Genomic DNA, 61,437 nt, shown 5'->3' on the forward strand with positions numbered 1-61,437 from the left:
AGAAGAATCGAGACAAAAACGAGAAAAGGAAAAGGCGGGTGTCTGGTTTTAGACTTCGCGGGTTCACATGGAAGCGTCTTTGTGGGGCCCACCAAAAAGCAGGAAGCACAAGCACTTGTGTCTATATTGATCCATCCGTCTATTATATTTCCCAAAATACCCCCACTCAAACATAAATTGACAAGTAATTTAACAGCTTTGGCTGTGTCGGCGGCTTGTGTTAAAATTTCGAGGGTAAATATGTAAATTCAGGTAATCAAAACTCCGCCTCTAATTTTCCGTCTAATACGTTGCTCTCTTCTCATTTCCTTTTCGTCTTCAGTTCATCGGTGCTACGTCGTTTCATTCACTTCCATTTTTTTTTAAAAATATTTTCTTAATTTTATTATTATTTTTCTGTAATTAGCTCAGAGCCACCACGTAGCGACGACTGCGGACACTTGTGAGGTGGGACGGTAAACATCACTTATAAATGGTGCTCTTCGCAGCGTCAGTTTCGTTCTGACCTGGAAGGCAGCTGTGAGTGTGAACTCCGAAGAAACTCCATGGACTCTGCTCTTACTCTGTTTGATCAGTCTCTTTTCTAAGTTGTCTTATTCTGCTTCTTCTTCTTCTTTCATCTTCTCCTCCATAAAAGCAGAGTCAAGGGGTTCTCTGCTTGTGGTTTCGGTGAACTTTGAAATACTTGAAAGCGAGATTGGAATTAGAGGAAGATGGGAACTGTCTCTGCTTCGAGATTGCTAGCTGTTCTTTGCTTCTTCTTATTTCTGGGTTTGATCAAATGCAGCGTCACCTACGATAGGAAGGCGATAGTAATCAATGGCCAAAGGAGAATCCTCTTTTCCGGCTCCATACATTACCCGAGAAGCACTCCTGATGTATCAAATCTTTCCCCATTCTCCTGATTAATACAATTTCTTCACCATTTTATTTTATCTTGCACCCGGGTGGTTGATTTTGTTGACTAATGGTGTCTGTGCAGATGTGGGAAGATCTGATACAGAAGGCTAAAGATGGAGGCCTTGACGTGGTCGAGACCTACGTTTTCTGGAACCTTCACGAGCCATCTCCTGGCAATGTACTTCACTTCACTTTTCTTTGCAATTCGTACTGTGTTTTGCTCTCTTCTTTTCTTCCAAGTCTAATTTTTTTTGGTGGGTTTTAGTATAATTTCGAAGGGAGATATGATCTTGTGAGATTTATAAAGATTATCCAGAAAGCAGGGCTTTATACTCATCTTCGCATTGGACCTTATGTTTGTGCTGAGTGGAATTTCGGGTACTGATAACTTCTTCTTCTAGATCTACGTTTACTATGCTCAAGAAAATTTCTCTTTCTGGGCTTTGCTTCCCTTTTAACTTTGTGGGCTTTTAGGGTCTTATAATGTAGGCTAATTTATTTTTTACCTAATTGTATGTTGCTGTTTTGTACAGAGGTTTTCCGGTTTGGCTGAAGTATGTCCCTGGAATCAGCTTTAGAACAGACAATGAGCCTTTCAAGGTCTCATTTCTTCCATTTCCTTTTGTATTTTGTGATCAGACTATGAATTGATGCAAAGTTAAAGCGAATTGATGTTAATTATTTCCATTGGTACATATGTCTATGTTTATGTGTTTGTATGCATATATGCGTATGTGTGTGTGTGTGTGTATGTGTGTGTGCGCGTGCGTGTTAAAATCAAATTGTTGTTGCAGAGAGCTATGCAAGGGTTCACAGAGAAGATTGTGGGACTGATGAAGAGTGAAAACTTGTTTGAGTCCCAGGGTGGCCCCATTATCCTCTCTCAGGTATCAGCATTTTGGTCTTTGCCTTTTCATTTGTGTACCCTTCTTAGTATTTAAAATTTTTGCTATTTTATAAAATTTAAGACAATTGAATTTCCAATTTGAGATTTCTGATAGGGGTGAATTTGACAATGGTCTATGTTAGTGGCTCTTAAAAATCCAGCGTAGTTGCAATGATTTCATGTGTTTATTTTCTGGGCCTGTCTTTTGGGTTTAATGCAGATTGAGAATGAGTACGGGAAACAGAGCAAGTTATTAGGCGCCGATGGATATAATTATATGAGTTGGGCAGCAAAAATGGCTGTTGAAACAGGAACAGGTGTCCCCTGGGTCATGTGCAAAGAAGACGATGCACCAGATCCGGTGGTATGTACTTTTCATAGCCCAGTTTCATTGTTGCAAGTTGAGGAGTTAGATTTGAGTTTATTTCATTTTCAATTGTTTGCTTTTTTGTTTGGTGCTTCTATTTGTTGAATAAGCAAGTAAAGAAAAGGATAAATGATGGGAACAAACAAAATAGTTTTCAAGATAGCAACCAAGAAAACAATTTGTTTGTGTTTTGTTGTGTCTTTTAAGTGATTAAGTGTTGTATCCTGGCTGATGGAGACAGATAAACACGTGCAATGGTTTTTACTGTGAAGCATTCTCTCCTAACAAACCTTACAAGCCCAAGATCTGGACGGAGGCATGGAGTGGCTGGTAATTTCTTGTCTCACACGGAAAAGAAAATGAGATTAATTAGTTCTAAATAAAGGCTTAGGCAACTACTGTTAGCGAATTGAAGTTGAGTTTTTAATATATGGTGGTTCTGGCCGAAAAAGTTTCTGAGAGATTTTGTTTGGCTTAGGAATGGTATAAAAAGAGAGCCCAATGAATTACTTCAAAATGATAATTCTGGATTCAAAATGCTATTGCTTATCTGTTACATTAAATGTGAAGGTTCACAGACTTTGGTGGCCCCATCCACCAGCGGCCAGTTCAGGATCTTGCATTTGCAGTTGCTAAGTTCATACAAAAAGGAGGGTCCTTTGTCAACTATTACATGGTTGGTTGTTTTTCTAAAGTTCACTTTCATAGATTATCTTTCAATGCTAACACTTATTTTATTTTATTTTAATAAATGAATTTTTTTGTCTATTCTGTGAAACAGTATCATGGAGGGACTAACTTTGGACGAACAGCCGGAGGTCCTTTCATCACCACCAGCTATGACTATGACGCTCCAATAGATGAATATGGTAAGGAGCAAAATTCATTTCCTTATTTATCTGAGTTCTTATTGCTGATATTCATCTCGGAGGATTGTTCTCTATCATAAACACCAATAACAAAGTTAACGGACTGTTGTCGCCGATACTGATTGGCACCAAACAGATCCATATCTGGCTTTGTTGAACTCTGTACTTTAAGAAATTTATGCATGCTGATCTGTTTTCCTTGTTATTTTATTGCCCACATTATACTAATGCACCAGATGATTGGAAATGAAACTGACTGCTTCAGTGAAAAAATTCATAGGTTTGATCAGGCAACCAAAATATGGTCACCTCAAGGAGCTTCACAAGGCAATTAAAATGTGTGAGCGAGCCCTAGTTTCAGCTGATCCTATTATTACTTCATTAGGAAACTTTCAACAGGTTCACTTCTATTCTAGCACTGCGTTTCTGGTAGTTATATAAATTTTATTCCTTAATGATTCTGGCAAATCTTTGCCATTTTCCAGGCTCATGTTTACACTTCAGAATCAGGAGACTGTGCAGCTTTTCTCTCAAACTATGATACTAAATCTGCTGCAAGAGTGATGTTCAATAACATGCATTATAATTTGCCTCCCTGGTCCATCAGTATTCTTCCTGACTGCAGAAATGTAGTTTTTAATACTGCAAAGGTACACAGTCAAAAGAAGTAAATTTCCGTGTATCTTTTGCAGCAGCTAAACTAATTAAGCTTAGTTCTTCGAAATTTTGTTCTTATCATCTGTAGACATTGAATATCATCTTACGTGATAATTTATTTCTTCTTTCTTTTTTTCAGGTTGGTGTCCAGACATCAAACATGGAAATGTTACCTACCAGCTCTCAGATGTTCTCATGGGAGACCTATGATGAGGACGTTTCTTCTCTGGATGAGAGCTCAACATTTACTGCTTCTGGTCTCCTGGAGCAGGTAAATGTTACAAGGGATGCAAGTGACTATCTTTGGTACATTACCAGGTAAGAGTGACCTCCTGTTATTGATATACGCTGACGAGTATGTACTGATTGTCTATTATGAAGACTTACCTGCATATTATGTTCAGCTTGCAATGAATAATACCCCTACGGGTTCAATTATATTAGAGACTAAAATACTTCTATAGCAGCCATTTATATCTTGGTATCAATGCATATTTTCAAAATGGAAATGATATCTATTTAACTGTGTTAAATTTTAGCGAGAATCCTTTAGAATGAACTTTTTTGTTTTAATTTTTATTAACCTTCCTTCTAAATGTAATTGCAGTGTTGATATTAGTTCCTCTGAGTCATTCCTGCATGGAAAAGAACTACCAACTCTCCTTGTTCAATCAACAGGACATGCTTTGCATGTCTTTATTAACGGGCAGCTTTCAGGTGTATACTTTATCTAATTCCCGTGGTCTCCTGATTTATCCCGTTGGTTGTTTGCTAATCACAGTTTATATGTCTCAAATAGGTTCTGCTTTTGGGACGAGGGAGAGAAGGAGATTCACATATACTGGGAAGGTCAATTTGCATGCTGGAACAAACAGAATTGCTCTGCTGAGTGTTGCCGTTGGATTGCCGGTTAGTTCCTCTTATAAGTGACATGAAGCTGATTGAAACTAAACTCAAGTGGTCGATGAACTGCCATACTTAAAACTTGTCAGACCTTCAGCAACCATGAACTTGAGAGTAAACATCTGTTATTATATTGACCATGTTGCCACATGAAGACTTAAGGCATACTAGAAATGCACTTTAAGCCAGTGATTATTGGTGATGTTGGTAGATAGTTGTGTTGGGTGATTTTTTAATCCTTACAAAACCATAATAGATTTACCTGGTTATATCTATATATTGTGTAAGCTGTATATGACCTGATAATGTGCTTTTTAATTTTTGTTTTTCGGCCTAAAGAATGTTGGAGGACACTTTGAGTCATGGAACACAGGAATTCTTGGTCCAGTTGCATTGCATGGACTTAACCAGGGAAAATGGGATCTATCCTGGCAGAAGTGGACTTACCAGGTCAGTGGTCCTTGCCTCTGCATTTGTTGATTGTCTTATTGAATTAGATGGTCCATGAGTCATGGTTGACTTTTTTGAACAGGTTGGCCTCAAAGGAGAGGCTATGAACCTTGTCTCTCCAAATGGCATGTCCTCAGTAGAATGGATCGCGGGATCACTGGCAGTGCAGAAACAGCAACCATTGACCTGGCATAAGGTATAAAAGCAAAGAAAAATATAACTTTGAGATGTCAAACAAAAATAACTAACCCATTAATTTTAGAAGTTCGACTTAATGGCTTTGATTTTTGCAGGCTTATTTTGATGCACCAGAAGGAGATGAGCCATTGGCTTTGGACATGGATGGTATGGGAAAAGGTGAAATATGGATTAATGGACAGAGCATAGGAAGATATTGGACAGCATACGCTAGCGGTACCTGCAATGGCTGCAGTTATGCTGGGACATTTCGACCTACCAAGTGTCAAGCTGGTTGTGGCCAGCCTACTCAACAATGGTAACTGTTCACAAGATGGAGAATTCACAGAAGTTTTCTACCCTTAAAAAAAAAATAAGAAAGATTTTTCACTTTGTTCCTAATGAAATTTTATTTACAGGTACCATGTGCCCAGGTCTTGGCTGAAGCCAACTCAAAATCTGTTGGTCATCTTCGAGGAACTCGGAGGGGATCCCTCAAGAATTTCTCTGGTGAAGAGATCGGTTGCTAGTGTCTGTGCTGAAGTCTCTGAGTTCCACCCAACCATTAAAAACTGGCACATTGAGAGCTATGGAAGGGCAGAAGAATTGCACCGGCCAAAAGTTCACTTGCGGTGTAGTCCTGGACAGGCCATTTCTTCAATTAAATTTGCAAGCTTTGGCACCCCTCTAGGAACTTGTGGGAGTTACCAGCAAGGACCTTGCCATGCTTCTACCTCATATGCCATACTAGAGAAGGTACTGACCCTTCAAATTCTCAAATCTCACATCTGTAAGAAGAATCTTTCAGAAATACATTGATCACCACTTTATTTCCTCTTTTGCAGAAGTGTGTAGGTAAGCAAAGATGCGCCGTGACCATAGCCAACAGCAACTTTGGCCAAGACCCATGTCCCAACATCCTCAAGCGGTTATCAGTGGAAGCTGTCTGTGCTCCAGTGACTTACACAAATAATTGGAAGGGTTAAGGAGGCCAAAATACAGATAAAAACACTCTTTTCTTCATATATATTCACGTGAAGTAAGTTAACCGTACACAACCGGCATGTGAAGCGAAAAAAACAGAACCAAAACTAGAATAGAGGAAGTTGTTTTTTTACATTTGGAAAGTAAAGTAGATAGGAGGTTATTACCTTTGAATTGGGGGAGAAGGTAATGACCAAATTGTTTTAGACGAGAGCTGAGTAGAAATCTTGTAAAGTAGTGACTGTAGGGTGAAATGGTAAATTCATGGAGTCCTACAACTTGGGGCTCTGAGGTGAACTTGAAGCTCCTGGCCTCTGCCTTTTAACCGGAATCCGGGAAGTGTCTCAGATTTGGTATTGTGTTTTAATTTTGTTCTTTTCAAAATTTTAGAGATGTACAGGGGAAGAGTTAAAAAAGCTTCCTTTGTATATTTATGTCCATGTTAGGAGTGGATCCTACTCATCCTTATGTTTTTAATCTTGCAGTTTCTGATGATGAAAAGTTCAAATTTATTTTTCCACATTTTCCCTGTCTTTACCTATATTCTAGTTATGTTTTTTATCTGAAGGGAATTCTGAATATGTTACTTTGGATGCATCAATGTTTCAGTAATATTCTAATATTTTATTAATCAGTAATTCTACCTAATAATTACTAAAATATTTTTAAAACATAAAAGCTAAAATCAAAAGCTGATCGACGAATCTGGACGCCAACATTCATTTGCATACTCTGCTGCCCTGACTCTCGATCTAAATCCGTCTATCAGTTTGTGAATCGAAGACGAAAACGAACATGTTGATTCAGTCCGATTTTTTTTATCCAAACTGAAAAATGTGCACTCCTATATTATGCATTGTCGTAACTTATCACACACTTTCTTGAAGAAGTTAAATTTCAGAATTTAGTTTTGGACTCAAGTCTTCACTGTCATTGTATCACATATAACTTGTAAGTTGGCAACAGTTTAAAACCAAACAAATTTAGATAATGACAAAATTCAATAGTGTTTTGACTTAAATTCACTTTTACACATTTATTTTTAAAATATCAACAAATTTATACTCGTAATATACCTAGTTTGTGTTCATAATATTCTATCTCCACCCACCTCGTATTTCATTATATCTCATATTTTTTATCCATCTTATTTGAGGTAGGTTGAGTCACCTGCTAGAATACCCATCACTATACATAAGACTATGAACCCAGAGACGAAGGGCTTTAAAAATACACTATACACATGATGCTGGAGAAGACTATATTCAAGTTAATCATCAATCATTCCTTGCAAGCTTTGAAGGCAGCAGCATTTTGGAACTTCAAAATTCCCAGAGTACAGAAATTGTTCATTGACATTGGAAATCGAGTCATCGAGTTGTTAAAGGTGAAACTTATAGGATTCTTTATAATGCCAGTGCAGCCATCAAGAAATAAGAGACACAATTGATTAAGAAACAAAAAAAGTGAACTCTATCTCAAATATATAAGCAAATCAATTTTATCAAAGAATGTTCTGCACTATGAAGGAAAACTACATTGATCTCCAGGACTTGCAGGTAGACCCACATGATACCAAGATGGGCTACTGTTGGATCTCATCAGCCATTTAATCGAAGCTTGGAACTCTCTACTACTGTTTCATTTTCATGTCTGAGAAACAAAAGCCAAATGTTACTAGATCTAGAAATTGCAGGGCAAACAGTCAAGGAATACGACATCACATACATTAGAGATGCCCACTTGAACAAGCATGTATACATACACAAGAGGGTTGGAGGTCGAATGGAGGACGAAGAAATTATAGAGAATATATAAGCAGCAAGTTGCATATGGATACAAGTCCGAGTCGTTTCTGTATCACACCGTACTGCACACCGTGAGCGAAACATATATTATCTTCTTTCTAATATCTTTTTCTTATTGTTTGAATGGTATTCTAAATCATATCCTAAACAATATTGCACCCCATAAAAAAGGAGCTGGGAAAGATTCGGGTTGAAACAGAACAATAATCAGCCAAAGAATCAAAAGAGACAAAAGAGATTGTTGCTTTCTGATGGCAGAAAGAACATGACAAGAGACATTTTCAATTCAATGGGGTAGAGAATTATTCATCACGAACGTTGCAGATCCAGCTTCCATTCTTCTTTTTTTTTTTTTTTTTTTTCCGAAGAGAAGTCCTAATTCTTATTTCTTCTACTCTCAAAAATACAATATTTTTTTCCATCACCAGCCAGTATTTCCTTCTCACCACATTACAGAAATGATTTAATCTTATAACCGCGCTGCTCTGAGGCAGAAACGCAGATGGGTTCCCCTTCATTTGTAGTCTAATATAAAAGTTTTGCTTATATTTATATGAGCTGCAGATTTACACTCTTCTAAATGGGTATCTGATGATCAAAATTATGCTTAAAATAGACACCAAGAACTAACAAATGCGTATGTTGATCAAACTGGTGAACGATATGTTGGTCATCACTCACTTTCTGATCCTTTTCAAATGATTCAAAACCAGTTCTTGAAACAGGCTTAAGCGATAGTTTGGACAGCTATAAAGAAACACCAAGGCGGGGTGTATATGCAAATTAAAACTAACTGAGCCGAAATCCAACTACCTCAGACCATGGAGACCTTGGCGCCAACCTCCTTCATATTGGAGATAATCTTCTCTTCCTTGAGACAAAAAAGAGATGGCAAACATGTGACATTATGATCACTCAAATCAATATGAAGCTGTAAGTTCATGGATATGGAGTGAATGAAACATTAGCATCTGTCTTTCAGAAAATTATTAGAAAATATAGATACATTGCTGCGAATTGTTTAATAGAAAGAATAGAACATGAATCATATTTTCTGAAGAAGGTTTGCGACGTCGATCAAATGCTAGAAAAATTCTAAACTTAAGGATCTTAATACAAGTCGAGATTAAACTTACACGACGTGCCCTATCAGTCTCAACAACAATTTCAAGTTGTGTAAGTTCCTTAAGTTTGAGTTTTTCCAACTTTTGCTATTTTCTCCTACGTTGTTCTTCCTCTTCTTCTTGAGCCTAAGTCATCATTTTTATAGATAAGAATAGCCAATGGTATGCTAGCAAGTGTTCGAATCTTGACTGTTGATTTTTTCTTTTTCTTTTTCCTTTCCCTCTTTCTTTTGGCTTGTGTTTGTGTATATTTAGATGTGTGTATGTATATATATATATATCTATTTATTTAGTTGTTTTTGTTCTTTTTCTTTTTTTGTTTTATGTGCGTGTATATATATATACACAGGCGTGTATATATATATATGTGTGTGTGTGGTGTACTGGTTTCAACAAGCTCTGATTGATATAGTTTCGTAGGCACATGCAAGTTTGCTTGGGATAAAAGAGAAGCCATAATCTTTAGGTTACTTTGAAAAGTAATCGACACCATTTCCAATAAATATCTTATTATTTGTACACACTGTTTCTTTTCTTTTCTTTTTCTTTCCTCTCTCTCTCTCTCTCTCTCTCTCTTTCCTGTACATACACTGTATATATATTTTCTCTCCTTTGTTGGTTGCAGCAGGAGATTGGGTCTGCATTTCTTTCTTTTTCTTCTTTCTTTTTTCCACTTCTGGCCGAACAAACCTTTTTCTTTACCTCTTCTTCGTTCCCCTTTGTTTTCTCTTCTATTTCTCAGAAGGAGTATTACACCACACAGAAAAAATTCTGCTTGAATAGGCTTTATAATAGGATAATGAAAAAGATAATAAATTTTAAATAACTGAAGAAAGGGGTAAGATATAAATAAATAGGTAAGACTCAAACACTCTTTTTTGGAATAGGTGGTGAATTTTCAACCCTCATAATTTTTAAAATAAATGGATATTCATCTTACTACATACATTGTTGTTGGTATTGATTTGTGGAATGAAATTTTATCTTCATTCTCCTCCAATTAATCAGTTCTTCAAAAATTAACAGCACAAGCATAACGAAATATACTACACTATAATCCAAATTTGTAAATGCAAAGATCACTCATAATTAGCAGTAATGCCCTCCAAATTAAAGAGCTAATTTAATCCTGTGAAAAGGATATAATAGAAGTAACTCACAGATTCATCCAACACCGCTACAGTCCATATAGCACTAGATTTAAAAAAGCCACATATTTCAGGTCTCTCTCTCTCTCTATATATATATATATATATAAATAATATCATCATTATGCAGAAGCAGTTTCCATATGCTTTGCAATTGTCTGCTGGAGTTCATCTTTCTTTGCTCCCACAACCTTGTCCACAATCTTACCCTCTTTGAGGAACATGAAGGTTGGCATGGCCTCCACAGCCCAGTCAGTCGCAACCGACTACACGTCATAGAGTATCAATTAATTGATTTTTGCAAAAGCAAAAGCATAGTTTTTCACTTCAAACTCATAACGCCAGAGGGATCAGCACTACGTAGTTATTAAGGAGATTCATGTCATAGACATCATGCTTTTGAGAAAATTTTCCTATATTTTATTGTAATTTAGTAACTTCATGCATCAGATAATCATCGATATTTTACATTTTATTGTAAAAGTGCCCTTACGGATGTGAAGTTCAGGGTAATTTACCTTAAGTTCATCAACATCCACCTTGATAAAGGTAACATTGGGCAGTTTCTTGGCCAATTCTGCCAGGAAAGGTGAAATGAAGCGGCATGGTCCGCACCATGAAGCTGTGAAATCAACTACTACCTGAACAAACAAAGTGGATGACTAAGAGCTTAAAACCCACCAGCTAGCTATATAAATTGATCCGTTGAAAGGGTACTTTGAATTAAAAGTCATTCTCACACCAATTTTTCACAAGGTTAAGAATCTTACCAGTTCAGTTCTATTAATGGCATGTCATGCTTATCAGAATTACGAACTTAATTTAGAAAATATGTACATCTTCGTCTAAAAAGAACGTTTTGACATTTTATCTACAGATCGGCTAGTATCTTAGAATTATCTTGTGTATTTCAACTTATTCTATATTCCTAATCAATTAACATTTTTAATTTTCAGAACAATCATACACATGGTAACATAATTTCTTCTTTTTCTAAATCTATCTTCGTGCTTACGAGACATAATGACTCAAAAGGCATGATCTTCTCCTAAAACATGAGAAACAATTTTCATGCGCGCAATGGACCCAGGATTTCATAAACACAAGTGGGACAAAGTAATCTTTTTGACTTTTTTTTTTTTCTCTCTCAGGATTTCTTTATTGTTTTATATTTTCGTTTTTGATTTTAATGTAAATTATCCAACATAAAACTCAACATCAATCACACCTGTCAAGATGATCAACACTAATCGTCCAAATTAAAGTGAATAATGATTTATTGTCTTATATAAATGACAAAGATACTCTGTACTTTCAAAAAGTATATATAAATAAGTGTATAACAATTCATAATTTTAATTTCTATAATTAAATTAATTTCTCTCCTCAAAGTAAATTTAAATTTAAAAAAAAAAAAAAAAAACTAAAGCTTCTTTTGCAAGTTTTCATATCGTGTATTTTGTAAATAAATAAAATCTAAAAAAAGTTCATAGGATATTCACCCAACCTTCCTACATGTAACGTTTGTTTTAATATTAAATTTCCAATCAGTTAAATCCCCAAACATCTGCATAATTCAAACTCCTGCAAAATATAAAATCTCTAATGATAAACCCTAACAAATATTTTTAAAAAGAGAATAAATTATATTTCAATTAAAAATGAAAAGAACTTAACAAACATTGAATAGATTAAGCAAAATAATAGCGATTAAACAAAAAAAGAACAACTAAAAAAAAAAAAAAAAACCGGATCACGGAAAACAACCTAATATCAAATCAAATCAAATCTCAGAAAATTAAAAAAAAAATATATATATATATATATAGATATATATTAGAAAATAACGAAGAAGATTACCAGCTTCTTCGATTCATTTCCCTTTTGAAGTTGCTCGTTCCACGAATCGATAGTGTGGCAACTGATAACTTGTCCCTCTTCTGCTGCCATTTTCTTCTAAAGCCTCTCTAAGATTTTTCACCCTGCGGATTTACAGATGACAATGCCTTGTCTCTCCTTGGTAGTTTTCTTGAACGGCGCTCTTATCGGTGTTATAAATAGACCCTACTCATGTTTTATTTACGATTTTGCCATCCGAGATAATGACGACACGCATTATCCAACGTAGGCATATTTGACTTATTATGTATAAACCTAAGGGAAGTTTTTATATTATATTTAAAAAATTATTTTTTAAATACAACCTAATGTATATAAAAATGTTAAAACTTACATTTCAAAGGAGACTTGGAAATTTTAACAGCTAATTACAGAAGTAACAAATATAAAAATTATTATTTATTTTTTAAATAGAGTCATATATATTTTTAAGCATATTCTATTTATGGGGAAGGCATATTATTTGTCCTTCATGATTTTTCTTTTAATATTCCATGGTGATGATTTTTCTTACATAAGAATTTACTACATTAAAGAACTAAATTACTGTGAAGATTAAATTTTAATAAAAATATAAGTGGAAAAATATCAGATATAATAAATATAACTTATATAAAAATTTTGAAAAAAAGATTCAACAGATTCACCAGCATGAAGCTGTACAGGAAAGAGATTACTCCAATTTCATTTAAAGTCATGTTTTTATTAACTTAAATATAAACTAGAAAGATTTTTAAATTCATTCATACCAGCATAGCAGTTTTGTATGAAAACATCAAACTGACAGCAGAAACATACCCAATATGCTACAGACCATAATCCAATCTTTGTCAAGCAAAGATGACTTAATTATTAAATTAAACAGCTACACATATGGTGACAATGATACATGACAAGGGACTCACATATAAATCCAAACACAAAATACTGGATTACCGACAACAGTCATGCAATTCTGAAGTCTACATAGCTTCATGTAAAAGCCACAAGGTAGATTATCACTGTATGGCAGGGGCAGGAGCAGGAGCAGGTGCTGATGCTGAATGCTTTATGATTGTCTGGTGGAGATTTTCTTTATCTGCTCCCACAATTTTCTCCACAATCTTGCCCTCCTTCAAGAACAGGAAAGTCGGCATAGCCTCCACATCCCACTCAGCTGCAACCGCCTACACACCCCACAAATTAATTAACCAATGTTATCAAAATTTTCAAAACATTGGAATTTCAACCAGGAAAAGCTATTAGTAAGTTCAGGGTGACAATATTACATTTTAATTATTTGATATGTACAATTTAGTAATATTTTCCCCAGTGTTCTAGGGGTCACTTAGACAGTGTACAACTTTCCTTTCAGCAATCATAGGCAGATCCAAACTCTGTGTTTAAAGAATAATAGTTTTCTAGATTCACCTATCGTTCACAATTAAGCACAACAATTAGTGGTTTGAGTTGTCTTTATATTACCTGCAGCTCATCGACATCAACTTTGAGGAATATGATATCGGTGAATTTCTTGGCCAGCTCTGACAGGTAAGGTGCAATGAAGCGGCATGGCGGACACCATGATGCAGTGAAATCAACAACTACCTGCACCACCAACTTGGCTAGCTAAAACCCAGAAACTACATAAACTGATTCATCGAAAGGTAGAGAATCTATTGTTAATGACTTGGGATACTTCAACTAATTTATCAATAACTTGTACTGCCTTTTCTTAAGGGAGGAAAAAAAAACATCTGGAACAAAATTCTTTGTAAATACACAACTACTCTCTGATTAGGACAGGAATGTAAACTGTACTAGAAAGACAAAAAATTGAGCTCATATGAAATTTTATCTAGAATTATAACAATATATTTCAAATTCCATCCACTGGACTTTGTATAAAATCTTATCTCGAATTGAGATAATGCATTCAACAAAACTAATGAAATTTGATTTTACTATTACAATTTCACATTAAATTCGAAATGAGGCTTTTTTTAAAAATCATTTTAAAAAGTATACACAAATTCACAAATAAATCTATATGATTAGTACCTTCAATTTTTGTTTTAGAATGTTTTTTTTTTTTTTTTTTTTTAAAGATAGAGACTGAAATCAACCTATCAGAGTTATAATTTCTTTAACTCCCCTGTGCTACCTGAGTACCAAAAAACTACTCTCGTGATTAGGTCTCAGACGCTCAGTTTACATGTATGCAAGCCTAATATGATAAATGTTTCAGTCACCCAGCAGATTATAATTCCAATAACCATCTAAGTAAATTATCTCTCCCATAAAAGAGATTACTAAATGCTTTATCTATGTGGCTTTCGTTTTTCATCCAGATCCAGACGCTTAAATCCCAAACCTCCATATTATCAGACTTCTAAGAACAGCACGAAAACATCTGATTACAGAAAACTCGCGGTTTAGAGAAAGGACAACTAATTAAAATATACGGAAAGCAAAAAAAATGATTTCTCTTTTAATTAAACGGAAAAAGCTTGACGAAAATGCCATAGATTCGAACAAAATATAGGTTAAATCAAAACAGATATCCGATCAGTTAATCAATGCCAGAATACCAATAGACAGGATAACTCGAGAAGTAGAAAAGCAATAGAAAACGGAATAAAATGCCTAAATTAAAATAAATTAATAGATGAAATATCTATTATCGAGGAAAAAAAGAGAACTAGAAAATACCAGCTTCTTGGATTCATTTCCCTTATTGAGTTGCTCCTTCCACGAATCGATAGTGTGACAACTGATAACTTGACCCTCTTCTGCTGCCATTTTCGCAATTCTCTCGCACAGGAAGAAGAAAACGAGGTTACTTCTCTGTTAATCACAGACACATTTCTCACGCCTCTCGGTACCAATAAATAGGCTGGTCTTATGTAATAGACCTGAAGTTAGCTTATAATTACAGTTTAGCCATCCTCGCTAAAGGCGATGGGTATTTCCGTCATCACATGCGTAGTTGCGAGCAGCCTCAGAATCATAGGATATCTATATGTGGGTAGAATGGTAATTAGAACCCTAAGAAAAATTGGATAACAAAACATGTAAATTTTTTTAAAAAATAAACAACTAAATATAATATTTCAAAACCAATACGCAAAACTTAGTATACAAGAAATTTTATTTCTTTTTAGTTCAAAGTTAATGTTTGAGACACAAAAGTCTTGGATTCCAACCTCCAAAGTCTACATTAGAAAAAAAAAAATTAATTTATTAATCAATAATTAATAAAAATTGATTTGTTAATTAGGTTCGGATTGGATTAGGTAATTTATTCTGTCCGAAGCAGATTCGATAGGATTTTTTTATAATAAAATTAGGTTCGGATTAGATTAAATATAGGTCGGTGGGAAAAAATGTCTACAGTAGAGCGGGTTGGGATTAGGCTTCAAAAACTTATTTTAACCTCATTTACTATATATATATATATATATAATTTTTGTATTAATTAATATACAAAGTATATGTCAATGTAAGTTTATGTTGTTGTGTGTGTATATATAAGTTTGTGTATCTGTATGTATACGTATATACATTGTCTTTTATAACAAATATATATTTGTCTACTGGATTGTATATATACTAGTTTTCTTTTTGTACTAACAAAACCATTTTTGCATTGGGTACGCATATACATAAAAAAAAAAAATTATTTAAAAAGGAACAAAAAATATTATTGTTCTTCCAGAAAAATAATATAAAGTAAAAGTTTAAATTAATTCCGAATTCAAAACAAATTATGATTTATATAATATAAGTGAATAGAATAAAATCCAACCTCAACCCCAACTCATTACTCTCTCTAATCCATCCGCGAATAAAGAGAGAAAACTATCGTTTTATTAGGTAAAAAAAATTATTAAGTGAAATTAAAAACTTAAACTCACTATTTTATTAATAAAATTACGTTAATTAAATTAAAGTTTTCTTCAACTAAAGTAATCATAATAAATAAAAAACTTAGACATAACCTTTTCAATCTTCAAAAGAATGAAGATAAATGATATTTTAATTCATTAACCCCTATAAGAAATCATGATTACAAGACGTATTATACTCAGTGATTTCATTTTTAAATTGTAATTCAATAGACTAAACTCCAACTCCATAGCAGTAAATTCCATTACATCATACAATGCACGTATTTGACAAACCCTGGCACGGCTGAAAAGAAAAAAAGTAACCAAATAACCAGTCAGTGTTTAAAAACATAAAGGAAACGTACAATTACAGTGGTGATCTTTGAATCAACTGCCTCTTTGTCCATTATTGCAATTACGATTTCTCAGCTGCCGAACGGATTCTCTTGTGATCTTTTTGGCGTATAACCAAAGCATCCATGGTTTTATGGGCATTGTTTTAGGGAAACCAAATACATCAATAAAAAAGTTATAAGTGAATCAAATTCTTAAAACAGTATGTACCCAAAAGAAACCAACCAACAAGAAATGAGATGAAAAAGGCCCAGAAAGTTAGGAAAGTCGTGCCCCCAAATGCAAATCCAAGCCCCGAGACTAGAACGAAGGGTAAAAAGGATTTGATCATGGCTGCTCTGTTTACCCAGCAACCCTTGAAGAAAATGAAAGCTGCAAGGTTCACCACATTCCACCCACCGGATCTGAAACTTAATCTGTTTAGATTGTTTGCTACAAAAGAGTGGCAATTGCAAGTAAGTAGATTATAGGACAGGTGTTGGAACTCCTGTGTACTATTTCTCAGTGCATCATCCCATGTCAATGTGCCCCTTCCATGATCCATTTGGCTCATCCATTGGTGTCCATCCTCACCTCTGAATGAAGCTGGAAGCGAAGAAATGCAACATTCCTGGCAAAAGTTTTTGTAGGATGCAGATGAAAATTAGGAGGAAACAGAAACTGATAAGCATTTACTCCTTGGAATGCAACCCCCTTTGTTAAATCTTTTACATCAATCTCAACCCAGTAATGTTAATACGCTTGTGACTAATAGGCCTAAAAAAGCCATTGTAATGCATAAATTTACTATAAGAGGAATTCATAAGAATGGCCCAGCTACTCTAATTCCAGTAAGCCACTAGCAGGCTAATAAATGCATCACTAGCTGAAAAACACCTCCATATTTTCAGGGATAATAATGCAAAAATACCTTTTCCTTGCTTATTTGAAAATAGCGAGCCACAGCTCCAAACGCAAAATTATCAACACAGACAAAATTTGGCCCTGCAAAATCCAAAACCACTCCATCTTCTCTGCAGATGCCAATATGACCGATGAAAGGTATAAGCCATGAAATAACAGGAAGGGGTGTCCAGACAATACAGCACGGAAACCGTGCTCTCTTTGGATCAATTTCCATATTAACTGCAAAACTTTCATTGATCATCAACTGATGCTCAGGGTCCCCTCTTTCTTCCATAATCGAAATCCCAAAACACTGGAGTCTTGATTGCTTTAATGAACTGATTAGTTGTTGATGAATCACAAACGTAGTTTAAAAACTCAATCTAGTAAGTAAGACAATCATGCCAAAACAAAAGGATATAACTTTCTATTATGCAAGTTTAAGTGCTTTCTAAATCTTTAGCCTAAATGCTTGATGATCCTCCTATATCTGATTTTCTCTAAAGCACATCAAACTGAGAACTCTATTGAAACTTCAGAACAGTTTAAAAACTCAATCTAGTAAGTAAGACAATCATGCCAAAACAAAAGGATATAACTTTCTATTATGCAAGTTTAAGTGCTTTCTAAATCTTTAGCCTAAATGCTTGATGATCCTCCTATATCTGATTTTCTCTAAAGCACATCAAACTGAGAACTCTATTGAAACTTCAGAACAGTTTAAAATCCAACTGAAGAATATTCGAATTGTGACCAAACCCAAACATTTTCCAAAGCAATTCAAGAATTTTGAATGCGTCTAGGACCATACACGAAACAGCTAGAACAAATTAATTGATCTGCACTTAAAGATTACAGAGAAACCGGAAAGGACCAAGTGATTGACCATTATGTGGTTCAGAACTCTTAGTTAACAGAGCTAGTCATATCAGAGAAAACAACTCTTCCTTTTCTAACAAAAGTCCCCTTTTTATATCCACATCGCATAATCTTGTCCAAACCAAGTTTCTAATAAAGGATTAGGGTTTCCACAGACGATTACCAAAGAATACATAAACAGCCGCCATTAAGCCTAAGCTCAAGCATAACATTTCTTGAGCACATTCAAAAAACTTGCTTCGTTTGTTAAACTACCAATTAACTCTCCATTGATGCAAAGAAAACTGAAAATGTTGAAATAAATAATTAAATTACTTCTTAAGGTAAATCAAAACCTAAGAATTTGGGGACGCAGAAAACTAAAATAAATATTGCAACGGTTAGAATTAGGTCTAAAACTGGGTTAATCCAAAGAACGCAGTGCTAAGAATCAGGGAAATTGGAAAATCGAGGGCAATAGAAGCAATTGTTTCAACAAAAACCACAAATAATTGAAGAAGCCGAGAGAGGAATTGTTAAGGAAACATAGAAGAAGAAGAAGAAGAAGAAGAAGAAGAAGAAGAAGCGAAGTACCTTGGATTGGGGGCTAGAGGAGAAGAGTAACAGATTACGGGCGCGATTCGTGAGTCGCCGAATCGAATACGTTTCTTGGGCTTCGGCTTCTTCCTCTGCTATGTAGGCCTATTTTGTTTGGTTAGCAGGTTACGATTAACCCAAATCTAGCTTGTTTACTGCCCCGTTTTCAGGAATAAACAAAAACTTCTTGGTCATTTAGACTGGATGTTTATTTTTTCTTAAACTCAATGAACAACTTATTTTCTCAGGGGAGAACAAAAAAAAATCATCAATACATAAATCAAAATTAGAGTTCGTTTGGTGCAGTTTTTACTTGCAATTTCTATATTTTAAACATATTTTTATAATTAAACAAATAAAAAATATTTAAAAGTTAATTTTATTGAATATAAAACTTCACTTTTTTTAAAAAAAAAATTAATAATATTTTCTATTATTATTTTACCTAAATACCAAATAAATTTTAATTAAAAGTACTTCCAATCGATATTCATATTAACAACATTTCAAAACTCACAGCACAACTTACAATCCATCCAAAACGGATCACTTAAACTTGTTTACTTCTTGGTCTTGGCTTTTAGTAAAATATATTAAAAGAAGATGCTTTTATTGACTAATGAAATCAAACACCATGATGAAGTTCAGTCAGAAATTTTTTAATAGGAAACGTTAAAGCAATGTGATAACAAATGGGAATAAATTAGGGTTATCAAGAACTGTCACTTTGAACAAATTTCCAAATCAATGCATGAATTAAAAATTCTGCACCATTTTTAATTAAAACAAAGAGGATGGCTGCTAGAATCCACAAAAAGCACCCTTTGATTTTTCTTTTAATATGATCAAATCATGAGACAACTTCAATGTAAACTTATAGATCAGAAAGTTAATGGAACAAAATTTTGAATGCACTAAATTCATTTCAAGTAACTGCATCATTTAAATCGCTTGGTAAAATATTTAATATGGGTAGACAAAACTTAAAAGAACAAAATCTTATTGTTACATTTATAAGAGATTTTATGCTGACAATGATCCTTGCATTTCAATTTCCAATCTCCTACATCTGTAGATACATTATCATGATCCGGCCTTCTGTCACCTTCAGATTCTTCTTATACAGACCTCAAAGGCTGTTATTTAGAATTTAACAGTTAGTGAAGACCAAATCACGGTACTTACCCATAAACCGAGTAAGTACAGAGTTTATCGATCTCTATAATGTAGTGGTAAGTAGCAATTAGCCACTACTAATCTGGTAATGTCAATCAGTAGATGCAAAAAAGTCGAAGAGCATCAACTTGGAGCTTCTTAACATTTTGGTCATCAGCTGGAGGTGGGAAGCAGTGGTTCTGCAATGGAGGATGATTTAAGGCCAGAACCATTTGCTTCACAGTCTTCCAAAACTGAGTTAATCATGGTGTTCCCTGAAGCATAATTGATTTCTGCATTTTTTCCCAGAACAACCAGATACAATCCTGCTATTATTAATACTGCTCCAATAATCCTGCACATCACATTCCAAGAAGCAAAAGAAATATACAATAAGCTGCACTTATAAGCTAGTTTTATTTGAAAAGGAAGTCACAGGAGTATTTGTTTTGTGTCTTGACTTATAAGCCAATGAATTGTAAGCCAAAAATTATACATATATATATATATAGCTTTCATTCTCCGGCTTATAAGCCATACATGAGTTTAAAGAAGATTTTTAACACCTGTAATCTAATGAAAATTTGGAAAGAGGAAACTTACCCTCCCAAGTAGAACTCTTCACCTAAAGTAATGGTAGCCATTATAGCAGCAACTAAGGTTTGTAGAGGTAAGTATGCTAAAACAAACAATGGCCCTGCCCTGTCCACAACCCATATCTGTATTGCAAACACCATTGCTGATGCCACTAAACCCTGCAGCCACCAGTACATGGATGCCATAGGAATATGAATATCGAATCAGAACAAGCATATATTTGGCCTTATAGAATATTAACACTATATGGATGATTAAAGAATACAAAATGTTTGCTGTTCAATCCATATAACCTACTTTTACGAAGGAAATAGAATCCAAATTCACTGTAAAGAAACTCCATATTGCCAAAATTTTGCTAATATAACATTTTGCCACAAACTAATCTTCAAAATGGCGTTGACAATTGATAAACAATCTAGTTTAATCAAGTTTTCCAAAAAGTTAAAGTTGATACTGAAGGTTCGATCTATTATCAAGCGCACTAGATTTTTAAACATTAAAATTGTGTGAAACAACAAAGTTAGATCCCATTTTCTAAAAAATCTAAGTTAACAGTAATGGAATGAAAGCATTAGTATGAGTGGAAACCTTCACTATACTAACCGCGTAGAGAAGAGTGAACAGTTCGGTTGCAGATTGGATCTGCCATGCCTGAAAATCTCTCTCAAAGTAAGCTGCAATTCCCAGAAACTGAAAAACAGCAAAGAAGCAGGAATAGGATATGAAGGAGAATCGAGCTGGGTATTTCTTCAAGAGAGGTGCCTGCAACACAATCCAGCAAGACCAACACAAGCAATGACCCATAAGACATAGGCAGCCCAAGGTCCAATTCTTCCCCTCAGCATTTCCTAATGGAAACACTAACAGTGATAGTTTTGATCCTGAACTTGGACCATAAATAACTGGACCTTTGTAAAGAGTTATAAGCAAAGCTCCATTGACAGATACAATGGTCCCCAAGACCTTAGCTACACCATCTTTTCTTCTTAAGTTCAGCTCTTCTATTCTGCAACACAAAAGGGCACAAAAACCAGTAATCTCAGTGGGTCAATGATGAAAACACTGTATACGAATGGAGAAGATGAGTCGCTGACCCTAGCAACACAGCCATGATGAAAGACACGGCTGGGACAGCATTCTCTGTGGCTGAAGCAAATGTGGGCGTGGAATTATCTAATCCAAATATGTAAAAACCTTGATTCAATGTTATTCTGCAGAAGAGAAAGATCAATAATGAGGGAATTCAAGCAGAAATTCAGTGATATTCACATGGATAAATTAGATTAGATCATACCCGACTAATCCCAGAAGGAAGAACTGTATCAGAAACGAGATGGTTAATGGCGGTCTGTCTTTCCTGCAAATAGAACAACGGAGTGGGATGTGTTAAAAACTTTGAAGGCATCAGTAATGGTGATAAAAGGGGGTTTAACTGCGTATACTTCTCTAGGAAATAAGCAGAGGGAGCTAGGACAGCGAAAGCTATGGTGTTCCTGTAAAGCGGGAAAACCAGTTTGCTTACACGCATGTTGAGGGCGAGTCGCATGATGACATGGTTTCCGCCATAGCCGAGCAGGAAGACTAGCATGGCTATGTGCAGCCTCGCTCGCTCAGGCGGCAACCAAGACATGATGCGTTAGAATTTGCAGACCCCAGAACCAGCTAGCTTCGGCGAGTGGAGACGAGATTTGGATGGAGTGAGGCGAGGCTCTTTGGACCAAACCGGTTGAGACACAGAAGACGTATTTTTTACCAAAAAGAAAACGAAAAAGACAAAGTGATGTATATTTTTTAAAAAATAATATTATTAAAATAATTATTTATTTATATTTTAAAATGTTTTATATTTTAGATGTTAATGATTAGAATATTATTATCATCCTAACTATAAAAAATAATTTAAAAATTAGTGAGTAAATTTAAAATAAATGTAGAATATGATATAATAAAATTTGTTATGAAAATTATATGGTGCAAATGCAATAATAATATTAAAATATTTAAATAAACAATAGTTATCATCATATTATGTCAGATATTAAATAAATTTTTTTGATTAAATTTGTTTTTTGTTATATTAAAATTCATTACTGATAATTATTATTATATTTAATTTTAAAAATATTTTTAAAAGTATATGACATTTTTTTTTATATTATTTAAAAATTATTTCGAAGTGAAACACAAATCCAAATTCGCATTTACTCTTTTAACTTTTATGTAGGCATTTTTTCAATAATTTATAAGCTTAAGCTTATATTTTGAGAGGAGATGACCAATTTTATACATTCTAATATGTTTTATACTTAATTATTTTATAATTTTATGACTCAAGATGTTGTGAGAGTCACCATATAAGGTATATTCCTTAATAAGTTAAGATTATAATATGTAATAAATCATTGTTATTAATTTTACCCAAAAAAAAGGGTAAATTCTCTCTACATTATAATTTTTATTTAATACTAAAATAAAAGTATTTAAAGTATTACCTTTAAAATAAAATATAAATATAAAATAACAAAAACTTATTTACGCTAAAATTTTATTTTGATTAATATAAAAAGTACAAACAAATGATTTTTTAAAGTTGTTATATTTTTATGAATTCGATAAAATTAATAATTTAGTAATTTATAAATTATATTTTTGTTAAATACATAAATAAAATAATACAGTAAATATATATATATATATATATATATATACTTGATACCGTAGTCACATGAGAGATTATCTGCAAATTTACAGTTGGCGTGAATCCGAATCATTTGTCTAAACCAAAGACTGTTGATCCGTGACTGCGGACAACGAGCTACACTAAACGCACAGTTTAGAACTTCAAACGAGCTTATCAAAAATTGAATTTGTAAAAATGCCGCTCGGAAGAGGGAAACCCGCCATTACCGTGCTGCATATTGATCTCAGCGATGATGAAGATGGACTAGAAATGGCCGCAACGCCGACGAATGCTTCAACGGCCAAAACAGCGACGCAAACTAGACCGCAATTGCAGGAGGATTCGCGAGCAATCACGCCGTTGGTTCCTTCCGGTGAAACCCTAGAGTCTCGAAGTTTCTGGAAAGCCGGGGCTTACTCCGTCGGTTCGACCTCGAGACACGATCCTGCCCAAGGTCTTATCTCTGCTTTCATTTATCCTCGTATCTTTCCGTGGTTAACGATTACCCTTATCCGTATACGTATCCGTACCATATTCGTACATGTATATGTGTGATCGTGATTGTATTATGTTTCGTTGGTCACAGGTTTACTGGAGCATGCTCGTGTTCACCCGAAGTTTCTGCATTCTAATGCTACCTCCCATAAATGGGCTTTTGGAGGTACGCTGTTTTGAGTCGAGGTCAAAGGAACTTTCTCAATATATGAATTGATCATTTATTTGTTTATCTTTTTTTTTTTTGGGAAATTATAGTACTTGAAAACTTGAAATCATGATCTCCCTTGAGCAGAAAAAAAATGGAGAATACCATTATCTGTATGGACATATATTGATTAAAATGTTGCATTCACCATTTTGAAATGATTGTTCCTTTGTTTGCCCTTTGCAGCAATTGCCGAGCTTTTGGATAATGCTGTCGATGAGGTATCGTGTGCCTTCATGTCATAAGTTTTTTCAGCTATTATCAATTCCAGAGTGGAAGTGAGAATATATCACAATAGATTTCGTGACAGGATTACCTAGGGCACACTCAAAACATGATGCCATTTGGATAATTGTTGACCAGCTCACTAAGTCTTCCCACTTTTTGGCCATTAGGATTGAAAATTAGTTGTTAATTGTTATCCTCAAGTGACATAGTTGTGTTTGGGTTGATTCAATGTGTCTGTGCTCTGTCCACAAAATCATTTGATGAGATAGATTGATCCCTGGAGGATGTCATTCTCTTTATTTCCAGTAACAACTGTCTTGATGCTACCCTCTTTCTTACTCCAGGGCAGCAGGATGTACACATGAATTGATTTCTTTAATTTGCCTTTGAATTTTCTGGTGAAGGTGTGAGACGCTGATTTTGTTGTATGTCTGTTCATCATTCAGATAAACAATGGTGCAACTTATGTGAAGGTGGATAAGATTGATATTGTGAAAGATAACTCACCAGGTTTACTATTCCAAGGTCTGGTATTTCTATGCCTAAATTCTCACATCTGAATTATGGTTAGTAGTTTTCTTAGTTTTTCATAATAAATGAATGATAGGCATTTTTGATATCTATTGTAGACGATGGTGGGGGAATGGATCCCGAAGGTATCAGGAAATGCATGAGCTTGGGTTATTCATCAAAGAAGTCAAAAACAACAATTGGACAGTGTTAGTGCTTTGTCTTGTTTCAAATGCCATTTGCTTGTTCAAACGCATCATGGTTTCAAAATTGTGTTATTGTCTCTGTCATGGTTGAGAGACTACTTGAATGACTATCATTTTTGCACTGACATTTTTATTTTGACAAATAGAACTTATATTTTGACTAAGAACTGAGAATTACTAATTACCAATGTGAATGAGTGTCTAATAAAGAGGAAGAGAGATCTTAGTCACCAGTGTGATCATCTGTCATAAGGCATATTCAGTCATCTCTCTGACTTTTGTTTCTCTCGTCCACTTTTCTAGTGTTCCAAAATTATGGCCAACTTGGTTTGTTTACATCCTCTCTGAGAATATTTCTTGTTTTTCTTCTGCTCTTGATTCTCAAAGGGTTCTTATTTTTCCAGATGGTAATGGATTTAAGACAAGTACCATGCGATTGGGTGCTGATGTAGTTGTTTTCAGTCGAGCAACACATGGAAGGTATTATTTCGCTCTACCTGAATCTGCTACCTATGATGTTGGTCATAAGTTGCATGCATAATTAAGGTTGCACGAGTTACGGATTATATAGAAATAATAATTTCACTTCAGTTTTTTGAGATAACTTTATGTATTTTATCCAGATTTCTTTCATCATTCCTTGACCATATGCATTTTGGAGGGTGTTTGACATTACATAGTTGTTACTTAGTTTTCAGCATTCTGTTCCAATTTTTATTTACTTGATAACAACATAAACGACGTGCTTCTTAGGTGTTCAAATGTAAATTTAAGTAGGAAAAACTAAGTCCTACATTCCTGACTTTCTGTTAGAACATATAACTAGTTTAACATTTACCTTCTTACTAATAATTCTTATTTGTAATCCCAAAAATCCTCTCAGTATTTTGATGAACTTAAACTGAATCATGGTGACATAATTTTTGCATGCTTTTGGCCCTGTATCAAGCGGGAGGTTGTCAAGCAGGGCTATGTTTGGAGGAATTTAGTGATATGCAGACAGTTTCAACCATGGCTATGTAGGAGAACAGAAACTTGTTGTAGATTATGTTAAACCTTATCTGAATTGGTATGCACAGATTATTAAAATAATACTTGAGCCTATCCATCCGCATCTTTAGGTGTGTCTTGTCTAGTGAGTCACAAACCCTTAGTCACACATCTTTTGGTGGCACAGTTGCTTGAATGATCCGCTTTCTTTTCTAGGATGCAATCAATAATCTGGTTCCATGGTCCAATTCCTCCTATTCCCTATTTTGTGGTCACATATCTTTCCGTATAATATCTAAACACGGGAAGCCCTTCATGTCCAATCTTCACATCATTTAGGAAAGATTCACTCATTTCATGTTTATCTTCTTTAGAACTTCAGATGTGCATTGTTTTATTGTCTACAGGCTTTGTCTGAGACATTGTTGTTTTTTCACCTTTGTGCTAAATCCATCCATATGCTGCTTGTCAGAGTTCAAATCTTTGCTTTTAGTAACTTCTGTTTCTTTCTTGTTTTTGTGGAAATCTTTTATTAGCAAAGCAACTCAAAGTGTTGGACTTCTATCTTATACCTTTTTACGAAAAACAGGGCAGGATGATGTTATTGTTCCGATGGTAATTTATATGCTCTTATGTGATGCATCTTCTTTTACTTTTAACTTTTCATTTTCTGATCTCCTGCTCTTCCCTTCTTCTCATTGAAGAGGAGAAGGGTGATGAGGGGCTGAGTAGGTGAACTTGATGTGATATTTTTGCTTCCTCTGCAGATTGATTTTGATATTTCTGGCCATTGGGCAGAACCAATAGTTTATGGCTCTCACGATGATTGGTCTTCTAACCTGAAGACCATCCTTGAGTGGTCTCCCTTTGCATCAAAGGAGGAACTCATGCAACAGGTTTGTAGACTTTGTTTGGTTTTGTGAAGTGTAGAGTATATTGTTTCTGGAACTTCAGAAATAAATTGTTCTTGAAACTATCTTTTCTGTTTGAATAGGACTCCCCTAGTTAGTAGAGATATGAAAGAACAAATTATCCCAATGTGAACTTGAGCACTGCCCCATTACATTACTTCAAAATGGTTGGAACAAGTGATATTCTTAAAAAAAAAATGTGATTAACTCTGAACAATTATGGTTACATGAATTTTTCCATTATTTTCACCACGACCTCATCCATAAGACTGCAGGTGGAAATGTCGCATGACTAAGATATGAGACAATGTAGTAGCATTTTGTTCTCTGCTGTCTGTTCCCTGATTAACTGATTTATATTTGACAGTTTGAGGATATTGGATTGCATGGAACCAAAATAATAATTTACAACTTGTGGCTAAATGATGAAGGCATATATGAGTTAAGTTTTGATGATGATGATGAGGTACGTTTCATCTATGAACTGTACATAGTATTTTGATTCTGGAAAGCATGTTCACAATGTATTCTGATATGCATTGTCTTCTGCATTACATAATCTTTGCAGAGCCAGCTAATTGGAACTGAACTTACTTCTAGTATATCTCTTAGTCATGCTATTTGAATGTTAACGATTGTTATAGGATATCCGACTGAGAGATGAAGATGATGGTCATGGTAACAAGTTACGCAAAAGAGTAGTTGAAATCAGATCCCATGTATCTTACTGTCTACGGTACTCATTAAGGGTAACTTCCTGAACTCGTCTTATATGGTCCTTTTGTTGTGCTTTTGGTAAAAAGTTGATTTGTGTTGTTCATTGTCGTTAGTTTTGCTCATAACAGAGTCCTAATCGTTCCTTCTTCCTGCCTCCTTAGGCATATGCTTCCATATTGTACCTCAGAAAATTCAAGAATTTCAATATTATACTAAGGGGGAAACCTGTACAGCAGTGTAATATTGCAGATGAACTGAAATATGTACAGACTGTGAAATACAGGCCTCAAGTAGCTGTATTGAAAGAGGTATGTTTCACTGTCTAAACAAAAATATAGTTTAAATTATGTACTAACTTAGTAAATTTACTATATTGTACATACCAAGTAACTAAGGTTTAAGAATTAAATAGAACTAGAATTAGAGGATTAAAGAATAGCATTTAATGTGTTTGGAACTGCTGGAACTTCAAAATGATACTTCTTAGCATACATAAAATTCATTGGCAATTTTTTGGAAGATACGAGGAATATGAACACAAACATGGTTTATGCTTATCATCCACCACTGTTCTTTTTCTGCCCCATGGATTGTTGTACTCCGGCTCCTCATGTCTATTCTAAATGTTCACTTGTACATTGCTTATTATTCTGCACCTGTGGTCATTTCATGACTACATATCAATTGGGAAACATCTCTCCATCATACATTTGGCCAGAGCTTATTTTCATGGGTAAACACTACCTTATTCTAATTGTGCTTTTCAACAGAGAATTTGCTTTCAAAGGTTAACAGTTTACATTTGGTACATTTTTTGCCAATTTAGGGGTAACATTGGTTTGTGCTATCTTATAAGAGCACTTCCTTTTTCTCTTGGGTTAGGTTGTTGCTGAAACTACCATTGGATTTATAAAAGAGGCACCTTCTCTTCCAGTTTGTGGATTTAATGTGTATCACAAAAATCGCCTTATTAAGGTCTGTCTGGGTAATTATCTTATTGACCTTATTTCATTTTATACCATGTAAACAACACTTTTCGGTGGTGTTATCTATTTATTTATTTTTAAATAAGTGGTGTTATCTATCTATATTAATACTATCCGATTTTTTTTCTTGGTGTAAAACTCTGCCTCTTGTGCTTTGCTCCATTGGTCCTTCAAGATTAGATGTAAATATCTATATTCAGAAGAAATATATATTTTGTCTATCTTAAGCCACTTCGCTATGTAAACATAATTATATAATTTTTTTTACTTTCATTTGGCTTAAAATGGATGAGAAACAAAATTATCACTAAAGACTTCCTCTAGAATCACATATTTTCATGCTGGAAGAAATTTGGTGTAGTTTCCTTACTTTGGATATTCTGAAGAGGCAGAATTTTTGGTGAATGGCTCTCTCTCATTTAAAACGGCTGAAGAGATTCTTGCACACCTGCTTCAATGCGCCAAGTTTCGTCTCCTATAAAAATGTCCTCAGATTTTCTCAACTTAAAATGGACAGCTGGTGGTGGGGCAATTTCTGCAGAATTATGGGCCTGGGACAGTGTGTTAGCATCCAAGTATCTCAAAATTGTCCCCTCAGCAATCCTTTGCATTATACCTTTATGAGAGTGGAACAAAAAGGCCTTTGAAGGCGTTCATTTCTCCTTTTCGTTGGATTACAAATTTCTGGTTTCGGACCCTAAATATTTTCTGAAGGTCACCCTATCACAAATGGAGAAGACTCTATTGTGTGTGTGTGTGTGTGTGTGTGTGTGTATATATATATTCTCTCCCTTTCTTGTAAATTATCTTTGTATATGGACAGCTTCACCGGGTGCCTTGTGTGTGATACTCCTTTTTGTTTTGTATTCTAGAGGGAAAAAAAAGATGGCTTATTTTCATTAAATTGTAAGAGGAAAACAAAGAAAGAACCACATGGTGGCAAAATGCAACAATTAATATTATCGTGACAAAATGTAAATGTGTCCCATCACTTTCTATACTTTCATATATAGATGTTATTTTTGGGTGCCTTCACCATAATTAGTGGGTACGCATATGAAGGTTTCATACTCGAAGTTTGGTTAAATGGTGGTTATACCAGTATCATTAAATAATGCATATTCAAATCTTTTTTGTTGTCCTTAGCAACTTCTTTAATCAACTTTAAAATTTTCAAATGTTGCAAAATTAATGCTGGTTTTTTAAGGGGGGTACTTCCTGTCATGTACCTGTGAAGCAGCTACCTACTGATTTTGTTATTCTGCTGGCATTGTTGCAGCCTTTCTGGAAAGTCACTGCTGATGGTTCTTCAAAGGGGCATGGTGTCGTTGGTATGATCTCTTTCTTCTAGATTTCCGGTGTCAATTTCTTTCTTTTCTCTTCTTCTCAGGCTTCAGTTATTACTTTCACATGTATAGGAGTTCTTGAAGCAAATTTTATAGAACCAGCACATGACAAGCAGGATTTTGAGAGGTCATCACTCTTTGTCCGATTGGAATCAAGGCTGAAGCAAATGATTATGGAATACTGGTCTGTTGGTGTACATTCCTTTTTCTAAACTTCTCTCTCTCTCTCTTGCTGTGATCATATCCTCTGCTACTTATCTGAATCATAGAAGCTCAAGGACTATGATTTTCATGGAAAGTCTATTTGCATCTAAACAGGCTTCATAATGAATATATATCTAACTAGTACCTGTCAATTTAGACACTTTATTTTTCATTCTTTCACGTCTGACAAATGTTGACTTATTTAGGCATTCAAGGATGGTGCATCTAGGGGATCATCCTTCATTCTTGAACTTTTCTTAATCAGTTACCCTATAACAAGGGACATACAGTTCAGTGCTCGAACTCACCCTCGGATAGAGAGGTTAAAGTACTAACCATCTAATAAAAGGATGGTTTGTCTGCATTCTTAAACTTGAATCATAGTTATTAATTTTAGAATTAGCTAAAAAATGCAATTAGAAGCGGGTTGTTTGTCACCAATTATTCAATATATGTATCTTTTTTTGTGTGCTCAAATGTGGTTTTATCCGTATAAACATGTTCATAGAGATGGCTAAATGTAGTTTTTTTGGAGATTTGCCAATTAGTCTCTGTAGAGTTATCAGATACGAAGTCTCATCTCATTATTTCAGCCCTTTTCTGTGGAGTGAGTGACCTTACATATCCTGTTAAAGATTTGTGTCTTTAGAATGTGCCCTTGTTTTAACGTGATAAATTTTCTGGACAACACAGGAAGGACCATTGTCACTTGGTTGGATATCAGCCACTGGGTTCCAGTGCACAAAATACACAAAAAGGTCTGCCTGCTCAATCTCATGTTGGGCATAAGCCGCAGCCCAACCAACAGAATACTAGTTGTGCTGTCATCCAAGAAGAAGTGCATTTTAATCGACCTATTGTTGGCCTTCCATCAAATCTAACACAAAAATTAAGAAATGAGCATGCTGGAAATAGTTTAACTGCTTTTCCTCCCAGTATCACACTTGAACCTGTAAGTGCTGGGTGAACTCTACTTCTTTATTACTATCATATAAAAATTCTTTTTCCTTGGGGGTGGTTGGGGAAGAGACATCTCTTCGATACCGTTGACAAGCGCAGATGTCTAATTGGAGCTTTTTCTTTTTTCATTTATTTCTATATGTGTGATGTCTATGGTTCTTGGCTTTTATTCTGGCAGGCTTTTCCTTTTCCCAGCAATGCTGAATAATGATTTAGTTACTGACTAAGCTATTCGACTCACTTTGTTGCTGAGCACCACTTTGTTGCAGGTCTTTCTTAATGAAGTCACATCTGAAGAAGATCCAGTGCCCTTATCGGTTGAACAGATATGTGAAGAGAACATCAACCTTTTCATGAGGTACGTATACTACATACAAATTAGACAGTTTGTATATCAACCACTTCCATGTTGGGTGCATAATTAAATTTGGGTTCTATTGTTATCATTTTGAATGGAAGGTTCGCATGTCTTGTTCCAATAATCTGCAAAATGTTAAGTTAAACTGGTTTCTTACCCAACAGGCAGCAATTGGTCTCTTTCTCTCATTCCCAATTTTTTTCCATTTGAAGATTGTCTGTATAATAGATAGGTTCTAAGATAACTTGGTTAGTTACTGATAGACTGTAACTTGGTTCTGCTTATACTTAGATAATTATAAAAAAAGTTCGTTAGATTTGTGTTTAATAGATCTAAGGTTGTGTTTGGTTGGTCAATTTTTGGTTCCTATATTAGTTTTAATATGTATAACTAAAATATAATTTTTTGGTGTTTGAGTTACCATCTCTCATTAAATGAGTTGACTGTGAGAATTGAACTCTGACCTTCCAAATTGATAATTGAACTACTACTGCCAAGAAATTCAAATTGGGAATAATATTAACTAAAATGACAAACTATATTGTAACTATATGTGCAAGACTAGTATAAGAATTAGAACTGGGAATTTAACAAAGGAAATAGGAAATGAAGCAATGTAATGTAATGGTAGTGAAGGTGCTTACCTTAATTTAGGACTAAATTGTTTAAATTCTACTTAGCTTATCTATTTTGCCAATGAACACTTTCTTAGATTCTTGTCTACCTTAACAGGTGTGAGGAAAATGTGCAGAAGGAGGCTGAGTTGAAACATACGGTAAGTTTAACTTATTCGGACAAGTAGGAGTCTTCAACTACTAATAATTTGATGACTGAATCTTTTTTTTTTTTTTTTTTTTTCTTTTTAACTATTGTAATGAAATAGATAGAGAAATTGGAAAATGAATTGGAGGAAGCCAAAAGGAAGTGTGCGCAGCTTGCTGCGCACATGAAAAAGAGGGAGATGGAGAGGCTGATGAAGCAACAAACTAGAAAGGTTCTGTAGAACACAGCCTTCAGAAATACCTACCTTGATGATCTTTGTTCAATCTCTGGTTTGGGTCTTGCAGAAATGCCTCGCAAGAATTGATGATATGTATAGCTGGTTGGGTCAGGTTCTCACCTATTTCAGCTAAATGTCTCTTTTTGGCAAAATTTGGAAATCTAAAAGTTTGATAAGAGAAAAAAAAAAGAGAGAGAAAAGAAGTATTGAGTAATTTTGGTGCGCGGTCATGTGTTTTGTATAGTTTCATTTTCTAGTATATATAATATATAGGAACATTTTCTAATCTATATTTATATGTAGTTACTTATATGTATATAGCTGTATAAGCAGACGCACAGTTATAAAAGAAATTTTATAGGAATTAATTAAAATATTTCTTTATTATTTTAAGATTTTCATCTTTTACTATTTTTACATTAATCTCAATCATGATTAGGTTGTTTTCTTTTACTATTTTCCTTTAGAGATATACATATACGAATACACAAAGACACATTTATGTAATATATGCATAAAAACTATATACATGCATAAAAAAAGTTAATTGGGTTTTTAAGATTTACGGTTTCCTACGAATACTAGTCGTAGATAAATGGTCAAATTATACTTAATCAAACAATTTAATGAGATGAAAAAATTAAAATAATTTAATAATAAGGATTTAAATCAACATAATAAAATTAAAATTTAAATTCTGCATGATCGTCAATTTATAATTTGATTTTCAAGTTTGTACTCTTTTTTTTTTTCTAGTAAAAGAAGAAAAAAAATACGTTAAAAATTCAAAATGTCTACAGACTAATAATTTAAACCATGTTTTAATTAAAAGAAAATTAGCTTTAAGAAAAACTGTTAAATTCTCATAAATATACATATTTTTCATTTTTAGAAATTTTAAAGTGTTAAATTTTTTCAGTAAGAAATAAGGATGAAAAATATTATTTTTCGAAAAATAAATGGTAATTTTTAGAAAATTAGTTTTAACATTTTTCAAGTTAAAACTGTAATTTAGAAAGAAAAAAAAAAAACAAAAACAAAAAGAAAACATTGGATCAGGCAGCATCGAAGTCGTTCCTCGACTGGCTCCCCAGTCCTAATACAGCAGTAGTCTCAAGCGCTCGAGCCCTCGTAACTGGTACTCTCCTCTAGCTTCTCTCTTTCATCGCCGACTGCGGAGATCACTGGCAGTACTTAATCTGATGCGAGCCAGCAATTGATCAATAAACTCTTAGTCGGAAAGCGCGAGAAAGGCGAACTTCAACATGAGGAAGCGAGATTTAGCCATTCTCATGCTCTCTGCTTTCGCTATTTTCTTCTCTCTTCAGGTTTCGTTCTCTCGAATTCTCGTCACTTTCACAGCTTTGCATGCCATAAATCCATCAGTAAACCCTAGAATTTTAATTTCTCTTGAATTGGTTTGCTTCTCGTAGCATTTCGTGTCAAACTTTATATATTCATTTCTGCACTCGCGTCAAACTTCGTGTTAATTGTTCTATTGCGTTTTTATATTAGTTTTGGTTAATTTTTTCTTCAGCACGAAGGTGATTTTTCATTTCGGGAGGCGTGGTTCCATTTGTCCGATGAGTACCCAATTAAATACGAAGGTGATCGTCTCCCACCGGCTCTCGTCGCTGATCTGAACGGTGACGGAAAGAAGGAAGTCCTGGTTGCTACTCACGATGCTAAAATTCAGGTCCGTTATTCATACTTCTCGTTTTCTCATTTCGGTTTTAGAATCTATGCCGTCTGGTTGTACGATGCTATTATGCTCTGTCATTACAGTTCTGCTTGTTGCAAATTTTATATCATTGAATTGTAGAATGTTATTGGGAATATCAAGCTTTGCTAGCTGATGGATTATGCTTCCTTCTTCATTTGCATTGTGATTTTTCTAGTTGTATGTTTATTGGTGCTTAATATGTTAGGTACTGGAGCCTCACAGTAGGCGCGTGGACGAAGGATTCAGTGAAGCACGTGTGCTTGCGGAGGTGACCCTGTTGCCTGATAAGATCCGTGTTGCTTCTGGGAGACGTCCTGTGGCCATGGCTACAGGTGTTATTGATCGAGTCTATAAGCAGGGACAACCTCAGAAGCAGGTTCTGGTTGTTGTTACCTCTGGTTGGTCTGTTATGTGCTTTGATCACAACCTTAAAAAGCTATGGGAAACAAATTTGCAGGTCAGTGCGCCATAAAGTTGTGTTCGGTCTTCGTTTGGATGATATTTTTTCTGTTGGTTTTACAATCCTTTACTCTTCTTTCAGATTTCCTTATGGATTATTATTTTCAACAGGAGGATTTTCCACATAATGCTCACCATAGGGAGATTGCAATCTCAATAAGCAATTACACCTTGAAGCATGGGGATTCGGGATTGATCATTGTTGGTGGGAGGATGGAGATTCAGCCACATGTATGTTTCAGGATTTCTCACTTGGGTTTGGTTGGAATTTAGTACCATCATTTATATGAATACTTGTGATGTTGCCAATTTGTGTTATGGAGTTACATGATGCATCTATTTTTCAGACTATTCACAGTGAAGCAAACAAAATTTTGATGGTAACTGCAGGCATAAGAATCTAAGATCTTGTTACATGTCCTGTTCTGGAGAATGGTAATTAAGAAATGAGGAAGCATAGGAATGACGGAACAGCAAGATGCTTGTATGAAATGGCCAGCACACCTGATTTGATGGTTGCTTTGAAGGATGTCAATTATGTGTTTGTTGCTCAATTAGTAGTAAATTAGGCATGTGATTCGTGACAGCAACATGTTAGACTGAAATGAATCGTATTGTTCATTTATTTTCTTAACAAATCCCGTGTACTAATTGACTAATTCTTAATCATTTATATTTGTATATTTTTATAAGAAAATACGAATTTGGTCTTTAACATTTGCAGGTTGGTAGAAACAGCATTTCTTTGAAGCATATACTTCCTGTGATTAACTATTTCTTTTAGATTCCATAACAGAGCTAATTGAAATTTCTCTCTATTTTCCCTCTTTGCATAAAAAAACTAATTAAAATTTCTGATATTGTTCCTCTTTGTTGTGCTTACAAGTACATCTATTTCCATCTTAGGTTTACATGGATCCTTTTGAAGAAATTGGGATGGCAGAACGAAGTGCTGAGCAGCATAGGAGAAGTGCCAATGAAAAGGAGGTATAAACATGCTGTAACTAGGCTTGTTTGGTCTCACTGAAAAGAATTTATATAAATCTTCAAGGTACTGTTGTTTAATAGTGAAACTTGTTCTGGTTGCTATCTCATGTGAGCTCTTTCAACTTCTGCATGTAAGCCTAACCTAAATTACTGGTTTGCATGAGTTATATATCTGTCAAATTGTCTTTCATTGGGTGGAAAGTTTGTAATTGTATCTGTCTTTGTAAATTATAAATTTACTTCTCTCTTCCTCTTCGTTTCTTACTTTTTTCTTCACTCTGCATGTTTACACTGTCGTCTTCTTCTTCTTCTTCTTCTTCTTCTTATTTTTCCCATTCATACTCTTTTAAAATTGTTGTACTGAATGATAAGTTGCAGCCATGTTTGTCTTTACCCTTCATGATTCTTATATTTCTAACTTCTGCTTAATGCTGATGTAGGCTTCTGAGAACTCTGGAGGTATGAATTTGCGTCATTTTGCATTTTATGCATTTGCTGGTCGAACTGGTGTACTTAGATGGAGCAGAAAGAATGAGGTAATCTATTTTCCCCATTTTTTAATGTGCTTTTTTCAATAACTTTCCATAATGCAATTTGATACACATAGTGGTCTTTCCCTTTTGAGTTATGACACATTCTGTGTTAGTGAGGTCTTTAGCAAGATGGCATTACCATTCTGATCAGATTTAATATAATTTGTTGGTCTAGAACATTGAGGCCAAGCAATCAGATTCTGCCCAGTTAATTCCCCAGCATAACTACAAGCTCGATGTGCACGCTTTGAATAGTCGTCACCCTGGAGAGGTATGCTTTAAGGCCATTCAAGAAGCTCTGTTATTCTCTTTGTTATATTGAGATGGACTTATTAATGTAATATTCTCCTGAGTGAACAGGTCATATCTCAATCCTTCTCTACTGCTTTGTGTTCTTGTTTTTCAAATATCATATCTTGATCTCTTCCACCGACCACTCCCCTCCTCCCTTTTTAAGATGCTATTTTCTGTCATATACTTGAAAGGATCGTAAGTTTTCATAACTTTACATAGATGGGTTTTTATTACTTGTTACATTTTAATCATATGCTTTTAAACATATTTTTATGGAGTGATGGGATCTTTCCTAAAAATAAGTTTCCTAAGACAATTCTATACTTCAGTTTGAATGCAGGGAGTTTAGGGAATCAATCCTTGGAGTTATGCCACATCACTGGGTAAGTGTAGCAAAATACATGATTTCTATGCCATTTGCTTTAACTGGATTTATTTAGCTATGGTATCTAATTATCAGGACAGGAGAGAGGATACTGTATTGAAGCTTGCACATTTTAGGCGGCACAAAAGGAAAGCAGTGAAAAAAATGGCTGGAAAGAGTTCAAACTACCCTTTTCACAAGCCTGAAGACAACCATCCTCCAGGGAAGGACTCAACCAAAAAAATTTCGAACTTGATTGGGAAAGCAGCAAAATATGCGGGTTCAGCAAAATATAACAAGGTTAAAGACGTTACTACTTGCATGCTTTTCCAGAAGATTTGATAATAATGATAGCCAAGCTGTTAAGCAGTTTTCCACCTGATTGGCACCTGGATTATCTGGACAATATATGGCATCTTATGTTTTTATGTCGTTTCTTCACCTACTTTCTCATCTTTATAGTCTAGCATTTGTGCAGATCCCTCAGTTTCTTTCTGCTTTCTATGACAAATACTTTTTTCAAAGTTATGCTAATAATCTTACATTTCTGCTTTCTGTTACATGTCTCATACCACTTCCCAACCACAGCTTATTGTTCTCTTCAGTGCATAATTCTTAGCATATTGCATAAAAGTTTATCTTCGTGTATCTTGAATACTCTGCAAAGGACCGGAGCCTTGAGCCTGAGTGGTCATCTCCTGGCGTTTTCACATGGGAGAGAAAAAAAAAAGAAAAGCATGCAAATTTCCATTGGAGTAAAAGTTTAAAATTTTCATTGGAAAGTGTCTAAAGTCTCTAAAACCATTGCTAACCAAATGGTTTCCCATTTTGTATTTCTTTAAGTACCATGCTTATGAGTGTTTTGAGTAATGATCACCAACTTGGTTGTGGACAGCTTACTTGAGAAATGCTTGAAAATTTGTTAGTGCAGCTGACTGAGTACTTCATTTCTTAAGTACCATGCTTATAAGTGTTTGAGTAATGATCATGAAATTTTATTGTGGGTAGTTTATGAGTAATGGTTGATCACCGATTTTATTTGTTGATACAGCCAGCACAGTATATTCCAACCATAACAAATTACACTCAGCTCTGGTGGGTACCTAATGTTGTTGTTGCTCATCAAAAGGAAGGGATTGAAGCTGTTCATTTAGCTTCTGGACGTACTGTTTGCCGAGTAAATCCTTTAATCTCTCCTCTTTTTTATTGTAAGAATAAAACTTAATAGGATTTGAAATTTAATTTATTAAATATTTGATTCACTTATTTGAACTCCTTGTGAGGTTATTACTATTATAATCTTCTTTTGAAAGGAAAAGCGTACGTTTCTTGTTGTGTATTGTTAGTTATAAATTGTTGTAAGAAAATAATGTGACACTGCCCATATAGTTAGTTTATGTATAATTAGTTTCTTGTTCTTATCAGTGCAATAGGTTTTGGGATATTATGTTAAGGATTTTTGGTAATTATGATATTTTATGCATTATTGAGGATATTTACCTTGTTTAGGAACTACTAAAGTAGCTTTGTTGGTAGTATGGATTTATTATTTTTTATGTAGTTCGAATCCTACTCGCAAGAGATATTTTATTTCTATTTATTTTTTTAGACATGACAGGATATCTAGAAACCCTATAAATATTTGAGTGCTACACTATTGCTAGGCGGATTATAATAGTTGTATTTCTTTTACGAGAAAAAAAAAAAGAAGAAGAAATAACCATGGGTTGCTTCACAGCTGTAAAATCTCCCAAATTTCCTGCTCCTTTGAGCTAGTTCAGTGGCATAACAAAAGCAGTCCTAGGAGCAACCTTTGTTTTCCAGATTTTCTTCCAAGGAAAATTCTCCAAAACAACATTGAGGAATCATCCGTGTTTAGGAGTAGGGAAACACTCCATTGGACCTCGTCAATGTACACTTCAACACTGCAAAACAATTCTGCACTTTAACCTCCAGACACTAGCAACTGAGAAGATAGTGGGGAAAGAGTCTTTCCAAAAACATTCTACAGAGCACCAAGTATTACCCCAAAATCTAAGGAAGCTTTTCCAAGTCTGAATTCTCGTCAATACGTCTCCACGGACTATGACCAAGCCTTCCAAGTTAGGTTGCCAACCATCCGAGTTTCAGCTGAATGTAGCTCTAGGAAGTTCCAAAACTAGCTTACTGGTCATAAATCTTTATTGTCATTTGGCTAGTAAAGCTTTGTTGAAGAGACTGATCTGATCCCCAAAACAATCTCTCTTCAAGGGCTGTTTGACATTAATCCATACCACCAGAGTGATACTTTTTCTGCTACAGATTCACACCATAAGCAATCACACTGAATAGCCTCAAGTCTCTTAGCGACTGCAGAAGCTATAAACAGGGAAGGATATAAACAGGGATGGACCAATGCACTTTGAGGAGATTCAAGATCATAGTCGACAAAAGAGTCTTCACAGCATTCTTGCATAGAACACAATCATTCACCATAACTTTTTTGATGTGATTATTAATAGTCAGGATAGACCTTCAGGCAGCTTCTCAAGCAAAAAAAAAACTAATTCTAAGAGAAGCATTTTTCCACCAAATCTGCTTCCATGAGAAAAGGGAACGACACGGAGAGGGGTGGCTGATGTAAACATAAAATGACTTGACTGAAAAGGAACTTTTTGGGCAAAGCATCTGACAGGTTCAGGAAGTTTGTGATAAGTTGTGACCTTAAGGAGCTTAATGCTCAGGGGAGTGGGGAAAAAGCTAATGGTCCCATGAAAGTTGATGAACCTTTCAAGCTTGTTGCTCAAAGTAGAAAAAGCTAGTTTCCCTGATTTGCTCAAAAACACTAGGGGAAAAAAGAGTTTCTGATAAGTTGTTTTGTCTTCAAGCAAGTTATTTGCACTGGGTTTGCCCAAGCTTATTGAGGTGTTCAATTAATAATTGATCCATAGCTGAAGCTGTTGCTTTTTCATCGAAGTTGGTGACAAGTTGTTTTCCTGTTTAACAGACATTTGATATGTGCTCTTTGTTTAATTAAGCCAATGTTCAAATCTTTGTTCAGAGTTCAGACTTGTCAAGATGTAGGTTGAGCTTGTTATGCATGATGATCCATAGGACTTGTCAAGTGTTTCACTTGCTTCAGTTTATCTAAAACAAGTTATAGAGTTAGTTTCTTATACTTTCAAAAAGAAAGGTGAGTTTCTTACATAGTTAATTTTCACATTCTTAGTTTTCAAATTCTTGTTATAGGTATCTTTATTAATACCAAGTGCTATTTTTTCAACATAATATTAAGAGCAATTACATATTAATAGTTTACTCTTATTCTTGTAGAATGACTGTGCATAGCTAACAGCATACTTATATCTTGCTCGTAGATGTTTACCTTTTTCATGTATGGGAAATTTGAACATGTTTTCATTATATACTACTCCATGATTCTGGGTGTGGATCAGAGTTTATGTTGCTGTAATATTGACTGATAATTCGATTTGTAATGTAATAATTACTGCTTTCATCAGCTTCATCTACAAGAGGGTGGACTTCATGCTGATATTAATGGAGATGGAGTACTAGATCATGTTCAGGTGCATGTTTGTTTCTTTAGTCCAAACTGCTCCACAACATTTGAAAAAAATAGGTGCAAAACTTGGTAGAAGTTTTGGCTTGTTAATTATAATGGGCAGTATGTTCCTTTCTCTTCAGGCTGTTGGGGGAAATGGTGCTGAACAGACCGTTGTTAGTGGATCAATGGAAGTGCTGCGCCCTTGTTGGGCTGTGGCAACCTCTGGTGTACCAGTACGCGAACAACTTTTCAATGCTTCCATATGTCATCATTCCCCCTTTAACTTATTCCAGCATGGGGAGTTTGCAAGACATTTTGGTAGAACTCAGGACGTCTCTTCTTTGGAGGTTGCAACACCGATTCTCGTACCTAGAGATGATGGGCACAGGCATCGTAAGGGGAGTCACGGTGATGTTATCTTCTTAACAAATCGGGGGGAGGTATGGTTCTAATCTTGATCTATCTGTTTAATCTATCTTGAATTTGGACGTATATACCTTCATTCAAGGAACAACATAAAAATTCTCCCTTGTGATGGGTATTAAATATTAATATTAAATTCTCACTTCCATCTTACTTATACCAAAATATACAGGACTAAGCAGTCATTATTTGTTTGAAACTTTCATTTACTTTATTAAACGTCAAAAACCACATTTATATCAATCACATTTATATCAACGTGAAGTGGGATTACATATTAATGGTCTTGGAACACATTGATCTTAATTCTTGGATATTAAAGTCCTTTCTCTGCTTATGTGTTGGGGCCTTACCAGTGTGCCAATTCTTTCAGGTAACAGCATATTCCCCTGGCTTGCATGGCCATGATGCTGTTTGGCAGTGGCAGATTTTTACTGATGCAACATGGTCCAACCTTCCTTCTCCAGCAGGAATGATGGAAGGAGGCATGGTAGTCCCCACGCTGAAGGCGTTTTCTTTGCGTGTACACGACAATCAGCAAATGATACTTGCTGGAGGAGATCAAGAAGCCGTAGTCATATCCCGCGGAGGAAGTGTATTGACAACCATTGATCTCCCGGCATCTCCTACCCATGCCCTTATTTGCGAGGACTTCTCAAATGATGGCCTTACTGATCTCATTCTCATGACGTCAAATGGCGTTTACGGTTTTGTCCAGACTAGACAGCCAGGTGCTCTCTTCTTCAGCACGCTAGTTGGTTGTCTCCTAGTAGTGATGGGCGTTATATTTGTCACCCAGCACTTGAATTCTATAAAGGGAAAACCTCGTGCTTCTTCTGGCCCTAGGTAAAAATGGCATTTCATTTTACTTTTGTGGTAATTTTCTTTTTACTGCTGTGGACCCCAGCCCCCTGCAGCAAACAGTGTTGTCAAGAACCACTGATGGGGTATGACCTAAATCGGGGAGCATGTCAGAGGGAAAGATTCATCTATCATGAGTGTAAACTAGATGAGCTGTGAGAGTCCAAATATCCAACTTGTTCCTGTCGTACCATCTTTTACCTTACCATAGGGTTCCAGTTTGTAAATCCAATAGACTTAATCCCACAGGTGAATGATTGAACCAAATTACATGCTGTTTTTGGAAAATCTTGCATCAGAAGTTACACTTGCCTTCAGTAGGGTATTTATTATCATATTACTTTGTTTTTCCAAGGGGGTAATTCTATGCTATTGTGGGCTACCATATTTACAAGTACTTGCTTGGTTTTTAACCCAAAAAAAAAAAAAAAAAATTACTTGCTTCGTTAGTTTTTGTATCTTTTGATAGTTCTGTAACTTCATTCAATATTTATTGAACTAATATGTACTGTTACAAACTTATTGCTCATGTTAATTGTTTATGGTGATAGTGAAATGTAGGGTGATACAGTAGTAAGTTGGATATTATAATGTGACTGTAATTATTTTTTTTAAAACTGCTAAATTTGAATATTTAAAGAATAATAATGTTTAAAAATTATAATTTAACAGGTTTTTACAGCAATATTATCCGAATTGCGTTTAGTAAAGAGAGTGTAAAAAGGCTTTTGAGACACTGTACTGTTCACCTTTCGGCTTTGGCTGGGTGGATTAATGTCTCAATCAAAAAGATGTAACCTACCTAGGCGAATGCAATTTTACCAAATGTAGCTTTTAGCTGTAACCCATTGTCATCTGTTTGTTTTACTGGAGGGTATATTCTTAAGCTGATTTGGCCGTGTTTTCTTGTTTAGATTTCATAATAATAATAATAAATTAAAATGCCATTGAATTATATGTCTTCTTTTTTGTGGTTTTAGTTTTTTTTTTTTTTTCTTCTATTATCTGAATTGCACGGTACATGAAAAAATAAATAAAAAGACATACAGATGTATACACATATATGTATACAAATTGTACGAACAATAATTTTTCTGCCACATCCAAATTCAGCCCATCCAAATATATTCTCTTAATAAACCATTAGTTTGTTTGAGCTAATGGGGGGGTTGGAATCAAGCAGCCGAAATTACCCATAAAAATAAGCAGCAAAAAATAGAGAAAGTAAATTGCTTTAGCCTCAAATATGGCATGATGATATCTACGTTCTCTACAGTAAATCAAGATGTTTTATAAAATTTTGGACCACCCAATATGAATATTTTGCATAAAATAATTGGGGGAAAAAAAAAATGTGAATCATTAGAGAGAAGAAACTTAAAAGGCTTTTTTAGTGGCGTTAATTATAAAAAAGAAGGTGGTAATAAAGCTTGATGTTGCCATATTACTATTTTGGGCGGTGCCATCACTTTCACCATGGAATTTGAGACAAGGGGTTTTTTATTGGATGGTTTTTGTGCTTTGCTTGTCTAATCGAGACAACTTCAAAAATTATTGTGTTTGCTAATTTCAAACTATATGAAATAATCATTGAATTTGAGTACGGTATAATTCAATTTTTCATTACTAAACTTTTAAAATTATTTCAAAACATATATATATTTCAGTACCATTTTTTTTCTAAAAATAGCAAAAAATAATTTAGGAAATATTATACTTCTATTTATGATTGACATTGCAAAACACACACACATATATATATATATATATCAAAATCAAAATGGTCATCGGAAACATCTTATTCTTAATTATTTTTATAAAACTAATATATCAATTATATAAATATATGTGTGTTCACAGTACTTGACTTTTGCAGCTATTTGTTTATCCACCATATTGATATGATGGCCCGTGATCAAAATATATATTGACAACAAGCATCTCTTAATTAATCACCTCCAATATTCCCGTCAATGAATATAATATTTCACAATAGTGATATATATATATATATATTAATCAAATAATTCAACCCCGGGTGAAATGCATCAAGCTCATAAAACAATTAATATGCAAACACATATACATACATACACGATCATCTTAATTTACAGTCGAGGATGAATATACTAACATATTTTCAATTATAAATAATTCATGCAAACTTAATTAGTAATAAAGAACTATTGATTGATTAATTAATTAATTAATTACCAAACATAAACTATTAATCTCTTGATCAAGAACGTTGTACGCACACACACACACATAGATATGTATGTGTGTTTGAACCTCACACGTTTTCTTTGAAGTTGTTATCATTATTTGGGTAAATTAAACTTGAAATTAGGGTTAATACATTTATAATTCTCACAACTTTTATCTATGAAAATTAACTACACTTAAATTACCAAACTAAATTCAGTTTTCATAAATCCTTACAAATTCTTTTCATCATCGTTGAGTTTGATTTGATAAATCAAATATGTACAGAACTTTGTCTAAGTCACGGGCTTTTTTCGATTATATACATATGTATACACACACACACACATATATAGGAATTAATGTAAAGGTGAGTTAGGCACAAGGATGAGCAAGTCAATGAATATAGGGCAATAGCAACATTAATACTACTTTTTAGTGTGGGGATTGACAAGAATTAACAAACAAAACCCACCACATAATATATTCATATATATATATATATATATATATACACACTACATATATATAAATCACATGCAGCCATTACAGTCAATTTTCTGTGTATACCAAATTTGCTGTTTATACGTTTTCGAAAGGGAAAAGATCTTTTTTTTTTTTTTTCTGTTTAAGTATTTAATTTTTCGTGAATATTACCCTATATAGTTTGTCTTATAATATGGAAACGTGGAGTTCATTTCTTGATTGAAACACACACCCACGCACGTATATATATATATATATATATATATTGTGATAAAATATTGGGCATCGGAGGAGTAGTACTGTACGTACTATACAATATACAACTTACTTTGATTATATGTACTTATTGAACTGCTAGTTTGTTTTGTGAGTGTGTGTGTGTGTGTATAGATATATATATATATATATTCAGTGCATATACATACACAGAGTGGAATATGAAATTATTATGCAATTTGGATTGAAATTAGGCAGGAGAGGGAAAAGAAAACGGTGGTCCTTAATTAGAGTGGGGACTTGAAATGTTTACTTACCCAACCAAAAAGAAAAAATAAATTTATAAAGAAAGAAGAGTCTTGTAAACATCATTTTTTTTTTTTTTGAAATTTTAATTTATTATATAATTATTATGAAAAATAAAAAAATATATAAAAAAATAAAAAAAGTAAAATTTAGATGTGATAGTTTGGAGTCCAAACTGCCACACAGAGAATCTTGAGTGGGTGTTTTGAGAATTTGATGGATAGGGTTTTGTCCATGTGAGGGGTGAGACTTTGATGTTTACGTATGTAAATTCTACATACATACATATATACATATATACATATATATATATATATATAAATAATATCTCTTTTTCTTTCCCTAAAAAGAGACGACTTAGATTTAAACCCTTCATTTTCTTCTTCACTTTTGGATTGAAACAAACTAATGAATCACATCAACACATGTGATTTATAGTTTAATAATCATGATTTCTCTCTCTCTCTCTCTTTCTCTATATATATATATATATATAATATTGTTATTTTAAAAAAATAATAATAATTATAACATTTTAATTACAAAATATTTATTTTACATAAAAATATAATAAATTAATTTAATTTACACCACTAAATAATTTAATAGATACAAATTTTATATTATATTTAAAGTGGTGATAATAATTAAGTTGAATTTAGTTTTGGAAAACCCATTACATTTATAAATATATTAAAGGTGGTTAATTGTTTTAGTTAGAATAGTTAGTAAGGGTTTAAACATGACTTATTCTTTACATATATATATATGTATGTATATGTATATATATATATATAAAAGTAATGGCAAATCTTATTCTTTATTCAAAAGGGAAAGTAAAAACATATATACTTCAACTTTTTTAATGAAAAAAAAAAAGAAAAACAAGAGGTCCCTAAAAAAAGCAAAATGAATGAATATGATAAGATGTGTAGAAATGAGGCATGAAGTTGATGTAAGCAGTAGCAGAGAGTTGGGGATCTCTCATTTCAACAAATCCCTCAAGGAATATTTTATTAGGGTAAAACTATACAAATTTTTTTTTTTTTTAAAAAATAATAATTATAATAAATAATTGACAACACATGTATGTATGTATGTATGTATATATATATATATATGTATATATATTGATAAGAGGAGATAAAAGAAGGCAAGAAAATCTTTTGGGCATATATTTTAGAGTGGTGAGTTTTGTCACATGGGGGGGGGCATCCATTAATTGCTCTAACACCGACTCCCCCTCCCCCCCAATCTCCTCTCTTCTTTTGTGTTTCTTCTCTCATATTACTACTAACCAACACCCCTCCACACACACACACATGCATGCATGCATACATACATACATACATCATATATTTAAGAACAACTAAATTTTGGGTATCTCTTAAAAATACAAAACCCACAACCTATATGTCATTATTTGTAATTTTATAAATATAGATATTATTAAATTAAACATTATCAATAAACTATCATCAATCTATAATATACTTATTAAATTTCTGTATTTTTAAGTTTATTTTTATGTTTGCAATATATATTTGTTGTAAATTCATTAATTAAAAATAGATGATAAAAGTTATTTATATAAATTTTTTGATGGAATTTAAACTTCATTGATATAAAAATGTCACAATAAAACTAGCCAACAGCACAATGATCAAAGGAAGAATGAATTGATTATGGAAATAGCAAATTGCTACCATTCTATGTATAAATATATATATTATAAAATAATTTAATTAATAAATATATTTATGGCGATTAAATTAAAATTTTGAATATAAATAAATAAACGAGAAAGGGGGTGAGAGTCAACCGTGGGAACACACACAGGGCTCGAGAAGAGACAGAGAGACGTACGCAGTTATTGGGACTCGCAAACCACATCAAAACATTTATTGGGATATAATAATTTAATTATAATTTTTAAATTTATATTTAACTAAATTTTAAAAAAGTAAAATGTGATTGGTGATTTAAATTACAATAATTTTTAATTATATATATATATATATTAGTATTTTGTTGTAACAACAAAAAAGGAGTTGATTCCCATGATTAAATTTATTAATTAAATTAATTGGATTGATGGGATTTTGATTTTTGACATTAGCTGACATTATCTACAAATGTGTATGCGTGTGTGTATATATATATATACACACACACACACACAAAATTGGGCACTCTTGATTAATTCAGAGCATATTACCTAAATTAATTTATCTGTAAACAGAAGATTTCACATTTAATTATTCCAATTCCCCATCCGACACCAGTGATTTTTTTTTTTATTATTGACTTTTTAGTTTAATTAACTAATAAAAACTATTTTTAAATCATTTTATATTTTTATAGTTAAAAACAAATAAAAAAATATTTAATACTCACAATTAATTTTAAAATTAATGTATAAAATATAATTTTTTAATTTATAAATTTTATTTAATATAAAAATTAAGAAAAATAGATGAATGATAAAATTTAAAAAAAATAAATGAAAATTTGAGTTCTGTAGATATTTTTAAAAAAAAAATCAAAAACTTTAAGGTCAAAACACAATTTATAAAAAATGTGCTACGTATGACCGTTCAGTCGGCAGTCTCGACGAACCGGAGCGTGTCGCATGCCAAGACACGCTGACGCAGTACCACACGGGAGGCCACGCTGGCAATCCACGTGCCCGCGATCAGACAGTCTGGAATTGTTCCCACACGCATGAACAGCCTGGATCCGTTCCCCCCTCAGGCGCGATCATATGGTTCAGATCAAATTGCGATGAATGGTCCAGATTCACTTTCTATTTAAACGCGATCCGATGGTCCAGATCAAATTCGATAGACGATTCAGATTAAAGAGAGACAGATATAAATACCTCACTTCACACCGAACTCTAACCCTAGCCGCCAGCTCCCCGTTGGAGAAGAAGCGTAACGCCCCGAATTTAGCCTCAGCGGCGTTACAACGACCCTGTTAGCATAAGTAGCATAACATATATCATTCCATAACCAAACGGCCATACCACATAGAAAAGGTTCAAATCAAATCATTCAAATTTTTAAACTTACTTCATTATATATTCATCAACTGTAGATTACAACTCTACAATTTCTAATTTCAACAGGAACTACTTTCTACTAATTATATGAGTATTCTGTCTCATTATCCATACTCCATGTTCCGTCTTCTCTACACGCTAAGATTAGAAGAACGCAGCACTGGTCCAGTTTTTGGTGCTACATCATCTGTAAATAATAGTTAATGAGTATACACAAATTCAGTAAGGTAAATTCAAATCATAAACATAGCATGAAAATCCAGTTAAATGTCTGCTCTCCTAAGTTCCTACTTCCATTAATCACACCATCACTCCTACCCACACTCATCTCCTCTTACTCGCATACCCCTTCCTATAATTATAACATCCCTTCGAAGAAAAATTGTCAACTATTCCCACGTCTTACCACGTGAAGTCACCACAATAGGCTACCCCAACATTACCCAACATACCTGATGTACCTGTACACACACCCCTAACCCAGCCGCACACCCACACTATTACTCCCATATCAAACCCCCAGCCATCACCAATATCGGCGACTCTTTTTTTTTTTGTTACTACTCAACCCCAACTGGCCACTCACTCACATCGTTACCCATTCCTTCCATCACCAATATCGACGACTCAACTCATCCCCACCTCTACCAGGTCTTGACCATACACTGACCACACACCCACACCGTTACCCTTTTGGTAACCCTTTAACCGTCATCAACATCGGCGACCCCACTCCTCCCCCAGACCAATAACTATTAATAACCAACATCGGCGACCCCACTCCTCCCCCAGACCAATAACTATTAATAACCAACATCGGCGTATTTAGCTACGACAATACTATAAGTATGGTTATACAATTTCCATAATCAAAGTCAATTATCATACATGCATGCATAATGAGGAAACATACGGAATAGTTCATACAGGCACACATATTCAACAAATACATAAACCAATTTATTTCACTGTCCACACACATGTTCAACCAACCAAATTCTTAAACATACTCACTACACTTTTCTCATAATGCACACACACACTATTAATGCACGTTTTCACCATGCCCTCACTCACGGTTTATATCTTTTTCTCATTTTTATCTCTCCCTCTCATCTCACCCGACAATACCTCATCAAACCACTCCCTCTCACTGTATCTCTTTCTCTCCTCTTCCTTAAGTGTCCTTCTCAGGCCACTCCCTCCCACTGGTAACTCTCTCTCTCTCATCTTCCTCATCCCTCTCAGACTGCTTCCACTGTCACAATCTCGTTCACAAGTCCCTTCACATGCTAACCTCAACAGCCTCTAAGCTTCCCCTCTTTTTGGCGACTGTCCGATACACCCTACATATTTATATATTTCCTTATATAGTTCCTACAACTGTCGGACTTCCTCTTTCGCTGATAATATTCTGTTTTATATATATATATATATACTTATACAGAGCTATTCATTTGCAATTCCCCTTCGGACCTCCTGCGCAATACTCTCCCGCTTTTACCTACCAAACTTCCCACTCCCTATTCAATTTTTGATCTACTCTCCTAGGAGAGTCATTTCTCTTTTACGGCTCCCCATCCTCTCTGTGATCCAATTCCTCTCATCTAACACACAAGTATACATTTTTAGGATTTAAATTTAACTACAATTTCCATTTCATTGATTGAAATTCAAATTTACCATACCTCATGTCTCCATTGTCCTCAACATAGCCCTAACTCACTCAATTCTTAATCGTTGGCCGACTGCCTCCTCCTCTCTCTTCTCATCTCTTCCTTCTCTGACTTTCTCTCAAATCCTCGACCGACTACCTCTTCTTCTCTCCTCTCGTCTCCTCCTTCTTCGGCTTTCTCTCAAATCCTCGACCGACTGCCTCCTCTTTTCTCTTCTCCCCCCTCTTTTCCTTTTCTTTTCTTTTATTTTCTTTTACCTTTCATTTTTTTTTCATCATATTTATACCTACTCTGCTAAATCATCCCAACCGTCCATTCTCATCCCTTAATCTGAACCATCCATTCTCACTTTTCTCCTCTTATATATATATATATTATTACTATTATTATTTATTTATTATTATTATTTTTTTCTATAATAATCTAATTATTACATTATTCTCCCCTTTTAAAAGAAATTTAGTTCCTCAAATTTCGTTATCTTACCTCAAAGAGTTGTGGATAGTTGTTTCTCATCTCATCCTCCCGTTTCCATGTGGCCTCCTCATTTGCGTGATGTCGCCATTGTATTTTTACCATCGGTATTATCCTACTTCTCAATTTCCTTTCTTGTCGCTCAAGGACCCGCATCGGTTCCTCTTTATAGATCAAATACTTCTCCAATGGCAATAATTCGTACTGTATAATGTGTTTTGGATCAGGATGATATTTTTATAGCATAGAAATGTGAAATACATCGTGAACCCCCCTATACCCTGGAGGAAGTGCTATTTGATACGCAACCATACCTACCTTCTCGAGAATCTTAAACAGCCCTATGAAACATGGACTTAACTTCTCTTTTTTTCGTAAATCTTAACAAATCCTTCATTGGGGACACCTTCAAAAATACATGATCCCCTACTTCAAAGCTTAAATCCCTCTTTCGATTGTCTGCATATCCTTTTTGCCTACTTTAGGCCGCTTGTAAATTCCTCTGTATCACTGACACTATAACTGTAGTTTCTTTCACTAGTTCCGCCTCGATCAACTGTCTCTCTCCAACTTCCTCCCAACACGCTGGTGACTTACAGGGTCTAGCATAAAGGGCCTTGTTAGGAGCCATCCCGATGCCAGTATGGTGACTATTATTATAGGCGAGTACCATCAGAGGTAGCATATCCTCCCAATCCCCCCTATGTCAATGACACATGCCTGCAACATGTCCTCCAATATCTGTATAGTTCTCTCCGTTTGCAGATGAAACGTTGTACTAAAACTTAACGTGGTACCCAATGCCTATTGTAAACTTCTCCAGAATCTAGAGGTGAACCGGGGATCTCGATATGAAACAATCAATACGAGAATATCGTGTAATCTTACCACCTCCTTTACATACAACCTAGCCAACTGATCCACCAAATCTATCATCCTCATTGCTAAAAAATTGAAAGATTTAGTCAAACGAAAAATTACCACTCAGATACTATCATGCCTCTTGCATTTCCTTGGCAACTCAGTCACAAAATTCATGGAGATATGCTCCCATTTCCACTTGGGTATAGAAAAAGGTTGCAACAAACCCCCAGGCCTCTAGTGTTCCACTTTCACTTGTTGACACATCAAGCATCTTGACACATAGTCAGCCACATCTCTTTTCATATCCTTCCACCAGAAACTTTTCTGTAAATTCTTGTACATTTTAGTACTCCCCGGGTGTATGGAAAATTTGGTGTCACGAGCCTCACTAAGAACTTCTTCCCGTATCGTACTATAATTAAGAACACACATTCTAGTTCTAAATCTGAGTAACCCATCACTCTGCACACTAATTCTTTCATTGTCCCTTGTTTTACTCCCTTCCGGATTGTCTATATCTTAGTATCCACCATCTGTCATTTCCTGATTTTCTAGACTAAAGTCGGTTGAGCCCTCAAACTAGCCACAAACTTTCCACTGCCTTTTTCTCGAATTCGTAACTATTGCATCACTTTACGTGAATCTCACTCAGACATTATCAAATGTGCCAATACCCCAGTACTCTTCCGGCTGAGGGCATCTGCCACCACATTTTCTCGTCCAAGATGATACCTGATCCTACAATCAAAGTCTTTTAACAAGTCCATCCATATCCTCTGTCACATAGTTAATTCCAGCTCGGTGAATAGATATTGTAAACTCTTGTGATATGTATAAATTTCAAAAGTCTCCCCATACAAGTAGTGTCGCCACAAATTTAGAGCATAGATCACTGCAACCAATTCCAATACCATCTGATAAGTAGGTAATGCAAACATAGCTACCTGGGGATACAGTTCTGGCCTCGATCCTTTCTCAAACCTCCTAGCCTTCCTCGATTCATTCATTATAACTTCGGGTGTAAACCGACCAAAATCTATGTACCTCTCGACATATTCGGCTACTGATAATCACCCCTGCCTAAGTTCTGTAAATTCAATCTCCTTTCGTTGTCTGAAAAAATTCAGAAAGTATTCTGCATTGAAGGCTTCCTGAAATACCTCCCAAGTGATTGGTGGGATCAGGGCTCCCTTCTTCAAATTCCACCAACGCTCTGTTGGCCCCCTTAGCATGAAGGTGGCTAGTTGTACCCTCTTTTCAGTTGTCACTATTATCACCTCAAGTAATTTTTCCATTTCTTTTATCCAATTCTCAGCTATCAATGAATCAGAGCCCCCATTAAAAGCTGGGGGTTAAGCGTTCAGTATTTTTCAATGTTACTCGTATCCATTCCACCTTGGTGAACACCCTGTTATGGAACAAACAGTGACTCTGACCATAGTTCTCTCTCCCGAATCATCGTTGCTAGGCTCTCAATCACTATGCATAATCGATTAAAGTCTTCTGGATTTGCCCCGTCTGGTCCCGACTATGGTGCCGGCGGAGCGATAGAGGACCTTGGTTGTGAGGGGGAAGGCACTGCTTGATATGGGGGCGGCCCTCGGCCCTTCTTCATCATTTCCCTTGGTTTACTTGCAGGATAACAACAACATTAGTGTTTCTCCTTGTTTGCTCTGATACCAACTGTAACACCCCAAATTTAGCCTCAGCGGCGTTACGACAACTCTGTTAGCATATGTAGCATAACATATATTATTTCATAACCAATCGGTCATACCAAATAGAAAAGGTTCAAATCAAATCATTCAAATTTCTAAATTTACTTCATTATACATTCATCAACTATAGATTACAATTCCACAATTTCTTATTTCAACAGGAGCTACTTTCTAATATCAATATGAGTATTCTGTTTCATTATCCATACTCTATATTTCGTCTTCTCTACACACTAATATCGGAAGAATGCAGCTCTGATCCAGTTTCTGGTTCTACATCATCTATAAATGATAGTGAATGAGTATACACAAGCTCAATAAGGTAAATTCAAATCATAAATATAGCATGAAAATCTAGTTAAATGTCTGCTCTTCTAAGTCCCCATTTTCATTAATCACGTCATCCCTCTTACCCACACTCATCTCCTCTTTCTCACCTACCCCTTGCTATAATTATAACATCCCCTCGAAGAAAAATTGTCAACCATTCCCACATCTTACAACGTGAAGTCACCACAATATACCACCCCAACATTACCCCCATATACCTGACGTACCTGTCCACACGACCCTAACCCGGCCACACACCCACACTATTACTCCCAGATCAAACCCCCATCCATCACAAATATCAGCGACTCTTTTTTTTTTACTACTCGACCCTAACTGGCCACTCACTCACACTGTTACCCATTCCTTCCATCACTAATATCAGTGACTCAGCTCATCCCCACGGTAACGCCCCGATATTTTTTGTTTCGTGGTGTTACGATTATTTTGTCAGCATACATGGCCTAATACACATCATCCCATCAACAACGTCAACTATCCATTTGGACAAAGGTTCAACGCAAATCATTCAAATTATTGAATCCATTGTACATCTATCCATATGGAAGCTTACAATTTTAGAATTTCTCATTTTAAATGAGCTATTTGCTTCTAATTATCTAAGTATTTCGTTTCCTTATCCATACTCCTGGCTCCGTCATCTCTACCCGCTTAGTTCGGAAGAATGTAGTTCTGCTCCAGCTTTCGGTACTACATCATCTGTAAATGATAGGTAATGAGCATACAAAAACTCAGTAAAGTAAACTTAAAGCATATACAAGGTCTGACAAACCAGTTAAATTCCTTTCCTCCCCTTAAGTCTCTATTTCCATTGGTCACGCCATATTTCCTACCCATACCCTTCTCCCTTTGTTCACTTATCCCTACGGTAACCACATCATCTCCTCAAAGAGAAAGAATCATCAACCTTCCCACTTATTACCGGGTGCGGCCACCCCATTAAACCATCCCAACATTTCCCAAGTACCTGTCGACTCGACCTTGATTCTGCCACTCACCCACACAATCACTCCCAAGTAAATGCCCCTCCCCCCCACATCGGTCACCAATATCGGCGAACCAACTCATCCCTACTCTCATCAATCCGCAACCATAAAATGGCTACACACTCACACTGTTACCCTACCAGCAACCCTTAAATCTGTCACAAATATCAGCGACCCCACTCACCCTCATCAGCACTAACGAATCAGCAATAACCAACATCAGTTTGATCCAATCACCAACAATACTACCAGTAGAGTTATATAATATCGACAATTATAGTTCAACAGCACACATGCATGCACAACCAGCAAACATAAAGAACAGTTCATACATATATACAAATTCAAAAAAGAACATAAACTAACGTCCCTCTCGGCTACACCCTCACCTTGATATAATTCCCTTTCACTCTCACTGTCATCTCTCTCTTTCCACTCCTTCCAGTATTCCTTCCTGAACTACTCCCAAACACTGGTGCATTTCCCTCTCACTCACACTGTCATCTCTTTCTAGACACTCCTTCTAGTATTCCCTCCCGAACTACTCCCTAACACTAATGTATTTCCCTATCATTCTCACTATCATCTCTTTCTTTCCACTCCTTCCAGTATTTATCTCTTACTATTCCTTCTCACGGAAGGCTCCCTCTCATGATTTCCCCTAATGATTCCTCTCAAACCGCCCTTCCTTAGCCCAAACTCTACTTACACGACTCCCTCTCCTGGTAGTAATGATAAACGTTGATACTAACATAAAGTCAAACATTCTCCCTTTGCGCTCCCATTCTTAATTTCTTCATTGTTTCCTCACTCTCTCGCCTACCTGATTTCTCCTTCCCTATTCCTTCTCCTCTCGACTCCCTACGAGTCATTCTTCCTGCTACCACACCCTAGCCTCTCCGTAAATCCACTCCTACTCGGTTGGAGTCCAATTCATCAATACATAATTCCAAATAAACATTCAACTGTACTCTGCCATTTTTAATATTTGAAATTTAAGTTTATGATACCTCCTGTCTCCATCGTTCTTTACAGCCACAGCTTGCTCACTCACCTTAATTGATTCCTCCTTCTTCGGTTCTCTCTTAATCCTCGACCGCCTATCTCTTTCCCTCTCTTCTTGCTTCTTCCTTCTCCGACTCCCTCTCTAATTTCTATCGACCGTCTCCCCTTTTCTCTTCTTTTCCTTTTTCCTTTCTTTTTTTCTTTTCCCCTTCTGTTTAAAAAAACCCTTCTAAACATCACAACCGTTCATTCCGTCATTTATTTATTTTATTTATTTACTTATTTTTTTATATACATTTAACTCGGTTATTACATTATTCTCCCCTTCAAAAGAAATTTTGTCTCTCAACTTTCGTTATCTTACCTCAAAAAGTTATGGATAGTTGCTCCTCATCTCATCCTCCCATTCCCATGTTGCTTCCTCATCTGCATGATGCCGCCATTGTATCTTTACCATAGGTATTATCCTACTCAATTTCCTCTCTTGTCGCTCGAGGACCCAGATCGATTCCTCCTCGTACGTCAAATCCTTCTCCAATGGCAATTCTTCATATTATATTATATGTTTTGGATCAGGGTGATACTTCTTTAGCATAGAAATGTGAAATACATTATGTACCCCCTTATACCGTGGAGGAAGTGCTATTTGATACGTAACCTTATCCACCTTCTCGAGAATCTCAAAAGGTCCTATGAAACGTGGACTTAATTTTCCTCTTTTCCCAAAGCTTAACAAACCTTTCATTGGGGACACCTTTAAGAATACATGATCCCCCTACTTCAAAGCTCAATTCCCTAATGCGATTGTCTGCATATCCCTTTTGTCTACTTTGAGCTGCTTGTAAATTAATCTGTATCACTGATACCTTAACCGCAGTTTCCTACACTAGTTCTGGCCTGCTCAACTGTCTCTCTCTGACTTCCTCCCAACAGGTTGGCGACCTACAGGACCTACCATAAAGAGCCTCGTAAGGAGCCATCTCGATGCTAGTATGGTAACTATTATTATAGGCGAATTCCATCAAAGGTAATATATCCTCCCAACCCCCTCCCTATGTCAAAAATACATGCCCGCAACATGTCCTTTAATACCTGTATAGTCCTCTCTGTTTGTGGATGAAAAGCCATACTAAAACTTAACTTAGTACCCAATACCTGTTGTAAGCTTCTCCAAAATTTAGAGGTAAACCGAGGATCTCTATCTGACACAATCAATACAAGAATGTCGTGTAATCTTATCACCTCCTTGATATACAACCTAGCCAACTGATCCACCGAATATGTCACCCTCATTGCTAAAAAATGGGAAGATTTTTGTAAATGGTCAGCTACCACCCAAATACTATCATGCCTCTTGCGATTCCTTGGCAACCCGATCTCGAAATCCATGGAGATATGCTCCCACTTCCATTCGGGTATAGGCAAAGGTTGCAACAGACCCCCAAGCCTCTGGTATTCCACTTTCACTTGTTGACACGTCAAACATCTTGACACATATTCAGCCACATCACTTTTCATACCCCTCCACTAGAAGCTTCTCTACAAATCCTTCTACATCTTAGCACTCCCCGGATGTATGACAAATTTGGTGTTATGAGCTTCACCAAATACCTCTTCCCGTATCACACTATCATTGAGAACACACATTCTCCTTCGAAATCTAAGTAATCCATCACCCTGTATATTAAATTCTTTTGTCGTCCCTTGTTCTACTCCCTTCTTGATTGCTTGTAATTCGGTATCCACCATCTGTCCCTCCCTGATTTTCTAAACCAAGATAAGTTGAGCCCTCAAACTAGCCACATACTTCCCACTACTTTCTTCTCCAATTCCTAACTATTGCATTACTTTACAAGAATCTCACTCAGACACCATCAAATGTGCCAACATATCAATACTCTTTCGGCTAAAGACATCTGCCACCACATTTCCTCATCTCGGATGATACCTAATTCTACAATCAAAATCTTTCAACAAGTCCATCCATCTCCTCTGTAGCATATTTAATTCCCTTTGGGTGAACAAATATTGCAAACTTTTGTGATCTGTATAAATTTCAAAAGTCTCCCCATACAAGTAGTGTCGCCACACCTTTAGGGCATAAATCACTGCAGCTAGTTCTAAGTCATGTGTTGAATAGTTCTTTTCATGTATCTTTAATTGTCGAGACCCATATGCTATCACTCTCCCCTGCTGCATTAGCATACAACCCAGTCCAAGATGAGATGTATCATTGTACACTGTATAACCTCCTTCACCCGACGGAATGGCCAGTATTGGGGTAGTAGTAAGTCTTCGTTTGAGTTCCTGAAAACTGCTTTCACATTCACCATCCCACTCGAACCTCATGCTTTTTGGTCAATTTAATAAGGGTCGCTACAATACTCGAAAATCCCTTGACAAACCAAAAAAAATATCTAGCTAGCCCAAAAAAACTTTTGATTTCTAATATAGTATTCGGCCTTTCCCACTTTACCACCGCCTCCACTTTTGCTTGGTCTACAGACACCCCATCTCTCGATACAATGTGACCCAATAATGCTATTTGGTCCAACCAAAATTCACATTTGCTCAATTTTGAATACAACTTGGCTCTCCGAAGTATCCCTAGGACTACTCTCAAATGTTCAGCATGTTCCACAGGGTCCCTCGAGCATATCAATATATCGTCTATGAAAATGATCAGATAACAGTCCAAAAGGGGTCTGAACACTCGATTCATCAAATCTATGAATACTGTCGGTGCATTCGTTAGTCCAAAAGGCATCACCAGAAATTTATAATGTCCATACCTCGTACGAAATACCGTCTTTGCAATGTCTTTCGCTCTAACCCTCAACTGATGATACCCATAACGTAGATCTAATTTTTAAAATACTTGTGCTCCTTGTAATTAGTCAAACAAGTCATCTATCATTGAAAGAGGATACTTATTCTTTATCGTTACTTGGTTCAAATCTCGGTCGTCCGAGAATACATCCGAAAAATCCCTCATTACCGGTATCTCCTATAAAGTGAGTCTTTTACTCTCGTTCCCTATCAAAGACACATATAAAACGTTTAACTCATACATTTATCAATTAAAGATTACTCTATATGATACCTTAAAGTAAAATATATTCATCTATTTACTTTCTCCATATAGCGAAAGACTCTTCGTTAGGGATTCTAAATACCACTTTCTTATGGAAGCAGTCTACATGAGCGTGCTGTACGGCAAGCCAATCCATACCTAAGATTATATCAAAATCTTTAATGTCCAGCAAAATTAAATCTATCTTTAATCTCCTCCCTGCTAATCTATTCCACGTGACTTAAACATTACATCGGTACGTAACGCGCCACTAGTTGGCGTAGATATTACCAGCACACAATCTAATACCATTGGTATGGCTTCTATTTTAGATGTAAACATAGGTGATATAAATGAATGTGTGGCCCCAGGGTCAACTAAGACTCTGGCATGAACATCGAAAATATAAAATGTACCTTGTATCACTTCTAGAGTCGTGGTAGTCTCCTGGGCCGTTATTGGATACACCCGCCCATGAACCATCGGTCTACCAGGCTCCTTAGGTAAGGGGCAATCACGTACGAAATGCTGAGTACTGCCACACCGGTAGGAACCTCGACTACCGCCCATACACGGGCGGTCTCCATGGTTCTTACTACACCGCGCACAGCCTGTATTTTTTGAAGTTATCTGGTGACCCGGTGCTAGGTCCTGTACTGTTCTCTGCCTCTTCTCTATTTAGCCAGAAGATGGTGGTGGTCGTCTATAACCAGACACAACTCTGTTATTCTCAGTGTGCTCTCTATACAATGTCTCTATCAATTGTGCTTTCTGCAACACCATCTGATAAGTAGGTAATGCAAACATAGCTACCTGATGATACAACTCTGGCCTCAACCCCTTCTCAAACCTCCTAGCTTTTCTCGATTCATTCATCATAACTTCTGGTGCAAATAGACCCAAATCTACATACCTCTCGGCATACTCAGCTACTGACGATCTCCCTTGCCTAAGTTATGTGAATTCGGATTCTTTTCGTTGTCTTAGGAAATCTGAAAAATACTCGGCATTTAAAGCTTCCAGGAATACCTCCCAAGTGATTAGGGGAATCATGGCTCCCTTCTTCAAATTCCACCAACACTCTGCTGGTCCTCTTAGCATGAAGGTGGCCAGTTGTACCCTCTGTTCAGTTGTCACTGTTATTACCTCAAACAATTTTTCTGTCTCCTTTATCGAGTCCTCTGCTACCAGTGGGTCAGAGCCCCCATTGAAGGCTAGGGGATTAAGTTTTCAGTATTTTTCGATGTTGCTCGAATCTACTCCACCTTGGTGGACACCCTATTATGGAATAAATGTTGCCTCAAACCATAGTTCTCTCTCCCTAATCATCGTTGCTAGGCTCTCAACCATTCTGTATAGCTTGTTAAAGTCCTCCTGATGTGTAGCTGGTGCTGGTGGAACTACAGAGGATCTTGGTTGTGAGGATAGAGACACTGCTTGATATGGGGGAAGCCCTTGAAATGCAGGGAGGGGCACCTGATGGAATGTTAGTGCTCGTGGTGGGGCCTACGATAGATCCTGCATAATTGGGATAGATTCCCAATGGGGTCGGCCTCGACCCTTCTTCGCCACTTCCCTGGGTCTACCTGCAGGATAACAACACACATTAGTGTTTTTCTTTGTTTGCTCTGATACTAACTGTAACACCCCGATATATATATATATATATATATTTTTTTTCAGTGTTACGATTATTCTATCAGCATACATAGCCTAATATACATCATTTTATCAACAACGTCAACTATCCATTTAGACAAAAGTTCAATGCAAATCATTCAAATTACTGAATCCATTGTTCATCTATCCATATGGTAGCTTACAATTTTAAAATTTCTCATTTCAAATGAGCTATTTGCTACTAATTATCTAAGTATTTCGTTTCCTTATCCATACTCCTAGCTTCGTCGTCTCCACCCGCTTAGTTCGGAAGCATGTAGCTCTGGTCCCGCTTCCGGTACAACATCATCTGTAAATGATAGGTAATGAGCATACAGAAACTGGGTAAAATAAACTTAAATCATACACAAGGTCTGGCAAACCAGTTAAATTCCTTTCCTCCTCTTAGGTCTCTATTTCCATTGGTCACGCCATATTTCCTACCCGTACCCTTCTCCCTTTGTTCACCTATCCCTACGATAACCACATCATCTCCTCAAAGAAAAAGAATCATCAACCTTCCCACTTATTACTGGGTGCATCCACCACATTAAACCATCCCAACATTTCCCAAGTACCTGTCCACTCGACCTTGATTCGGCCACTCACCCACACAATCACTCCTAGGCAAATGACCCCCCCCCCCCACATCGGTCACCAATATCGGTGCCCCTACTTGTCACCACTCAACCTCCAACTGGCCACTCACTCATAACTTTATCCATTTCTTCCATCACCAATATTAGCGAACCAACTCATCCCTATTCTCATCAATCCGCGACCGTAAAATGGCCACACACTCACACCGTTACCTTACCAGCAACCCTTAAATCCGTCACCAATATCGGCGACCCCACTCACCCCCTCCCTCAGCACTAACGAATCAGCAATAACCAATATCAGTTTGATCCAGTCACCAATAATACTACCAGTAGAGTTATCTAATATCCACAATAATAATTCAACAACACACATGCAAGTAAAACCAACAAACACAAAGAACAGTTCATATATATATAAAGTTCTAAAAAGAACATAAACTCACTCATACCAACACACACACACACATATTCATTCCACAGTTTTCACATACACATTTATTATACCCAACTATTCACTTAACTATATATTCATCTCATCTCACTGTATCTCTCCCTCTTATCCCTTTCAAAACGTCCCTCTCGGCTACACCCTCACCTTGATATAATTCCCTCTCACTCTCACTGTCATCTCTCTCTTTCCACTCCTTCCAGTATTCCCTCAAGAACTACTCCCTAACATTGGTGCATTTCCCTCTCACTAACACTGTCATCTATCTCTTACCACTCCTTTCAGTATTCCCTCCCGAACTACTCCCTAACTCTAGTGTATTTCCCTCTCACTCTCACTGTTATCTCTTTCTTTCCACTCATTCCAGTATTAATCTCTTACTATTCTTTTTCACATAAAGCTCCCTCTCACGATTTCCCCTAATGATTCCTCTCAAACCGCCCTTCCCTAGCCCAAACTCTATTACACGACTCCCTCTCCTGGTAGTAACGATAAACGTTGATACTAAGATAGAGTCAAACATTCTCCCTTCGCACTCCCTTTCCTAATTCCTTCACGGTTTCCTCACTCCCTCGCCTACCAGATTTCTCCATCCCTATTCCTTCTCATCTCGACTCCCTATGAGTCGTTCCTCCTGCTATCAAGCCCTAGCCTCTCCGTAAATCTAATCCCGCTCGACTAAAGTCCAGTTCATCAATACGTAATTCTAAATAAACATTCAACTGTACTCTGTCATTTTTAATATTTGAAATTTAAGTTTATGATACCTCATGTCTCCATCGTTCTTCACAACCACGGCTTGCTCACTCACCTTGATCGACTCCTCC

General features: G+C 35.6%; 7 protein-coding genes and 1 pseudogene across 9 annotated transcripts; 4 read left to right on the plus strand and 4 right to left on the minus strand.

Annotated features, from left to right (window-relative positions):
• Nucleotides 1-411: 411 nt before the first annotated feature.
• BGAL3 (beta-galactosidase 3) lies at nt 412-5,532 on the plus strand. The gene is given in 17 exon segments (XM_088217380.1): nt 412-878; nt 983-1,078; nt 1,166-1,278; nt 1,434-1,500; nt 1,695-1,787; nt 2,007-2,150; nt 2,395-2,483; nt 2,724-2,829; nt 2,935-3,022; nt 3,303-3,421; nt 3,508-3,672; nt 3,819-3,997; nt 4,287-4,398; nt 4,400-4,588; nt 4,922-5,032; nt 5,115-5,228; nt 5,326-5,532. Coding segments are annotated over 17 exon segments (2,157 nt in total). The 5' UTR covers nt 412-713.
• An 11-nt stretch (nt 5,533-5,543) lies between these two features.
• On the plus strand, nt 5,544-6,195 carry LOC148266204 (beta-galactosidase 3 pseudogene; annotated as a pseudogene).
• A 4,019-nt stretch (nt 6,196-10,214) lies between these two features.
• TRX1 (thioredoxin H-type 1) lies at nt 10,215-12,315 on the minus strand. The gene is made up of 3 exons (XM_022052402.2): nt 12,134-12,315; nt 10,792-10,914; nt 10,215-10,539 (listed from the first exon to the last, which is right to left on the minus strand). The coding sequence occupies exons 1-3, from the start codon at nt 12,221-12,223 to the stop codon at nt 10,396-10,398; spliced, it is 357 nt and encodes a 118-aa protein (XP_021908094.2). The 5' UTR covers nt 12,224-12,315; the 3' UTR covers nt 10,215-10,395.
• A 574-nt stretch (nt 12,316-12,889) lies between these two features.
• LOC110822398 (thioredoxin H1-like) lies at nt 12,890-15,027 on the minus strand. Its single transcript, XM_022052510.2, has 3 exons — nt 14,864-15,027; nt 13,637-13,759; nt 12,890-13,338 (listed from the first exon to the last, which is right to left on the minus strand). Exons 1-3 carry the CDS (start codon nt 14,951-14,953, stop codon nt 13,171-13,173), a joined length of 381 nt encoding a protein of 126 aa, XP_021908202.1. The 5' UTR covers nt 14,954-15,027; the 3' UTR covers nt 12,890-13,170.
• A 1,242-nt stretch (nt 15,028-16,269) lies between these two features.
• RTH (RTE1-homolog) lies at nt 16,270-18,880 on the minus strand. Of its 2 annotated transcripts, XM_022052404.2 has the most exons (3): nt 18,733-18,880; nt 17,306-17,618; nt 16,270-17,005 (listed from the first exon to the last, which is right to left on the minus strand). In XM_022052404.2, the coding sequence occupies exons 2-3, from the start codon at nt 17,573-17,575 to the stop codon at nt 16,571-16,573; spliced, it is 705 nt and encodes a 234-aa protein (XP_021908096.1). In that variant the 5' UTR covers nt 17,576-17,618; nt 18,733-18,880; the 3' UTR covers nt 16,270-16,570. The 2 variants fall into 2 exon arrangements, with proteins under 2 accessions (XP_021908096.1, XP_088073509.1); XM_088217383.1 differs by lacking the exon at nt 18,733-18,880 and having other exon boundaries at nt 16,362-17,005; nt 17,306-17,719.
• An 838-nt stretch (nt 18,881-19,718) lies between these two features.
• UMAMIT6 (nodulin MtN21 /EamA-like transporter family protein) lies at nt 19,719-22,224 on the minus strand. Of its 2 annotated transcripts, none has more exons than XM_022052330.2 (6): nt 21,933-22,224; nt 21,785-21,847; nt 21,585-21,701; nt 21,094-21,496; nt 20,494-20,645; nt 19,719-20,245 (listed from the first exon to the last, which is right to left on the minus strand). In XM_022052330.2, the coding sequence occupies exons 1-6, from the start codon at nt 22,118-22,120 to the stop codon at nt 20,065-20,067; spliced, it is 1,104 nt and encodes a 367-aa protein (XP_021908022.1). In that variant the 5' UTR covers nt 22,121-22,224; the 3' UTR covers nt 19,719-20,064. The 2 variants fall into 2 exon arrangements, with proteins under 2 accessions (XP_021908022.1, XP_021908023.1); XM_022052331.2 differs by having other exon boundaries at nt 22,013-22,216.
• A 987-nt stretch (nt 22,225-23,211) lies between these two features.
• LOC110822478 (protein MICRORCHIDIA 2-like) lies at nt 23,212-32,682 on the plus strand. Its single transcript, XM_088217384.1, has 18 exons — nt 23,212-23,624; nt 23,757-23,831; nt 24,060-24,094; nt 24,548-24,626; nt 24,731-24,820; nt 25,222-25,297; nt 26,344-26,422; nt 26,575-26,703; nt 27,086-27,184; nt 27,363-27,467; nt 27,597-27,743; nt 28,318-28,410; nt 29,701-29,752; nt 29,840-29,951; nt 30,665-30,923; nt 31,201-31,289; nt 32,022-32,064; nt 32,173-32,682. The coding sequence occupies exons 1-18, from the start codon at nt 23,366-23,368 to the stop codon at nt 32,290-32,292; spliced, it is 1,941 nt and encodes a 646-aa protein (XP_088073510.1). The 5' UTR covers nt 23,212-23,365; the 3' UTR covers nt 32,293-32,682.
• Nucleotides 32,683-33,329: 647 nt separating this feature from the next.
• Nucleotides 33,330-41,765, plus strand: LOC110822242 (FG-GAP repeat-containing protein). Its single transcript, XM_088217385.1, has 13 exons — nt 33,330-33,617; nt 33,827-33,985; nt 34,218-34,469; nt 34,583-34,702; nt 35,378-35,458; nt 35,899-35,994; nt 36,167-36,262; nt 36,615-36,668; nt 36,746-36,949; nt 37,701-37,826; nt 40,150-40,215; nt 40,334-40,633; nt 40,990-41,765. The coding sequence occupies exons 1-13, from the start codon at nt 33,555-33,557 to the stop codon at nt 41,464-41,466; spliced, it is 2,094 nt and encodes a 697-aa protein (XP_088073511.1). The 5' UTR covers nt 33,330-33,554; the 3' UTR covers nt 41,467-41,765.
• The last annotated feature ends 19,672 nt before the right edge of the window (nt 41,766-61,437 follow it).

This window comes from Carica papaya, chromosome 4, assembly GCF_054855325.1.
Source record: "Carica papaya isolate Zhongbai chromosome 4, ASM5485532v1, whole genome shotgun sequence".
NCBI classification, from domain to species: domain Eukaryota; kingdom Viridiplantae; phylum Streptophyta; class Magnoliopsida; order Brassicales; family Caricaceae; genus Carica; species Carica papaya.

Bases quoted from the DNA above. Each gene is read 5' to 3' on its own strand.
- UMAMIT6 (XM_022052330.2), bottom strand. From the start codon at position 22,120: ATGTCTTGGTTGCCGCCTGAGCGAGCGAGGCTGCACATAGCCATGCTA. The intron at 21,848-21,932 runs GTATACGCAGTT...TTCTATTTGCAG, and splicing joins TCTGCTTATTTCCTAGAGAA to GAAAGACAGACCGCCATTAA. The intron at 21,497-21,584 runs GTCAGCGACTCA...TTTGTGTTGCAG, and splicing joins ATCATGGCTGTGTTGCTAGG to AATAGAAGAGCTGAACTTAA.
- LOC110822242 (XM_088217385.1), top strand. From the start codon at position 33,555: ATGAGGAAGCGAGATTTAGCCATTCTCATGCTCTCTGCTTTCGCTATT. The intron at 37,827-40,149 runs GTAAATCCTTTA...TGCTTTCATCAG, and splicing joins CTGGACGTACTGTTTGCCGA to CTTCATCTACAAGAGGGTGG. The intron at 40,634-40,989 runs GTATGGTTCTAA...CAATTCTTTCAG, and splicing joins TCTTAACAAATCGGGGGGAG to GTAACAGCATATTCCCCTGG.
- RTH (XM_022052404.2), bottom strand. From the start codon at position 17,575: ATGGAAGAAAGAGGGGACCCTGAGCATCAGTTGATGATCAATGAAAGT. The intron at 17,006-17,305 runs GTATTTTTGCAT...AACTTTTGCCAG, and splicing joins TTCAAATAAGCAAGGAAAAG to GAATGTTGCATTTCTTCGCT.
- TRX1 (XM_022052402.2), bottom strand. From the start codon at position 12,223: ATGGCAGCAGAAGAGGGACAAGTTATCAGTTGCCACACTATCGATTCG. The intron at 10,915-12,133 runs GTAATCTTCTTC...TTGTTTGTTCAG, and splicing joins GAAATGAATCGAAGAAGCTG to GTAGTAGTTGATTTCACAGC. The intron at 10,540-10,791 runs GTAAATTACCCT...TATGACGTGTAG, and splicing joins TGGATGTTGATGAACTTAAG to TCGGTTGCGACTGACTGGGC.
- LOC110822478 (XM_088217384.1), top strand. From the start codon at position 23,366: ATGCCGCTCGGAAGAGGGAAACCCGCCATTACCGTGCTGCATATTGAT. The intron at 27,185-27,362 runs GTACGTTTCATC...CGATTGTTATAG, and splicing joins GTTTTGATGATGATGATGAG to GATATCCGACTGAGAGATGA. The intron at 29,753-29,839 runs GTATGATCTCTT...TCACATGTATAG, and splicing joins AAAGGGGCATGGTGTCGTTG to GAGTTCTTGAAGCAAATTTT.
- LOC110822398 (XM_022052510.2), bottom strand. From the start codon at position 14,953: ATGGCAGCAGAAGAGGGTCAAGTTATCAGTTGTCACACTATCGATTCG. The intron at 13,760-14,863 runs GTATTTTCTAGT...TTGGTGGTGCAG, and splicing joins GAAATGAATCCAAGAAGCTG to GTAGTTGTTGATTTCACTGC. The intron at 13,339-13,636 runs GTAATATAAAGA...TGGGGTGTGTAG, and splicing joins TTGATGTCGATGAGCTGCAG to GCGGTTGCAGCTGAGTGGGA.